At 49.8% G+C, this 70,416-nt stretch overlaps 1 protein-coding gene across 10 annotated transcripts; it reads left to right on the top strand.

The window, feature by feature from the left end:
* Positions 1 to 9,985: 9,985 nt before the first annotated feature.
* Positions 9,986 to 54,928, top strand: STARD8 (StAR related lipid transfer domain containing 8). Of its 10 annotated transcripts, none has more exons than XM_021932768.2 (14): positions 9,986 to 10,054; positions 42,025 to 42,096; positions 44,426 to 44,507; positions 45,494 to 45,557; positions 46,325 to 47,742; positions 48,338 to 48,511; positions 49,377 to 49,536; positions 50,037 to 50,235; positions 50,656 to 50,866; positions 51,166 to 51,280; positions 51,541 to 51,765; positions 52,739 to 52,956; positions 53,058 to 53,234; positions 53,417 to 54,928. In XM_021932768.2, exons 4-14 carry the CDS (start codon positions 45,501 to 45,503, stop codon positions 53,532 to 53,534), a joined length of 3,072 nt encoding a protein of 1,023 aa, XP_021788460.1. In that variant the 5' UTR covers positions 9,986 to 10,054; positions 42,025 to 42,096; positions 44,426 to 44,507; positions 45,494 to 45,500; the 3' UTR covers positions 53,535 to 54,928. The 10 variants fall into 10 exon arrangements, with proteins under 10 accessions (XP_021788460.1, XP_021788462.2, XP_031516494.1 ...); XM_031660633.1 differs by lacking the exon at positions 9,986 to 10,054 and adding an exon at positions 15,513 to 15,715 and having other exon boundaries at positions 46,337 to 47,742; XM_009197743.4 differs by lacking the exon at positions 9,986 to 10,054 and adding an exon at positions 15,513 to 15,715.
* The last annotated feature ends 15,488 nt before the right edge of the window (positions 54,929 to 70,416 follow it).

Here is a 70,416-nt window from a genome sequence, read left to right as displayed (position 1 = left end):
CTGGAAACCTCCTCTTTCTCCAGAATCTGCTTTCTTGGGTAAAGCAGCCCCATGCACCCAGCCACTCGAGCAAGAATCACGGGCGTTACCTGGACTCCATCTTTCTAATTTGCTGCCATTTAGTTGTGTGCATGGGACCTCTTCATAAGGCTTCCTAAATCTACGCCTTTTTTTTGTCACTCACACTAACATAGCCCTCCATCTGGGCCCTAGCAACTCTGGCCTTGATGGTTGCGACCACTACCTAACTGGTCTTCCTGCCACCATGCTCGCCCGTCCAGTTCACCCTCCATACTGCTGCCAAAGTTCTCTCTTTAAAAGAAGAACGTAGGTATCCTCAAAAATCTTTGGTTGTTTCCTACCTTTGGTCAAAGTCCAACTTCTTTGCTCTGACATTCAAGGTCTCTCAAGCTTAGGCAGCCTATCTTTCTTGCTTCCTCTCCCACCTCGTTCCTATATTTCTGAGCTCCATGGGACAACTCACTATTTCCTAGACAGACAGTGAATTCTCATATTGGACTCCCCTCTGAGTGTGTTGTTGCCAGCCCCCTTCTTGGCCTGTCTAACCATGCTCTGGCCTCCCTTCCCATCTTGTCCGTAGCTATTATATTATAAAACATCACACTGTTCTGCATTGGCCTCTTTTCTTTCCTGTCTCTCCCATAGACCATGAGCTCTTGGTGTACAATGGCTACATCTGACTGACCCCTGGATTCCCAGAACTAAGCATAAGGTCTCACATAAACAATGAGTCTGCCAAGAACTGGCTTTTATTTTTGATGGCATAGCAAAAGAACTTCTGGTAATCAGACTGGTGACTTCTTCCTTTCAGCAGACTTTCTTCCCTATCATTTCAGCTCTGAACTAGCTATTACAGATCAACATAGAGCCCCACTGGCTCCAGATGACAAAACCTCTTGCGACAGGGCCTTGAGGATCCAGTGGTTCCAGCCAATGGTGCAGATCCATGTAAAACACATTTTCACCAAACTCTTGAAATTTGGAGGTCGCCCACATCTCAAGGCAGGAAGGACACTTAAGGACTATATTAACCTGTGCTTTTGAAACTGAGTACTGAGGAACCCTAGTGTCCCCAGAGATTCCTTAGGGGACATGAGAGAAAGACAGAGTTATGGGATATCTCATTCCTGCTCCATTCAACTTAATCTATTTGACTTTTCGAAGGTTCCATGAACATTTCATTTGGAGACTGTAGTTGACTGCATTAAAGTTTCATTTGGAGACTGTAGTTGGCTGCATTAAATGTTGGCAATCATAGCTCAAATCTAGTGTTCAATTTTCCCTTTTTTACCTTTCCTGCTACATGCCCAACTTGGGCTTTGACCAAACTCTTCAGGTATGGTGAAGCATCCTTTTTCATTCTATACTGTTAAAAGTTCTTTATATTGAGCCAGAATCTGCCTTACAACAACTTCCACCCAGTAGCCTTATTTTCACCCCTTGAAGTCCCTTGGAAGTAGTGTGTTCCTTCTTCCTTAAGGCCAATCTGCTAGCATTTAGAATCTCCCAAAATCTAAGGTAGGAGGGATCTTATAGCTCATACAGTCCAATGTTCTCGTTGCAGCTGGGGAATGAAGCCCAGATAAGCTAAGTGATCTGCACAACAGCATAGAGCTAGTTGGCAGCAAAACTGAGACTAGAACCCAAGACTCTACTCATCTATAATGTCCTCCCCAGAATCTGTCCTTTCCTAGCTCCTAAAATCATTTCTCAGAGTCCTGATCACTCTTCCCTGCACGTACTCCTGACTGACAGTGACCAATGACTGAACATCAGCAGCTGAGTTTGTGAAAGCTCCATGGCTCCCAAGCCTTGGTCTGCCTGGGGAGAGGGCAGAGGCAAAGCAGAACAAACTGGTGTCAGAAGCAGAGCCATTCCCTCACCACAGCCTGAAAGTCATTCTCCTCATCCTCCTCTTCTTTCCATAAAACTAAATTCCATTCAAACAGCCCTCCCCCAATGGCAGGGCAGCCAAGGGGCAGCTTTCAGAGGCCCCTTCTGACCTGTTTGCTAAAGGGTTCCTGCTGTGTGACCTTCCACATCCCAAGCCCAGAAACAGGAAGAGTTAGTTTGGTTTGCGTTTTGAGAAGAAAAATGAAAACATAGGAAGTAGGGCTCCTGAGAACAGAGGCTTCCAACTCTGTGTCCATTTGTCCCTGGAGCAGGATATTTCAGGGAATACATTCCACAGGGGAAGGGAACAGCCTCCCTTACTAAAAACAAAACACAAAACCCTTCAAGGTTTTGAAAAAGAAAAAGGCCAAAAGGAGACTCTTAAGGAGGGGAGGGGGTAATTGTTTTATAATCTCCAGCCCTTCACTCCCTTGGCCACTTGGAGCTGTCATACTTTGATCTCACTACCGTTATCAGCACATCTGGCCCCCAGAGATGTCCTGCTCCCTTTAACCTATGGCCCAAGAAAGAGTCCAAGTCTCCTTTCTTGTTTCCCTGAGGATGGCCAAAGTAGGCCAGCACTCAGAGCCTTCAATTAAAACCAAGAAAAAACAGACAGAAATTAATTACACAACACGCAAACAGCAGAACAACATTCAGGCCTTACCAAGTACGTGCTTTTTGTTTTAAGAAGCCCAGCAAAAGCAGGGAAGTGCTTTGTCAGTCCCCAAATATCTCCCAGGATAACCACTTCATTGCCCCAGATGCACTGCCGTAAGTTTGCCTGGCTTTCTCCCGTCTCAGCTGTCAGTCACTGGGAGGCAGGTGCCATCTTGTTTCCCTACCACTGTTGTTAGAAGGACCAATACAACAGGTCTTTTACCAACAACAACAACAACAAAACAACCTTCCAGGACCCCTACGGTTCTTTTCAGTTCTAGTTTCCGGGCTGAGGAACATGGCTAGTTCACAGATAGTTGCCAGGGTAAAAGTGTGGATCATTTTGTGGTGCCAAAGAAACATATAGCCCTGCAAGGAAACCAGCTGTGCCTACAATCTGGAGCTTCTACAGGTACACATGTACATGTGTCACATGTGTAGTGTGCAAACACACACATAGTCTATTTGCCAAAATTTTAGTTTCATGAAATAACAAGGCCTTCACCATACATAAACATACCATTATCTCCCCTGAGGTTATGGGTAAGCAAAACCTCTTTCTAGAGGATGGTTCCAAGAGCATCTGCCTGGAATGGCTTGTTTTTTCTATAAGATCTGGGGGCGAAATTTTCATATTAAAACAAGCATACAATTGTTGTGGAATAGCATAAAAAGTTCACATGAATTAGCTGGGCACGATGGCTCACACCTGTAATCCCAGCACTTTGGGAGGCCAAGGCGAGTGGATCACCTGAGGTCAGGAGTTCAAGACCAGCCTGACCAACATGGTGAAACCCCGTCTCTACTAAAAAAACAAAAATTAGCTAGGTGTAGTGGCAGGCACTGTAATCCCAGCTACTCGGGTGGCTGAGGCAGGAGAATCGCTTGAACACAGAGGCGGAGGGTGCAGTGAGCCAAGACTGCACCATTGCACTCCAGCCTGGGCAACAAGAGCAAAACTCCATCTCAAAAACAAAACAAAACAAAACAAAACAAAACATTCACATGAATTCATAAGATAAAAGTGGAGACTTGAAAAAAAATTCTCACTTGTGGTTGGCTGTGTGAGATTCTCCTCCAGTTCCTCGGGCCTGTGTGGGGAATAAATTCTTTGTGTTCATTGGAGGTACTTTGGGGATGCAAAAGTCTGAGAGTCGCAAAGTAAAACAGTAGGCTCCTTGAGGGTAGAAATGTCTCATTTTTCTCTGTATCCTGACGTCTGAAACAGAGCCAGCCACAAACAGAGTGCTTGGGAACTATTTGTTCCATCCATGCATCCACCTATCCATTCATCCATCTATCCATCCTTACCAAGAAACAAGCTAAAAAGGTAGCCTTAGAATGGTGGAAAGAACACAGTTTCTGGAAAATTCATAAACCTCTGGGTCTGAATTCTGACTTTGTCACTTATTAGCTGTGTCATCACATCTCTAAGCCTCAGTTGTCTCAGGGTTTTTTTTGTGTGTGTGTGTGGTTTTTTTTTTGTTTTTTTTTGAGACGGAGTCTTGCTCTGTTGACAGGCGCTGCCGAGTGCAGTGGTCTCCCTGCATCCACCTCCAGTGCAATGGAGTCTCCACCCGGCCTCCCAAATAGTAGGATGCATTTTCCTTCTTAGCTTTTTTTCAGATGGAGTTTCACTCTTGTTGCCCCAGGCTGGAGTCTGTCTGCTCACGATCTCGGCTCCTGCAATCCTCCACCTCCCAGGTTCAGCGATTCTCCTGCCTCAGCCTCCCAAGTAGTTAGGATACATGCATGCACCACCATGCCTGGCTAATTTTGCTTTTAGTTAAGACAGGGTTTGCCATGTTGGTCAGGCTGATCTTGAGCCTGCAGCTCTTTCTGACCTCAGGTGATCACACCACCAACAAGGCCTCCCAAAAGTGCTGGGATTATAGAGGCATGAGAGCCACTGCTCCCAGCCATTTTTAGTAGAGACAGGGTTTTGCCATGTTGGCCCAGGCTGTTCTCGAACTCCTAACCCTCAGGTGATCCACCTGCCTAGGCCTCCAGCAGACTGGGATTGCAGGCATGACCTGTGCCTTTCATTTTTCTCAGTTTTAAAATAAGAATCCAAATACCCAACTCCTGGGTTGTTGTGGAACCTTAAGTGTGTGATAACAGAGGTGGGGTATATATGAATCCCAGACAGTACAGAAATTACAGTTATTTCATGACTATCAAATTACCACCATGACTAGCCCAGGCAGTAGGGTGAGGGGAGGGGAAGATGTTTTCTCCAGCCAGAAGTCTGATTTGAGATTAAGAAAGCAGGAACTGAGACCTCAGGAATGAGCCCCCGGGCCTCTGGGATGGAGAGGGCAGATGTTGAATCCTGGCTTCAGCTCCACCCCCACTCCAGGAAGGTATGCAGGCCAGAGGGGAACTTGGGGTGGAGTGATGGAAGGATCGGATGTGCCTCATACGCTTCAGGTCTCCAAAGACCAGATGTGCTTTTCTTCTCGTGTCTGCCAATGAGCCCCTTTGAGGCCCAGTTTGCAGCAAGGGTCATTCATCACTGGGGCTGAAATACAACCAGGCATAATGTTGTAGAGGCTGCTAACAGACTCTGCGTCCTTGGGTAAGTCCCTTTTCCTCTCTGGGCCCCAATTACCCTATCATTAAAATGAAGGGATTGGATTGGGTTGTCCTTCAGGTCCTTTGAGCTCCTACACATTATGTTTAAGACTTTTTCTGGCCTTGATTTTCTAAAAATGTGAACAATGTGATTTGCCAAAAATATAATTGGTCTGATCATCTGATAGTTGGACACTGAATCATGGATGGGTGAAAAAGTTCAAAGCAATTGTGGGGCAGGGGATAGGCCTGGCTGGGGCTCTCTTCTGTTTTTAAGTCTGCTGGTTCCTGTGGCTCCTTCTGTACGTGTCTGTGTCTGGCCAAACTGGCCCAGCTCGGCTGGACATCTCAGAGCAAGCCAAGGTTGTAGCCCAGGTAGACGGCTTATGGATACAGCAGGTGTTTCCTAAGCCCCGGGATCTGGCTCAGGTACCTCACAATATAAAATGAGGCAAGGAAAGAAAACAGGAAATCCTACCCACTATATCAACTAATTGTACAGGAAGAATTCCTTCTAGGCAAGCCCGTTGTCTCAGAAGTCAGCAACAGCTGCTGGGTTGGAATGGCTAACTTGTGCAGTCTCTGAGATCCTCAGGCTCCCTCCAAACCCCATCTCAATCTATTTAGACCTCTGCCATTCTCTGAAGCTCAGCTCAAATACTGTTCCCTCCCTCTTTCAAATCCCCATCATACTGTGTATGTCTTACAGCATGAATCATGCCTTGTATTTTGAGCTATTTCCTTTCACATATGGATTAAAAGTAAAATACGTGTTCTGAGTGAAAATTCCAACCCATAATCTTTCATTCTCACTTTCCAGAGTTAGCCACTCTGAAAAGGTGTTTGTTTTTTTTTGTTTGTTTGTTTTAGCTTTCCAGAAATCTTCTATTGCCAAAGGTATTGAAATGTGAGGGTTGGTGGTAACTTATGCCTGTAGGCTCCATTGGGAGGCCAGGTGGGAGGATGTTGTGTCCAGGAGTTTGGAGACAGCCTGTGCAACATAGGGAGACCCGTTCCTACCAAAAAAAGAATGTAGCAGGTGTGGTGGTGCACGGCGTGCCCTGTAGTCCCAGGTGCTCAGGAAAACTCTTGCCGGTGGGAGGATGGCCTTCAGCCAGGCGGAGGTTGAGCTGCAGTGGAGCCGTGGTGTGGCACTGCCTCTCAGCCTGGGTGACAGAGACTCTGTCTCAAAAAATAATAAAAAAAAAATGTTTTGAACAGAGCGTTGGTTCTGGAGTCTAAGCACTTAGATTTAAGTCTCAGCTTTCCGCTTGCTGGTCAGATCAGCTTCAGCAAATTCTATCACCCCTTTGACCCTCAGTTGTCTACTCTGTAAATGGGATAAACATGTCCTCTCCTCCTGTCTCACAGGGTTGGTGTAAGGGCCAAATGAGAAAAGAGATTGAAGGCACCTTGGAAACTGTAAGGTGGGCCCTATTTATCTCTATGCTTGTCACTGCAACTTGACTGTAAGCACCTTTGAAACAGAAACTTGGCCCCTCGGGGGCTGTGTCCCCATTGCCTTTTGTTCCAGTTTGTCCAGAATGGGAAGGTGGTGATGCCAGGAGTATGGAACTGAATCCCCAGGGTCGTGCTACACCTGGAGGTGCTGATGCTCTGCTCCTGCCCTGGTTCTGGGCACACACCTCCTTGACCTTCCTTTGAAGCCAAACCCAGCTGAGAGGACCATTTTTCTAAAGTTACTTGGCTTGCAAAATGCTGCTCCTCCACCAAGTGGGCATTGGCCCAGCCTCACTGCCCCAGTGTGCTTTAATTACTTTGAAAATTCTGCAACTCTTGTTTCACCCCCTCTACCTCCTTCAGCTCCTAGTTCCTCAGATTCTGGCTGCAAGTAATGATTTCAAAGTTCCCCGTGCCCCCTACCCACCCCGCAATGTATTATACATATATAGAGAGAGAGGAAGTAGAAAGATGTGGCCAAGAAAATTCAATGTTCTCAATGGATCAGATGGAAAAGTGTTGGAAATTACAGCTGGAAAGCTCCACAGATAGCATTTAGTCCAACCTCCATCACTCCCCTTCAACCTTTGACAGATGGGAAACTGAGACCCAGAAAAGGGAAGGGACTTATGCAGGGCGTCTGTGGCACTGACCTCCAACTAAAGGTAGGAAAGGCAAGACTCTGCAGTTTGCCAATGCACTGCTGAAAGGGTTAAAGTCAAGGAAACTAGCCTGGGGAAGGTGGGTGGGGTCCAAGAAGAGATGAGTGTGGCCAGAGAAGAGAGGATCAATCAGGAGAAACAGTCGGGACCAGCTGCAAAATTCCCCTGGAAAGTGGAAATAGAAGAAATATGAGGGTTGTGGTTTAACAAGTTATTATGAATCTCGCTGAGCAAAGAGAGGGAATAGAGAGGAAGAGAAAAGTAGAGGAGGCCGAAAGAGGAGTAAAAAGGGAAGGAGGAAGGCCAAACCAGACGAATGGAGATTGAGAGTGATAGGGTCAGTGAGTGCTTAAACGCAGCAAATCAGTAGAGTCCTGTCCCATGTGGGGCATCCAGCTACCTTATAAGTTACCACAAGCTCTGCTGCCTGGTTTCTTCTTCTAGGCTCCGAGCACATGAGCCAGTCCTTACTTTCTTAGCAAACTCAGCCCTTTTTCACTGTCCACTGTTTGGAGAGGCAGTTCCAGACAGTAGGCTTTTTACCTCAGTAGAGTTGGCACACCAACACAAGGGCACCGTGCAGCCCGGCCTGGCCGCCAGAGCAGGCTCTAGATCGCCCACTCCACAGTCATAACCTGATTTTAGTCACACAGTCATACTGTGAGTTGAACTCAGCCCATTTTACGGATGAGAGGTACAATAATTTTCAAATGAAAACAACAGCAATAAGAATAAACCTAGATATATATTGGCAAATAATACATGTACCGATTAAGAATGAGAGCACTAGAGCCAAATAGCCTGTATTCAGATCCCCATTGTGCCCCTCATTAGTTGTGTGATCTTGGACAGGTTGCCAAATTTCTCTGTGCAGGTTTGAAAGGATCAAATGAGTTGATCCAAGTATATAGCCTTTGAACAATGCCTGGCACATAGTCAGTGCTCAATAAATGGTGGCTATTCTTGTCATTGTCATTAGTATGTGCCAGATGCTGTTCTAAGTGTTTTACCTGTATTATGTTATGCAGTCATCACTCAGAAGGTAACTGAGGCTCAGGTGCAAGAAGAATATATCTGGTTCATTGGCTTTTAAAACTTCATTAAACGCAGACTTCTACCTCCAAAATTAAATCCTATGTGACACCCCAATATATAAAAGAAATAAAAACAGCATGGCTCTGATTGAAGCAAGGTGGGGTAGAAGTGGGGCCTGGAGACTCCTGGCTCAGTGTTCCCTGTTCTCCCCTCCCCCAGCCTCCCTATGATAGGCTTTGAGGCTCTTCCCCAGCCACTGATCTAGTCCATCTAACCTTTTTATGCTCAGATAAAGATATTGTAACTCTGAGAGGGCAAATAACATGCCCAAGGTTAAACAACAAGTCGAAGGCAGAGTAGGGTACCAGGCATGAAGGGACAATCACTTGGTCAAAGAGAACAGCCCCCTTGGTTAAATTAGAACACAGAACATCCCGAGCTTGGGCAAAGAAGAGCTAGGAAAGGAGAGTGAGCAGGAGGGAAGGGAGGTCCCCGATGTGAGCAGCCCCACTGACTATTCATATGCTGCTGAGGCCACCCCAGACGTCAAGATAAGACAAAGCCCTATCCACATGGGGCCTCTCACTGCACAGGGTTTGGGGTTCTGTTGTGACAAGGCATGTAGCCTACTCTCCCTTAGGTGTCCGTTCTGTGGGATGCAGCTGACTGGGGCCAAATCCCACCGTCCAGGCCTTCTGATTGGGCTCCTGGCCTGAGCTGGCATTATCACAACTCTCCTTCTCCTCCAGGGTTCTGGGATGGCAGCCTGACTTCCAACCCATTGTTGTTGGCGTGGGGGAGGTAAAATGGGGAGACTTGACGCTCCACCCTTTTCACAGCTTCCATGTATGTGTGCCCCTATCTGTTCAAGGCACGCCACTGCCAACGCTGTTTATCTAAGAACCTGTGCGTCGCCAACTTTTGTTTCCAGGACTTTGGCACGGGTTACCTGGGGACACCACCCTGAGGAGAAATTATAGGATAAATTTTTCCAGAGAACTTCTTCGGGAACTCAGGACTTCTCTGGAATCCCTTCTTCTGACTTGATCCCGTGAGCTACTCAGGTTCCGAGCAAGCCTTGGAAGGCAATCTGCAGGGCCGAGAAGGGGAGGGGCAAATGCTGGAGGACAAAGCTCAAATGCAAGGCCCTGAGTTCCTTGCTTCTGTTTGGATGGGCTTCAGGATCTCCATCTGTCCCATGTGGGGCGGGCATGGATCAAGATGCTCTCTGAGGAGCCACCAGCTCCAGGCTGGGCTTGCGTGGAAGCCCTGACCACTCGGTGCTCTCTCAGGCACTGGCCTAGAATCCGAGAGGGACACACCAAGTGATGGAAACAAACAGGGCCCCCTGGCTAGTCACAAGAGGGCAAGGATGAGGACACAAGAGGCAGAGTACTGACCTCCAAGCTGCAAAATGCTCCTCTGACACCAAAGTAGCTTTTCTTTCTGGCAAGGCCAGTTTGCATGAATGGACAGAGCCCTGGAATCCTGAGCCAGACTGCAAGGCATGTGTTACTGTGTGTTGGTGCTATACCCTGCCAGATGACAGGAAGAGGAAAAGGGGCTTATGCAAGTTCTGACTGAGGGGAAGGTGTGTGTACTAAGGCCAGGAAGTGGGGGGTGGGGACAGTTGTGGGTGGGTGCTGTGACTACTTCCCAGATAAAGGCAAAAGGACTTAGTGAGCATCAGATCTGAGCGGCCTACGTGATACAAGGGCAAGAAGAAAGCAGCGAGGCAGGGTGAAGGGGTAAGTGGTGACTTTTCTGTTGACAAACACTTCTTTCCACCTAACAGTTCAGGGAGGTAGGTGTTACTGTCACCATTTAACAGGTGAGGAAACTGAGGCTCAGAGTAGTTCTATGACATGTCATCTAGAAAGTGTTGAAGCTGATGTTCACATTGAAGGCTGCTTTGAGAGTTGCAGTTCTTAGGGGCCCCTTCTGTGAAGCTGGTAAAATGTGCACACATGTACACTGTTTCTGCTATCCAGCAACCTAAGACTTGGCCGCAAAGGGCTAGGAATTATTCTTCCCATTTTACCAAAGCCCTGAAAAGGTGAATGACTGGGCCATAGTCATCCATAGCAAGGTAGAGACAGGCAAAAGGCTGAGACTGGGGGCCCTCTGTTGGAAAGCTGCTGTACACTGCTAGAAGTAGCAACTCCCACTGTGGTTCCGCCTGTGTCTGGTCATTTTTCACTTACGAAGTGCTCTAAGATCCGTTATCTTGAAGTTTACAGGGCAGAAAAAATAATCTTCCATTTTCTAGGTGAAGAAACTGAGCATCAGTTACTTGCCAAAGGTTACACAGCTACTGAATGGCAGACTCAGGACTTGAGACCAGAGTTGTGTCCAAACTCCCCTTTACTTTTCTGCCAAGTGCATGTGGCCAGCAACGGAAGGACAGAGTAAGTTCACTGAAACATCATGTTTGAGACCAAAAGCAACAAACCCCAACTCCCTGGGGGAGATATCTAAGCCCTTCTCTCTTTTCCATATGAACCTCTGAATTGCAGAGGCAGGCTTGCGGCCTTTGAGGGGGAAACAGAGAAGCCAGTGAGCTCAGTTCTCCAGAGCAGACCCCAAGAGTTGCTGTTGCTGGCTTTCGTCGCTAACTAGATGCCTCATTGGCCCAATGGTTTTGTGGTCAGGGTGCCAGGGTTGGTCCAGCCACACCAATGGTGGGACTGGGGGAGGTCTTCTCTCTCTTCCTCTCTCATCACCTGTGGTTGCATTTCATGCTTGGTCATTGAATCATTTTTATGCTCCTTTCCTCAGTAATATGGGGGAAAGAAAACCTCAAATCTCTCAGCCACCATTTGGTCTGGTCAAGGTTGCTCCTGGGCTTTCCACTCACCCACCCACCTACTCACTCACTCTTCAATTTTTTTTTTTCAAACAGAGTCTTGCTCTGTCACCCAGGCTGGAGTGCAGTGGCATGATCTCGGCTCACTGCAACATTCGCCTCCCAGGTTCAAGCGATTCTCCTGCCTCAGACTCCCGAGTAGCTGGGATTACAGGCACACGCCACCACGCCCGGTTAATTTTTGTATTTTTAGTAGAGACGGGGTTTCACCATGTTGGCCAGTCTGGTCTCAAACTCCTGACCTCAAGTGATCCACCCATCTCAGCTTCCCAAAGTGCCGGGATTACAGGGGCGAGGCACTGCGCCCAGTGCATTCAATCTTTTAATGAATAGCCTCTCAAGTACTAACGCTGTGCCAAATCCCTTCCTGAGCAATGGATATGCCATTAATAATAAAATACAGCCCCTGGCTGACAGAATTCAAACCCTTATTGGGCAGGAAGACATAGATAATTAAACTCAATATAGAATGATTGCTGATGTAACTGAGCTGTGGAGTCACCCAGAAAGGGAACAGCTTATGCTATTCATAGGAGATACTGTACTAAAAGGGTATGTTGGACTTTACCAAGTACAGGAGATACGGCAAATAATTTAATCTCTTCGTGTCTTCGTTTCCTCATCTGTAAAATGGCGTAATAGTACCTACAGGGTTTCTGTAAGGACTTTATGAGTTAAAATGTGCAAAAAGCTTAGAATAGTGTCAGGCACATTGAAAGCACCATATAAATGTTTGTGAAATATGTAAAGGAAATAAGGATGAGCATTCTTGTGAGAGAGAAGCACACATGTAACACATTTGGTGGGTTAAGGAGGTGTGTTCTGGGAATGCCACCTGCGTTAACCAGGCAGGCTTGTGTGGTGCTTTGAATGCCAATCTCAGAAGTGTGGACTTGTCCCTGTAGATGATGGACAGCCATTTCTAAAGCTAGATCTTTGCCACAGAGGGTGGCAGAGGACTCCTGTGTGAAATGCTAGTACTGTATCCACCAGCTCAACAGGTGCTAGGCCCAAGAGACTGCCACCAGCCAGGAAACAGTCAGTTGCCAAATCTGAATGCTGGACCAGCCCTGTGCATGGCCCAGTCCCAGGCTTAGCACTGATATGGGGAAAGGGGCAGTAGGGAGCCCCCTTGTCTCTGCCCTCAAGGAGCTGATCTTCTAATTGGAATCAGGCCTGCTTCTGCCAAGAATCAAATCAATCATCCTGGTGGGAAGTGGTGGAGGTAGGTAGGTAAGAGAAACTCTCATGTGACCTGAGAGGCAGTGTGTATAGTGGTTACTAGCTAAAGCTGACAGTTCAAACTGTATGACCTTGGGCAAATTATTTAACCTCTCTATGCTACAGTTTTCCCATTGAAAATGGTAGCAGTAATAATTCAGCCTATCATAGAGTTATATACGATGATTAAATCATATGTAGAAAGTGCTTAGAATGCTGGCTCACATGACAAACACTCCATAAACCTTAGCTATTCTCAGTGACTAAGGGCCTATCTTTTACTGAACCAGGTGCCTGCTACCCCTGGGGTGCAAGGCCATGGCCTGGAGGCATATGAAGGTACTAGACTGGTATGTGCCCTCTTCCTGGAGTGTACATTTTCCTCAAAGGCTTAAGGAAGAAAAAGACGAATTTTAATATGAAAACAAGGATGCATACTAGAGTTAACTGAAAATTCAAGTGGATGTTTAAGATAAGAGTTGGACTTCAAAGACGTTCCCACTTGGAGCCAACACTTCAGGTTTACATCATCAGCCCCCCAAGGTTTCACCACATTCTTCCCTCGCAGCCCTTAAGGGTACTTGAATACAAAAGTTACAGTAACACAAACACTTGTGAATTCAAGTAACTCTCAAGGGGGTCAATCATTCTCTGGGGGTAAGGATGATTATTACCATTATATATGGGTGAAGATGGAGGCTCAAGGTCCCAATCCTGCCACTGCCACTTATGAGCAATTTGGATTACCTTTGCTGCTCCTGAGTTTCTCCATCTGTAAACTGGGGTGATGATGATGATATATATACTTCAGAGCATTGTGGTAAGAATTAAATAAGCACTTAGAACAATGTCTGGTATAGCTTGTGCTCAATCCACATCAGCTTTTATTAGATCCATTCCTGCATCCCCTCTCACAGCACCATTGTCAACTCTGTGTCATATTATGTCCATTATCTGGAGGAGAAACTTGAAGCTGTGAAGGTTTAGTAAGGTGCCCCCTCTCCTCCTCTTTGCTAACAGCAGGCACTCCTGCCTGGAGTGGGGAGGAGGCGGTAATAAATAACCTCGAAGTTCCTTCCCAGCTCCAGGGCTCTGTGATTCAAGTGAATCTTCGGAGCTCTGGCTGGAGCTGAAGCAGCAGAACTCAGGAAATAGGAGCGGAACTGGACAGGGCGGGAGATGCCTTACCAGGGTGGGAAGTGACTGCTGCCGCCCTTCCTTCTAGGCTGCCGCCGCCGCTGCCTGGGGCTGTGTCCCACACTCCCGCCCAACCGGAGAGCAAAAGGGAAACTCCTCTGCCTGGAGGAAGCTGACTGAGGCCTCCTTTTTCGTGGGCGGAGCGGGGGGCGGGGAGGTGGGGCTGCCCCTGTGACAGGCGCAGTGCCACGAGTCAACAGAGTGGCAGCAGAAAGTTGGACCCAGTGAGGGGCATCCCGGTGACTGTTTGTCCTGCCTGGGCTAGTCCAGAATGGGGACTGCTGATAGGCCAGAGGGTGCTGGGAGAGAGAAATGGGCTTCCCATTGATTTATGGTCATTTGAAGGAAAAAGAAAAATAATTCCGTGAAGTAGAAATGACCTAGTGGAAGGAGGAGCAGAGTCAGATCTGCCTTGGTTCTGAAACAACTCACTGTGCGACCTTGGACAAGTCTTCTTCCCACATGAAGAATGCATTCATTCAGACAGTAAATATTTTGTGAACACCTACTATATGCCACCATTGCCCTGGGGAAAAGGGATGCACGACATGAAGATCAACATGTTAACCGCTAATTTCCTTCCAGCTCTGACACTGAGTTCATGAAAAGTGGGTGCAAATATCATGCAAATAAGCACAAATCAACTGGAAACTGCACTTCCTTTTTCTAGCTTATCCCTCACAAATGGATTAGCTTAGCTCTAGATTCCAGGAACAAGGTATGGAGACAGTAGAGGGGAGGGGCTGTGACCTTCACCCATGTACCCCTTTATCGTTCACAATGCACATTCATTATTCCCATCGTGTCATAGGAATATTACCCTCATTTTACAGATGAGGAAACTGAGACTCAGAGAGGAGAAATCACCCAGGTTATGCCACAGTTAGTGCAGAGGCCCTATTAGAATCTTGGTCCCTTTACTGGCCACCAACAGAAGTAGAATGGAAATGACCTGGTCTGAGAGCTGTTGGTAACTTTTGGCCTTATCTCCATTGTAAACAAATTTAGACAGGACCCCCCACCATCCCCAAGTCAGGTAATGCAAGTTTGCTTGCTGTGGTGGGGATTACCTATTAGAGAAAAGGTTATGTACCTTAGAGTCCTGGTCCAGGCTTTTTTTGTGGTACATGCCCGGAGGCTAAACTCTTTGAGAACAAAAGCTAATCTTTCTTGACGAGACTATACTCCGTGCCAGACACCATGATCAATCCTTCAGATCCTTACAACAGTCCTGCAACACAGAGATAACTGCCCCAGCCTAGATGAAGGCCAAGTCATTTGCATTCTTGGGCCTCAGTTTTCCATCTGTAACATAAGGGAGTCTATAAGGACTGTTTCCACTTCAGGATATTCTTGGTACTAGAAAGATTTCAAAGTGTCGTTGGTGGAATCCAGCTGGTCAGTTGCTCAGGCCAGCCAGTCAGAAAACGGGGTTGCGGGGAGGAGTGAAAAGCAGGGGGCGGTAAGGGACGCCGAGGAGTGAGTCAGTCTGCCAAGATGGCCAGAGCCATTGTTTCCTTCTCCATCTGGCTCTTGCACAAGGCCTTCCTCCACGTCACATGGTTGGTGAGATTTGGGGGCAGACAGGAGGTGGAGGGGCTGATCCCATAACTAGGAAGACACCCGCACTATCTTGCACTGAGGTATGAGAACAGAAAGGAAAGTAATCAGTGGAGAGACAACTCTCGAATGGGGGCCAAGTTGGAAAAGGCTGGAAAGAAGGTGACTCCAACCTGGAAGAAGGCGTCCAATGGTGATGGGGAGGCGGAACCGCTGAGTAGATGACTGGAGGCTAGAGAAGGGGGAGTTCCTGCTCAAGGTGGGGGCGTGGAACTTTCTAGTCGCGACTGAGGGGGCGGGGAAACACAGCCATCATCCGCTCAGCCCCTCCCTCCCCGGGCTCCCCGCGGGTTCGCTCAGTTCTGGCGCAAAACTACTCGAGGCGCCAGCGCTCCGGTTCGCCAGCTCGCTCTTGGGCTGCTGAGTCGCCTGTCACCGCGCGGCGCCCGCGGACACATGGCCCAGGAGCGGGGTTGGGGTCCGGTGTTGCGGCTCCCGAAGCCACGGACGTGGACTCAGTGGGGTGTGAAGGGCACCCAGTGGGACGCGCCGCGCTGGAATCCAGGTGAACTGAGAGCCAGGCAGCCCCGGGCGGGGAGGTCAGGGCTGCGCTGCGCTTCGCGGAGAGCTTCCCGCACCGGCTCTTTGAAGCTCCCTGCTCCCCTCTGCCTTCTTGTTTGGTTCCAGCCCGGTTTTCATCGTTGAGTCCTATGTCCGTTTGTCTAAAACCTCACTCCTGGCCGGTAGTGCCCCCTTTTGAGGCTTTCCACCCCGCACGCCTTCTTTCTTCTAACTCTTAGGAAGCTCTGGCCCCGCCCTATGGGTGCCCCATCCTTTTATCCCAGTAGTCTATCAGGTTTCGTCCCCACCCGCCTCTGTCTACATCCTCTGCTCAAAAAGAACACCACTTTGGTTACTAACACATGGTAGGCATTTAGTAAACAGTATGTCCCTTTACATCCATTCCTCCCGCACCTTTGTCTCTGCCTTTGGTATCTGCCTGTTCCCCCTCCTGTCTTCCTGTCCCACTATATGTCTAACCCTCAGCCTATATTTTTTCCTTGTCATTGAGTTGTCCGTCTGTCCTTTCATCTCTTATTTATTTATTTATTTATTTATTTATTTATTTATTTTTGATCTCCAGATCCTTAAGTGTTATCACCTACACAGTACATCCCTACATCCCCCTATCACTCCAAGGGCCCCTTAGGTTCCTACTCTGTACCCCAGGTGCAGGACACAGCCCAGAAACCCTGGCAGCACCTTTATAACCAACTCGCATTGCCTGAGAGCTCCATCCCAAGGAATGGGACTCTGAGGGATCTCCCAAAGTCTCCGGCACTTTGTCTTTTTAAAATTGAAAAAAAAAGTTTTGGGGTACTTATATTTCCAGGCTCTGCCCACTACTTCTGAGTAATTCTCATACTCACTGTCTCTCTCTTGAGATTCGAACTTCTGAACTCAAGCAACCCTCCCTCCTCAGTCTCCAAAGTAGCTGGGATTATCGCACACAGCTCTAATTTGCTCTTGATTCCACTCAAAGGGCAGGGAGGAAATAGCGAACTGGGTTGGGTTTCTCATAGATTTAACATGGAATTGAGCACACTGAAACACAGGACCCTTGGAGATTCTGAGAACAGACTCTCTGATTGTACTTATGTGGACACAGAGAGCCAGAGAGGGCAAGACTCTCAGCCAGGTCACACAGCTCCTCCGTGGTAGAAACAAAGTAGAAGCCAGAGTGACAGCTGCCTGGCCCTGACCCAGGAGCCTTGGGTGTTGGGGGCTAGGACCGTTTCCTTGGGGGCCTGTTGGTATAGAGTCATCAGGTCCCATCCACCCTGGGAGCCTGGCTGCCCATCCCTCCCTGTCCTCTGGGAACTGACCTGGCTACCCACCTGCCTGGGATGGGTGTTCTGTGTCAGGGGCTGCCATTGCCTCCCCCACTGACATGGGAGCTCCAGGAAGGCAGGGACCCAGGCTGTGGGCCTCCCCGCCCCACTCTCTGACCCTGTCCCTTGCCCAGTGCCTAGCACAGACAAGGTCTGGGTAACCATGTTACGGGAATGGCTGATGCACGTGTATGGGGAAGTTCCAGCCCTGGCTGAGGGCAAATCAGAACTCTTGCTTAGTAAGTGTGTGTGTGTATGGAGGGGAACGGGGGGAGTTGCACTTTGAGGAAAGGCCTTTTGAGAGGGTAGATGGGCTCCAAGGCCAAGCTGAGCCCAGAGCCCTTTGCTGAGTGGCCCTCAACCATCCAAACACATCCCATGCCCTCTCCGATGTCATCCTGGGGCCTCTGAGGGCTGCCCTTCACTGTCAGGAGACAGGGGTGTGGTTTGCCAGGGGCAGGCTAAGCCAGCCTGAATTGACATTGTCAAGCCCTAGAGACCCCTCTTCACAGGGCTGGGCCAGGCCAGGCTGGGGGCAGGGTGTATAAAAGCCACACACCTCTCCACAAGCAGCCCTCCAGCTTCTAGGGCGCCAGGTCTGGTGGCAGTGTGGGGTCAGGCCTTGGCGGGGGCTGACGATGGAGCCTGTGAGTGGGAAGGAAGAGTCTCTCTTTCTGCTTCCCCGGATCCTCCTCCCCTTCCCAGGTATTTTCCTTGGGAGCTGCAACCCTGGAGGGACACTTGAAAGGATCCCAGGCAAGGAGGCAGGGTCCTGAGGGCTGTTCAAGGACTCTGGGTACCCATAGCCCCAGAGTGAGCTGGGAGCAATGCTGGGGGCAGAGACCAGGGCTCCAGGAGTGGGATGGCTTAGCCTCAGCCCTCCCTTTTCCTGCCTTTCCCCTCAGGCTCCCCACCCTTCCTTTTTCTCACTTTCCTCCCCTGGCCCCAGGTACCCCCCATCCTCAGAGGACTATCATGCCACCCCCACCCCTATGCTCTGCAGAAGCCCTGTGCATGCTGGACTTGCAGATGCCCCACCCCCATGGGAACACACAGAGGAGCTCACAGAGGCAGAGCATTCTGGAAGGAAGGGACCCTAGAACCAGGGCCCACCCCGTTTTTTTCCAGATGAGGAAAGTAGGCCTAGCCAGGGAGGAGCAAGCTCCAGGGCTGAGGACTGAGACTAAGCTGGGCGGAGAGGAGTGCTCCTGTCCTCGCCAGCTGTGTGTGGGGTGTGGGGTTGTGTCAGAGGCGGTCTTGTCTTTGCTCATCTCCCCTCTGCACGTTGTGACCTTCTTCTAGAGGGCAGGAATGCGGTGGGGCACTGGGGTGGACATCCTGCCCTGAGCGTCTGTGCCACCACGGTCACCAAGTGCTCTGTCCAGGGTGACCCCACCTATTTGTTAGGGCTGGGCAGGCAGACTTCCCGGAGGCATATGGGGGGTGCTCCATCTGCCTGTAGCAGAAAACCTCTGGCCCCTTGGAGACAGGCCAGTAAGGTCAGTCCGGAGGCCCATCCTGGGTGTGAAATGGAACCTGTGGCACTGTCATGGCCCAGGGGGTCTACCGAGTGGATGCTGGCGCCCAGCCTTCCATCAGACTGGCACACTGCCTGGTGTTGGTTGAGGGGAGATGACAGGCCCCTCATGTCTGGGAGAGAGCCAGGCCTGGGTTATCCAGCTCCACCTGCCCGGTCTAAGTGCCTGGAGGCAGTCATGAGCCTCCCTGCACCTCTGTGTCTGAGCTTAGGGAGGGCGAGGGCAGAGAGGTTAAGTGACCCTTGAATCTCACCTGGTCTGGGCCTGGCTTGGCCTGTGCTCCAGAGTCCCTCACTGCCAGCCCAGGGCTCTGAGCTCAGCACAGAGCGCCTCCTTCCAGGGTGCTCCGGGGTGAGGGTGGAGGCAACCGTGAGAGTCCCCCAGGCTGTGGGCTGCGAAGGGGTGCTCCTTCCAGGATGTAGCTTTCTGTCCCCCATCCACACTCGGCAATGTATAGACAGTGAGGTGTCTGTGTGGCCCTCACCTTTTCAAACCCTTCCCCACCACTGTATGCCCTCTGTCCACATCTGCCCCTGCTTGGGCTGTCTTCTTAGTGCAAATCTCCCTCCTATGGCTACAGCTCCTCAGGAAGGTTTTTTCGTTTTGTTTGTTTTGTTTTATTTGTTTGTTTGTTTTAATGAACCATGAGTATCCTATGTTGTGGGACCTGATCAATAGCCCCCTTTCATGAGGCTGGCCGGGGGCCCCGAGCCACCAGGGAGCAGGCTTCGGTGAGGCATGCAGGAATGCGCGTACAAGTGTCAGAGCCTGTGTGTGAGGCCACCCGTGCTGATGTGCTGGGTGGGGCTGGTCTGAGTGTAATTCATTTTCCCCTCACTGCTCCAACCCTTTTCTAAAAACTTCCCAGCTGAATTCCCTGAAGTGATTGGCTGCCGTTTCTTTAGCTCCTATGGAAAAGAGTAGTAGAAGAGTCTATCTGGTTCCTTCTGGATATTAACCGAGCCATTCCAGAGTGGGGGCATGGGTCTGCTGGCAACAGCTTGAGCAACTCCCATTCCCAGGCAGGGAGGGGGTGGGGACTGCTGGGAGTCCTTAGGTAGGCCCTTACTGGGACCCAAGCGTCTCAGAGTGAGGCTCAGGGGAATGGTATATGGAACTGCTCTTTGCCATAGCCTAGGATAAAAGGGCTGATAGGTCCCCCAAAGGTTAGCTCTATAGCACCTTCAGTGCCATCCTGCCACCTGCCACAGTCCTTTACGGTATACTTTCGCATTTATTGTCTCCACTCTACCCTGTGGGTATTATACTCTAGTCTTGTTATTTATAGGTGAAAAAACTGATGGCTGGAGTAGCACAATGACTCGTCTTGGGTGGCATAACAAGAAAGTGGTAGAACTGGGGCCAGCATTTAGCTCTACTACTTCCTAACCCAGGGTTCATTCTTCTATTGCTCAGTGCTTCTCACCATATCTGACGCTTATAAGCACTTACTACGTGCCAGCCATCATTCTAAGTGTTTATTTAGCCTAGTGGATCTGCTCTGCAGCAATTTAAGGTCAGTGTTGTGATGATCATCTACACTTTCCAGATGAGGAAACTGAGGCAGAGTCACACAGCTAGTATGTAGCAGAGGCCATTTGTACCCAGGCCATCTGGCTCCAGAGTCCATTATACTCCCTCTTGTGGGACTTACGTAGTCTGTGGTGGTGGTAGAATGAGGAAAGCCCCATGCCTCAGGCATAGAAACACACACACAAAAACACACACACAGATACTTTTTTTTGCCAGCCCTTGACCTGCTTCAAGCACTCTACATTCCCCTGCCTGATGACTGAGCTGGCATCCAAGGTAGCAGCAGTAATGGTACTGTAGGACACACAGGCAAGAGTGAGGTCTTGAGGAAAAGGGGAAGTCAAGAACCTAAAGCTTCCAGTTACCTCCACAGTCACTCAGGTTGCAACCTAGAAATGGGCCTGTGAAAAGGTACTCTTTTTCTCATCCATTCCAGGCATGATTAATCCTTGCAAGACTCAGGGACAGGGAGCAGGGGTTGGCAGGGGTATTGAGGGGGATGAGCTATCTTTGCCCTGCTGAACAGGCTGAGCTCTCCTGGCCAGAATAAAAGAGGGAGATCAAAAAAGACCAAAAGAAATAGCCCTGATATCGCTTGGGCCATTTCAAAATGTCACAGTGTGTGTGGCAAATATTATGATTGTAGCTTTCCCTGACAGTTGTGTTCACTGTCATTCGACAAGCATTTTTATTGAGCATCTACTCTATGCCAGGCACTGCAAAATTCTCCTTCTAAGTATTTATAGCAGTGCCCCATTTTTTGGTAGTTTTTGTGCTATACTCCCCTCCTTTTTTGTTTCCTGGTTTGATGGCTTTAAAAAAAAAAAAAACAGCTGGTGTCTCAGAACCCATGATACCTGATTCAGTTAAATGTATCTACTAAAAGATAAGTTGACTTTGCTCATTAGTCATATGATTGTCATTTATTTTTGGTTGTGCTTTGAATATCTTTCAACATTTGTTCATTCATTAGCAAACAATAGTGAGGAAAGTACTGTAAGCACTGTGCTTGTTGCCTTGGAGTGGATGGAATTGACTTTGACAGGGTTTCTTGCCCTTAGGAAAATGATAAAATCATTGCAGGACCCCACTTTTTGTCCTTTTTAGCTCTGTGCACAGGCCAGATGCCTTTGGCTGCAACTCAGAGCCTTAAGGATGCTTATAATTGTTAAAGCCTAGCCTCAGGAAGGAGGTCATATCCCCTCCCACCCACCAGAAGGATTTCGTTTCTGGGACTAACTTCTGGTGTACAGGCCTCATCCACAGATCCACAGGGACTTGGCTCACCTTGAACAAATTGCTAGAGGATACGAGCGGCAGTCCTGCCATCAAGAGGAAAAGAGGGATACATGGGATACACACAGTGGTGGTAGTGTCACTTTATCATTGCTCCTCTGACTCTCATCAGGGCCAGCAGGGAAGGAATGTGGGAGAATTTCAGTTTGGCCTAGTGAACTGAAGGCTAGACAGCAGAGGGGCACTTGGAGCTGGGTTAGGTCTGGCTCTGTCTTTGCCTGGGTGACCTTGATAAAGTTGCTGCCCTCAGAGACAGATATTTTTGCTCTCATCTATATTGGATACTCTAACAAGCAAGTTAGATGGACGCAGTTCCTGCCTTCTAGGAATGGTATGGAGAAAATAACTAGTGTTCAGGTATTGACCCTGCCATGGATTTTCTGGGTAAATCATTTGAGACCAGGAGTGTGAGACCAGCCTGGGCAACATAGCAAGACCTCAGCTCTACATGAAAAATTTAAAAATTATCTGAGCATGGTGGCACACACCTGTTATCCTAGCTACTCAGGAAGTTTAGGCAGGAGATTTTCTTGACCCCAGGAGTTCCAGGCTGGGTAGCTTTAAGTGAGTTATCTCTGCTCAGTTTGTGTCTTTGTAAATGTGAGGGATAGCAGTTGAACTGCATGAGGTCCTGGATACTCTCAGTCCTAACTAATAGGAATCCTCAATTCAACAATGAAATCAAGGTTGTGAACTTGTGTTGGACCCTTGCGATGAAAGGCCAGAGAGAAATCAAAGCTGAAGGCTCTTGTTTCTTACTGAATTTGAATGGGCTTTCTGGTGGTGCTTACTATCAGAACTCCTGGAAGCCCTCCCCTGCCACGATTAATGTTCATGCCCCAAGTTTTCCATGCATTTCTCTGCGGAGGTAGAGTTTGGACTTGGGGTAGGGGACAGAAGCCTGGGGTATTGGAGAAGTTGCAGAGCCACTGGGGCCTGAGCAAGGTAGGAATGGCAGCTTCCTGCTCAAATTCCTAATCATCGGGTTTTCCGCTACCAGTTGGAGATTTCACCGAAGTTATGTCTTCTGGACATCCCATAAACTATCGAGCAAGTCACCGAATTCTCCCAGGCACATGGCATATGTGTTTAAATCCCCCAAACAGTGCCAGACTCATTCATAACTCAATACATATTAGCCTGTATGCCTGGCCAAGTCGCTCCTTGAGCCTCAGTCGTTGGGCTTGCACCTTCTCCCTGGCAGCGGTGTGACCCCAGGGAAAGGCAGCGGCGAGGGCATTGGAGGACCGGTAGGCAGTGACCCGCCCACCCAGATTTGGGCGACTTTCTGGCGAGTCCGGTGGGCCAGACTGCACCCCCATTGGCCGAGGGGAGGTGGGCGGGGCGTCCCTACAGCCCTGCTCGCCCACGCTCCCTCCCCACCTGCGCTGAGTGGACTCGGGTTGACAACGGCTTAAGCAGCCGCGACAGCTGCTCTTCTGGCTGGCACCGTTACCCCTGCCCGACCCCAGGCCCCGCGTGTGCCCCGGACGGAGCAGTCCCTCCTGGGCTCGCCTCCTGCCGGTTTGCTCTGTGTCAGCTCCCGAACCCAAAGGGGTGGACGCGGCCTCCAGGTAGGAGTAGGGGCGACGGCAGAGGGAGATCCGGACAAACTGGGGCGCCTGGGCTCCCTCTCCCCTCCTTGCCTCTCTGGCGCGCTCCGGCTCGGCCCCTCTCCTAGCGGTTCGGAGACAGGAAGGAAGCGAGCTGAACCACCTCCGCCCCTGGGATTGAGGGGTCAGAGTCGCCGAAATTGGGGGACCCCCGAGCGCGCCAGCCGAGCGTCTTCCAGCGAAGCCTCGCGAGTGGGGCGGTGGAAGGCAGCTGTCCGCCTGTTACCGCCGGGCCCGTGGGTCTCGCAGCAGTCGCTCTGGGGCTTTGGAGGAGGGTTGCAGCTGGGCGGGGGCGGCAGGACTTCAGGCCCTGTGGCCGGGTCGCGCCGGTTCGCCTGCCCTCTCCTTTCTCTGCTTTCCGGGGCATTTCCAGGAAGCCCCCGTCCGGCTGTATGGGTTTTCCCGTCGGCCACTGCCTCATTGCTTTCCCTTCTGAGAAACGCCCAGGACTTCTTGGTATTAAGGTAGCTGCGGGGACCAAGCGAAAACGTTTGGACACGTCTCATCTTCATAGGTCTCATTTTCCCATAAAGTCCAAACTGGGTTTGGATTAGAGGAAAGGCTTTTCAGTGGAATTTTTGGGATTTCCAAATTAGGTAGTGTGGGGTTCACGTTCCTCCTGACACTTGTAAAAGTTGCTCGCTGAATTACGACTCAGAAAACTGGGGTTCCGCCAGTCCATGTGACCTTAGGCGAGTCATACTACTGTGTGGGCCATAATGTTTTAAGCCACACCTCGGGTGGCAGCTTGATTTCAGTATCTAAAGGGCCCGGTCTCTTTCACCCTGACATTTGGTTACTTGGTACCTGGGGTCAGGCTCCTAATTGGCAGGTAAAAAGTTGTCTCTGAGACGCTCCGGGTGGCAGCAGCTATGCACACGGAGAGCTTTGTGGTGAGTATGCAGCTAAGCCAGCTGGAAAACTAGAGTGTGCGTGGAGGGGTGGGCGACAGCAGCCAGACCAAGGTAGGGAGAGGTGGGAGTTTTCTTCCAGAGCCTGGGGACACAGAGGTTGGGGTCCTCAGAGATTGGGCTGGCTTGGAGCCTATGCTTACCCCCAAGTCCCAGGGCCCTGGCTTCTCTCCCAGTCAGAGCCTAAGCGGGGAGGAGGAGTTAATGAATCACACTCAGGGCTATTTTCAAACCCTGACTCCTCGGGTGCGACCTGCTCCCTCCCCACTCCTCCCCCCTACCCCCCCGCACACCTGTATTATTGCCCTCTGAGTTTTCCTCTCATTTTCATCCTCCTGGAATGAAAGGGGGACAAATCTTGTCTGCGGATGGGATGGGAAGGTGGGCAGCCCAAAGGCATGGAGAAGAAGGCTGCAGGTGATTTCTGGGTGGCTTTCACAGCGGGAAGAGTGTGATGGGAAGGGTGGTGTTTCGCTATAAGAGTATAGGGGTCGGTAGTGAAACTCTTTCACTCTAAAGGTACAGCTGCCATCTAGCTGGACATTCTGGGCTGGTTTTCATTTTAGGGACGTGACTTTTTGTTAATGTGCTGGACTTTGGATTTTGGATTTCTGCTCCCTAGACCTCTATGTTTAGTGCTAGGAAACACCACACTGGACACTGCCTCTCCTGTTTTTGAAGTATGCTAAACCTCTCTGTGCATCTACAGCTCCCCTCTCCCACCTGGAGAGGAGAGGCTGCCTAGAGATGATATCTGGAGGTGTTTAGAGCAAGTAGAGGGGCTGAACTGAAGGTGTGCAAAGCAAAGGGGCTGTGTGCCCTATGTGCTTGCTTGAGACAGGGTTTGCAGTGAGTCATGTGGGGAGGATGGCAGAGCCTTCCTTATTCAAACACAATACCTCCTGAGTTCCAGCAGAGAAGCAAAGCAAGTGGCACCAAGAAGGCTTGAATGTTGTCCCTCTCTGTCCTCTTGAAGTTTTAAAATTCCATTATTGGGACTACAGATTGGAGAGGGAGCAGAGGACCCCTATGTCCAGGTTTAGAGGATAGCAACAGGGACACAAAGGCAAGAAGGTCCCAAAGGGAGGAGGGGATGGAGTCTCCAATTGGGAAGCTGTCACAGCTGCAGCTGCTTTGCTGCTAGGAGACTCCTGGAGTTCCTTATTTGAGCCATGGAAAGTTCAGATTCAACAAATGGCAGGTTTATCACATGCAGGCTGTGCCCTCACCTCTTTTCTGGCTAGAAGAAAGAGTTGCCTCTACCATGAAAAGAAGAGAAGGACCTTTTCCCTCAGGCTCCCAGTTTGGGTAGGATCAGGTGTCATGGCTATGAGCCTTAGGAAAGCTGTTCAGCAGATAAAATAGGGACAGCAGATTTCAAAGATGCAAGGGCTTTAGGGTGGGAAGTATGAGCTCTCGGAGATCTAGGTGAGTTTTCCGTTGTTCCCCACCCCACAACAGGGTAGTTGAGCACTGAGCTGGGCACACAGTTGCTGGTGTCAACTGTTTATTAAGGGGTCTTGGTTTTGTGTGTGCACACTTGTGCATGGGCATGCATTCGGGAAGGGTCCTGGTAGATAGGAATCAGTGGACTGGAGGCCACAGCCTGGGCCCTTGTCACAAGTCTGAAGTGCTGTGTTTGTGGGTGGAGTTTCCTTTTCCCCAGTCCTGCAGGTTGGTAACTTGCATGCTAAACAGTGGCTGTTCCTGTTTACATCGACCACACACAGGAATTTTAGAACTGAATGTTAAGTTCCCTAGGAGTCCAGGGTGGCATGGAGCAAAGAACAGGGGATTGGGAGTTGGACATGGGGAGCTTTAACTCCAGGCTCTGCTGCCCCCTCAAATTCTCCGACTCTGGGTTTCTCCTCATTTTTTCCACTTCACTGGATTAAACTAGGGGATCCATGGCTAAGTGCTTTGTAAACTACCACGTGCTGTATAAATTATTAGTCATTAGGTTTCAGCTTGGTGCTAGGTCTTGTGGAGGACACGGAGTTAAAACCCCCAGCTCCAGGGAATCTACCATCTAGTTTGGGGGTTAGTGGCATAAATAATACATGTCACTAATTATTTATGTATTAAATAATAATACCTTGGTGATGGCTTTTAAAAAATTATTAGGAATAATTTCAAACATATATAATATAAAAATAGAGACAATTAGTGTCCTAAGACCCCATGTACCCATCACCCAGTTTCAACAGCCATTAGCCCACGGCCAATCCTGCCCTGTCCGCACTCCTATCTACATCATGCCCTTGTCATTTTGAAACAAATCCCAGATACCTTATCAGCTCATGTATACATATTTCAATACGTACTTCTAAAAGATAAGGATTCATAAAAACAGCCATTATCACACCTAAAATAATTTCTTAATATTATCAAATAACCGGTAAGTGTTCATATTTCCAATTGTTGAGAAGGACTTATTTGCCCTAGGCGTCCATTCTGCCCTGGGAATCCATTCCAGGGAGTGATTGCTTTTGACTGAGGGGAAGGTGACGGATAGAGGCAGTGACATTTGAGCTGAACCTTGGAAGAGAGGCCCAGGAAAGGTCCCAGTCCAGATGTTAGCCGCCTCTAGGGCTCCAGATCTGGAGGCTGACCCATGGAGGCTTCTTGCGGAGACTTCCTGCCTTTGTTTCTCTAGCAGTAAATGACATTCTCACTCTCACACTTGCTTCCCCAGTCCAGGGCACCCAGGAGTTTGGGGTCCGCAGGTCTAGGAGAATTCTGGGAGGCTGCTCTCCACCTAGGCCCCTCCCCTGTGCCTGACCCCCGAGGCCAGTTCAGAGCAAAACAGGATGTATTCAGGATGAACGTCTTTCCCAGCTTGTCATCTAATCACCAAGGCCCAGCTTGGAGCTTCCTCTCTCATTCATGATAAAAACCCTCACTGTCTCTCTTTTCCCTTCCGCCCCAGTAAGGGTGTGCTGACTTCCTCCATATCCGGGCCAGCCCTCTACCCCCATGCGGGGCTGAGGGAGAGATTCCCTCAGTGCAAGCCTCTGCCCCCACCCACCTCACCGCAGCCTGTCGGAGAAAGAGAGAGAAAGACCCCAGGAATGTTCTCCCTGACTGCAGGTTCCTGCTCTTGGGCTGTCCTTGGGAAAAGAGCGGCCTCCTTCCAACAAGCCTGGGGTCCTGCCACTGCTTGGTTAATCATTGAGCCACATAATAACCACCTTGGAAAGTCATCTTTAGGGGATGGTCATTAACTAACTCCCTGTCCACCCCAGGCCTTAAAGAGACCGTGTCCTGAACCCTCACCTTCCCCCAAGGGAACATTGACAAACATTCAGTCACGGGACCTTCTGGGGCCAGTTAAAAGTCTGCCCCTTCGTCCTTTACTTGGGCAAACAGAAGCAATTATTCACACCATTTGAAGGACATAGGTTCAGCTTGGATGGTATTGAGAAGGGAAGGGGAGTGAATTGATGGGGATTTGGATGGGCAGTGGGGTCCAGCATCAGAGTTAAAAAGGGGTAGGGGTGTTTCTAGGAGTAGTTGATCCCCTCATCTCAATTTGAAAGTCTAAAAGAGCAAGAAATGCCCACCCAAAGGGTCTGCCGATGCTGGGGATGGAGTTAGGCTGTGTGAATGTGTGTCTGTCTTCAGTACAGCTGTGGGTCCCTCCACACCAGGCTGCAGTGGGAATGGGGACAGCCAACCACATGGTTGCTGCTGAGAGGCCGAGGGGCTCTGTAAGTGGAGGAGGATGCCTTCCTCTGGGAGCCTGTATCTAGACAAGCAGTGGTACCTGGGAAGGGTTGGGCCAGGACCCAGGCCCAGACCCAGACCCAATTTAGAAAGCTCCAGACCACATGCAGTTTTCTGCAGTTTCAGTAGGAAGAGAAGGAACCACCCCGTGGGCCTGCTACAGAGTTCGGAAACGGCTTCTGGTTCTGCCCCCTTTATAGCTTTCTCTCAGTGAGTGATTTTTGCTTTCTCTGGGCCTCAGTTTCCACGACTATAAAGTGGGTAGGGCAGGTGGCAGGCAGACTCAGTGGTCTGTCAGCCTTCCTTTCAGCTATGCAAGTATGCCTCCCCACTGGAGACCCTTTTCTTGTCTTCTGGGCAATGGTGAGCTGGCTTCAAATTCATCCAGGCCCAGACACTGAATGTTCTCAGCCAGCTGGGTCAGTTTGAGCTGGCCAAGCCCTGAATTGCCACAGCTTGAGTTCTCCTTGTGCATGGGCTTTTCTGCAGTTTGCTCTCTGGCCCCTCCCCAAGCCTGTGTCTGTCCCAAGCGGCCAGCCACTCTCTGACCCATTCAGCACAAGTTAATGAGTGAACTGCTCCCCCTCGGTCATACCAGCCCACGGTGCTCCTGGGATCCCAGGTCCCTGTGGGAAGCAGCCAAGGGCCTAGCCAGCTCCAGTCACCTTTATGCTCTCTCCCACAACCCCTCTAGAGGTAGGTATGCAGGCAGAGGTCAGGGGAGAAGGACCTCTAGAGGGTACTAGGTCCAACTTTCCTTCTGAAACTTGGGGCTTCCCGACAGGTACTCGTGCAGTTCCTGCTCATTCATGTTCAATACGTGGGAATGTGGTATGTTTCAAGCAAGTTGCTTTCGTCTTTGGAATGTCTGAAAGTTTTTCTCATGTTGAACTTAACTGTGCCTCCCTGAGGCGTCTAACCCTGGGTCCCGACTGTGCCCCTTGGGACCACCTGGACCCTGTCTGCTCTCTCTGACCTTCAGGAGTCTGAGGACGGAACCCAAGTGCACCTGTGTCTTCTCTAGGCCAAACAGCCTTCAAGCATCTGTGCTGCTCCTCAGACCTGGAGCAGCACCCTTCCCAGCCTCATCACTGTCCTCTGTCCTCCCTGCCTGCTACTGTTTATGGCCCCCTTAACATGTGGAGACAGGAAATGGGGCACTGGAAACCCCTCACTCCCCTTAGTTTATTTATAGTCTGAACTTGTTCAGATGACTTCTCCATAATCCTTTTCTAGTTACCCCAGTGGGTAGACTCCTAACCCCTAGAATCTTGGGTGCAAATACCTTAGACAATGCTGATTTGTTTATTGTTCAGGTCCAGCCAGCTCTCATGATTGGAGAGCCCTTGGAAGGTAGGGCCTTCTAATTGGTGCCCCCGTAGTGGAGGACAAGCCTGGTGTTAGTAGGTGTTCCCCTTGATTAGTTGAATACTATGTAATATGTGGGGGGCTTCCAGCGTACCCTGCTTTCCTGCCACTCAGTTTTATCTTTGGAGTTGGTGAGGGGTGGAGGGAAGAGGATATTTTAGGGAGTACTGAAGCCGGAAATGAGTATGAGCCATGCCCACAGTGGGGCCTAGAAGAGTGAATCAGACAGGGAGAAATACCAGCTTAGCCATTCCTTCCCCTGGCAGTTGATGATGACGACTATGAGTCCTCCCATTTCTTCAGTTTTCAAGGCACTTTCACTTCCATGATCCCACTGTGTTCTTCGAGCAGCCCTGTAAAGTAGATGGTATGATTTCCCCAGAGTGATCTGTGGTGGTCTCCACCTGAGGCCCAGGGAAGGCAGGAACAGTCTCCAGTGAGGGAGGATTTGGAGCCCAGGTCTCCTGACCCTCAGCCCTCCCTGTTTTCCCCAAACCACACCCAGCAGCCATGGCAGCCGGGGCTGACTCGGCAGCTTCCCCACCACAGAGGAACTCCTGCCCTGGCTGCAACTCTGTTCCTGTGAGAGAGTGAGCTCCAGGGGAGGTGGCCTAGGATTTCCTGTCCTTTATCTGGGCTGGCCAAAGGCTGGCCTGTCTGAGGTGTGAGATAGGCACCTGCAGCCAGCCTTTCTGCTCCAGGCTGAGGTCAAGTCAGGCTGTGGCAGAGGCTGTTGAGCTTGTGGGAAGAGCTTGTCCCCAAACATCTGTCCTGAGCAGTGCCCACACCAGCAGGGCCTTCTAAATGGTAAAAACAAAGAGGAGAATGTGGAAAAGGGGTCAGAGTGGAGCAGAAGTAAAATACATCCTGAGCTGTACACAAGCTCTCATGTTCACAGTGCTGGGAGACTTTGGGCAAATTACTTAACTTCTCTGAGCCTTCATTTTGTCAGCTCTGAAATGGAGATATGTATCCACCTCATGGGGTTGTTGAATATTAAATCCAACAATATAAATAAAATTATTGCCATGATTGTTGCTTGGTAGCACCTTCTGCAGTCCTGTCATTTTGCTGTTTTTCACTGACGTGGGGTTGTGCAGTCCTTAAACCTGCCACCTCCTGGGCATTCGGTCTGGACTTTGCAGTCATTTCAGAGTCCACCTTACCCAGAAAAGCCCCTTTGGCCATGCCCACCCACAGGGCTCCCTTCCTCTGGCCTTCTTTAGTGGCATTCACGACACTGCAACAGTTTTCAAGGCAGTGTCAATAATTTAGAAGAGTTCACTATTATTATTGGTGTCACCAATTTTATTATTATTGGTCACACCAATAATAATAGTGAACTCTTCTAAATTATTGACACATTTTAACTTCTTTAGCATTCATGGCAATTCTGTAAGGTAGATACTGCTATCTTTGTCTCTATTTTACTTGTGAAGCAACTGAGGTAAGTAGAGTTTAGATAAACTTGCCCAAGGTCACATATCCAGGGAGTGATGGAGCTGGGATCAGGACCCAGCTGGTCTGACTCTACCTCCTGACATCTTTAATGACTGGGCCATGCCTCTCTCCAGATGCCTGGCCAGGAGGCAAGAGCTGAAGTTCGGGTCTCCTTCCCCTCCTGAGTGCTCATCACACCCACCAGTGATTAGTCACTTCTGGGCAGGCAGTCCCCAGGTCCTTGCCTGTCTGCTCTGTGCACTTCCCCTCACCCTCCATCACCAAGGTGGACAGATGGATAGGAGGGAGGACATGGAGGAGTGGGTATTTATGCTCTAAAACAGAGCTGCATTGGGGTGGGGAGGGTGTATAGGAGGGAGTTGGGCGGTGGGGGTGGCAGTGTGGTTCTGACATCAGCACCAGGCCTGCCTGATTAGCACCTTCTAGTACTGGGGGTGGAGAGCAGGGTGCTGGGTGGCATCGGGGAAGAAGAGACATTTGAATATGCCTTCTTGACAACCAAGCTGCATTATTTAGAAGGCGTGGGTGGTTGGGGCAGGCAGGAGGCTGGCTGGATTAGCTCCTATGATCACTAGCTGGCGTGTCCCATGCTAGAATTGGGTGGGAGGAGGTTGTCCGGAAGCTCTAGCCCTCCCCGAAGTGCTTCCATCTCAGGGTCCTGGGGGCTGCAACCTTCCTTCCCTCAGGCTGTACTAGCTGTCAGCTCCATTGCTTCGGGGCTTATGCCCCTTTATCTTGCTTCCAAAGCAAGCTCCAGGGAGTGCTACGAAGGCCAGTCCATGTGAACCTCTGTCTCCTGAGAAGGATGGGCCTGGCAGCAGCTCTGGCCAAGTGCTGCAGGAGAGTTCAACTTTTTTTCTCTTTTCAGACCTTAGTACCCAGCGTAGGGCTTGGCACCAAGTAGGTGCTTGGGTATTATTAGTTGAATAAATTCACAGTTCATGGGGAGTGGATTCTAAGGGGAGAGCCGAGGGAGGGAACAGGTCAGCAGGAGGGCTGTGGGTGTTTAGGTAGGCTTCTGGCCCAATCTGTAGTCCAACAGAAGCTACTTGACCTAGTGTAGCCTCAGTTCCCCATTTGTACCATAGGCATTACCTGCTTTGGACGAGTTCTTGCGGGGACCAAATGACATACAGGATGATCAAGTGCTTTCCCGGCTGATGGGAAGTTAAATTCAGGCTAACCACTCATACTGCAAAAACCCTGGTAAATGATTTTGTGTCTGCTGTGTGCCAGGCCCCAGCCTAGACAATTTCTTTTCTTTAATGAGGAAGATTCTAACTTGGTAGCTCTGACTCTAGAGCCAAACTGCTTGGATTTGCATCCTGGCTCACCACTTCTTAGTTGCTGACCTTGGGCAAGTTACTCCGTATCTCTGGGTCTCAGTTTCCTCCTCTGTAAAATAGAGATATTATTGGAGCACTTAGCTCACAGGTTTGTTGTGAAGATTCAGTTACATAATACACATTAAAAAAAAAAAAAAAAAACCTAAAGAAATGCCTGGGACATAATAATGGCTCAGTACAAAGTCCGTGGCCCAGGGCACGTAGTTAGTACTGTATAACTATTAGTGTCTGCTATATTTTATTAATAATTACATTCTGTATCACAAATATTGCTGTGAGTAAGAAGTATAGAGCCAGGACCAGGGGCGGTGGTGGCTCACATCTATAATCCAGCAATTTGAAAGGCTGAGGCAGAAGGATTGCCTGAGCCAAGGAGTTTGAGACCAGCCTGGGAAATATAGGGAGACACCTATCTCTACAAAAAATAAAAAAATACAAAAATTAGTTGGGCGTCATGGTGTGTGCCTGTAGTCCCAGCTACTCTGGAGGCTGAGGTGGGAGGATTGCTTGAGCCCAGGAGGTCGAGGCTGCAGTGAGCTGTGATCGTGCTACTACACTACAGCCCTGGTGACAGAGTGAGACCTCATTTTAAAAAAAGAAAAGGAAGAGGTACAGAGCCGTGACTAATAGGCTACGTCTTCAGGTGACTAGCCTGTTAACTCCTCCCACTGTACCCTGTAACCTCTATGCCCATAGGCCTTACAGAGCTGTAAGACCACCGTTTGGGGTTCTCCTTCCCTTGGCCCTACCATGACCTGAGCATGCACATCGTCACCCTTGCCCCCAGAGCCATAGGCTCCGCCCCTTGCTATGTGCTCAGCATCACAGCCCTCCCTCTGACTCTCCTTGGGGCTGGGGGAGGCGTTGTGTCTGCTCCCTTCCCAGGGAGGCCACTTCTTTCAGGCCCATTTCCTTTCTATCAGAGACAATTTTCTGTGGATCTCAGGGTGGGGCCAGGCTCCTTCAAGGCATTTCCTGTCCAGGAGTTTATATTTGGCCTGAGCAAAAGGAAAGGGAAGTAGGCAAGGGGGTGGGATGCAGACGTGATGGCACAGGGTCAAAACAGACAAGCGCCAAGACTTTCCAGGCCAAGAGAGGGAGGCAGGAGGTAGGCACGCCCCTTCTCTCAGGTGAACGTGGATGCCCTCCCCTGAGCTCGGCGGAGTGAAGTGCTCCTTCAGGTCATAATGCCTCCACCATTGAGCAGAGTTCATTTTCTGTTCTCACATCTCTGAGCCTTCGTTCCTGGCTATGTGGTTTCTGTCCTAGGGCAAGGCTTTGAGGTAAAGAGGTGCTCAATTCCATTTCTAGTGCTGTGGTGATACCAGACAAGGGAGCAGAGTCAGTGGCCTGTATTCTGTGTAGTGGGAAGTAGGGCTTCCTGTCTGTGTGTTGCCAGAACATTCGGTAGCCCTTAACACACTTCAGTGGCAACACAAAGACCAAAAGTACCCAGTGCAGAGAAGTCCCCAGTTGAATGGGGGATAGACTCACATGCTGCTGAGATGATCATGGAAATGTGTTAGGGGACTGCTTAATTGAACTGAGCCACTGGGTGTTAGGGGGTTGGTGAGAGGTCAGGGGAGGCTTCGTGGGAGGGGGTGTTTGATCTCCAGCTTGATGAATAAATAGTAGTTTAAAGCTTCAAATCAGGCTGTGTCTAGATTGTGCAGAGTCTTGAGTGCCAGGGAGCAGTCAAGGCTATCTGCCCCAGGCTGTGGAAGCTCTTTAGGTTGTAGAGTAGGGGAGCGGCCAGGTTAGAACTGGGCTCTTAGAAGAAGCAGCTGGCAGGATGACCCCTTGAAAGGAGAAGCTAGAGGCTGGGAACTTGGAGGGCTGAAGTAATCCAGGCAGAAGAACTTAGAGCGCAGTTGGGCAGGAAAAAAGCCCAACCATTTGATGGAAAAGTTGGTAGAATTTGGTGACTAAATACATGTGGCGAGAAGAGAGCAAGAATGACTTGAGGTTTAAGCCTAGGCAGTGGGCACACTGGGAGGCAGAAACATACGGAGAGCTGGTTTGTGGGGAAAGATGGGTTTGGTGTGCGTTACACTGAGGATCCTTGCTTGGGTCCTCAGAAAAGAATGTGAAGGAAGAAAGCTCCCCCCACTAAGACAGCCACTACCCATCACACACACCTCTGCTGCAGCTCTAGATTTTGGGGAATGGTCATTAGGAGATGGGGAAACTGAGGTTCAGACAGAGGTAATGGCTTGCCTGAGGTTATGCAAGATGCTAGTGGAGCTAAGGCCAGAAGGTAGTTCACCTGACCGTTAGTTCAATACTTTCCACTCAAACCAAAGTGGAGAGCAGTCACCACTGACCTAATATCTGCGCCAGACCGGTTAGGCTGGCATCATTTACCTCTAGGCCAGGGACTGGAGATGACGGAGTAGCACATGGCTCATTAAAACAAGTCTCTCTTTCCTAGGCACCATGACCTTGTCAGAGCACCTGGGACTGGGTTGGGGGCAGGAGGCCCTTGGGGGCAAGAAAACTAATGGAGCAACTGCAGCTGAGCAGGTGGCAGCTTTGACCTTCCTTGTCATAGGGAAACCCAGTGCCGGGCAGGAATGTCAGCTGCCTACTTTGGTCCTGCCATACCAAGCTCAAGCCCAGGAGCCTACAGGCTGGGCTGCCTCTGGACCCAAAATCTCCAGCAGCCTCAGTGGGCCTGAGGTCTGGTTTAACCTCAGGGTGCTCATGATTCTCCCTCATTTATAGCTGCATACAGGAGCTAAGGCCACTGCTTTGCGGAGAGGAGTGGGGAACTAAAATGCCAAACCAGAATTGCCGCCTCTTCCTGGCCGATCCTGCAAGGTGTCCACAATGTGCAAAGGCTAGGGACCGCCACTGAATGTTGTACCCATTCTTCACTTCAGCCCCCAGGACATCCTGGCGGGAGGGTGGGCTGCCCAGAGGGGCCCGAGGCCCCAGATAAGGCAGAGGCCAACCCTCAGGGTCTCATGCTTCAGATCTGGGGTCAACCTTTCTTTGTCTGGGGCTGTCTGGTGCAGTGTATGATGTTTAGCAGCATCCCTGGCCTCTACTGAGTAGATGCTAGTAGCATTTCCCCCTTAACCCCCACCAGTTGAGATGACCAAAAATGTCTCCAGACGTTGCCAAATGTCCCCTGGGGTAAAAATTGTCCCTGGTTGAGAATCCCTGTGGTAGAGACTATAAATTTTTTCTGGGGTGTGCAGTGTTGCGAGAGGGATGTTATATAGAAGGTAGAACCACACTCCTGAACTTACCACTGGCCAGCTAAAAGATTCAGTGACTTGTTTTTCCTGCCATCCTGTCCTAGGGGCCCCTCCTGGGCTGTTTGCTTTAGTGGTGCCTCATTTGTGACAGGGAGGCTCCAGAAGTGTTGCTTGTATGGGCCCAGAACTTGGCATCCAGCTGTAGCCCCAACCGAGACCGAGACTGGCATCTGAACAGGTGCAGCAGGGCGCTGAGTTCTGCCCGGTGACCTAACAAGCCAGAGGCCAGCCAGGGTCCAGCACTGCCAACCTAGGCTGGGTGAAATACAGAGGCCCTTCCTGTGGTGCCCCTCCTGTGAGGTTTGGAATGTGAGATGAGAGCTATTTTGGTCCTGTCTCCTTTCCTCCCTGTGCCTCCTCCTGTAAGAATCAAGTTAGAGTTGTGATTTCAGTGAAGAGCAGCAGGAGCAGAGAGAGGCGCCAGTGAACTGGACCACCCCATAGATAGGGCATTGCAGACCCCCTTGCATGTCTGCTTCAAGGTCAGGAGGGAAAGTCTTGGTGGCCCTGTAATCCCTGACAGCTCTTAGTACAGGTCCCTCACCCACTGTCCCCCAGGGAGAGAGGTGGCAGAGTCAGCCAGCCACTCATTGCAGCACTTCTGCTAGGGGCACTGCCAACCTAGAGGGTAGCTTTGTGCAAATTCAAATGAAACAGTGCCCCTGAGGGATGCAGCCCTGTGCCAGGGCTCAAGGCTTGGTGGGCAAGCTTATTTTGGCCTGGGTCCCTTAGTGTTTCCTTTAGGGAGGGTATAAGGAGCTGCTCAGAGCAGTTGGGGCCACATGCTGAGGATGGTAGCTTCTGAGATACAAGCCCTCTGCCAAAAGGCCAGCACCTTCTCCTTGAGAGAGGTCCCCCTCTAGGGTTGGAGAGCAGGCAAAGGAAATGCATCTTGTAGCAACCAAAGGAAATGGGCCCTGTAGCAACCAAAAGAAATGATCTGAGAAGCGGTTTGCCGGGTCCTAGCATTTCTGAGCAGCAGTAGCAGGGCCTGCAGTGGTAGGCGACCCCCTGCCTGCCTCCTAGCCCTGCCTTGAGGGACCAGCCTCACAGAGCCTGCCTTGGGAACTGGGGTTGTCACGTAGATAGTGGCATCCCAGGTCTTTCTCCACCACTCAGGACACTGGCTTTTCCTCCTGCACTCAGTGAAGGTGGGAGAGACCGACATGGAGACAGATCCTGTTTTGGAGGCCCCTGTCCTCTGGTGAGCACCATGGAGGCGATGCTTTTCCAAACAGGAAGCTAAGTCAGGTAAAGGAGGCCACCGCATGTTTAAAGGCACCTTAGGGAGCAGGTCAGCTAACTGAATGACCTTCACAAACACCCACTGCCTGCCTTCCCTCAGTCATCATAGGCATTCACATTGATGCTGGTCTCTCTTGCTCCTGCACTCAGGTCGAGAGAGAACGTGGGCCTGTGAGCAGAACAGGCCTGTGACTCGGCTCTGGGTAGAATTTTCCAGGGACCTATACCTGTGGCTTTCTAGCAGGCCTTTTCTGTTTAGGGTGGTGGTCTTTATCACGGGCTGTACTTTAGAAGCACCGGGAGAGCTCTCAAAAATAAGCAAACAAAAATGAACCCTATCCCCAGAGAGTTTAATTTAACTAGTCATGGGTGGGGCCTATTAGTAAAAGCTCCCCAGGAGATTTTAACGTGCAGCCAGATTTGAGAGGTGAGGGAGGAATGGGACGGGACACCCAACAGCTCCAGCAGTAATAAGGGATGCTTTCATCTGTGTCCCTGTGACATCCATCCATTGCTTGTCTTGAGCCTGTATCTTCCTGCCAGGTCCCCATGCCTGATATTGTCTTTATGGTTAGGCATGAGTAGGCTGAACCCAGGGCTGGGGCAGCTGTCTTATAACCCACTGAGTGACCAGAAGGTACAAGGACTGGGGTTGCCTAGTAGTGGTGTGAAGAGGGGATACCCAGCCCGAGAGTGGGGTTGGTGACACTGGCTGGCTGAGGCCTTACTTCCTGTAGTCTAGATTAGATGCCTGTTGCCTTCTCTCTTCCTCCTGGCTCTTTTCTCTCACCTCTTTGCAACTGGTACACAATCTGAACTGTGTCTTAAAGACTAGATGGGTACAAAGTTCAGCTCATCTTAATAAAAATAGCCTTTGTTAATGAGAACTTTTATATAGCCACTTTCAAAACCAGCAAAAGCCTGATCAAATCTATAAGGTAACCACAGTGGTAGACAGGAAAGTCGTTAGTCCCCACTGTATAAATTTGGAAACCAAAGCTTAGAGAATGACACGAGTTGTCTCAGATGACTTAGTGGCAAGCATGGAAGCTGGCTTGATTGGAAAAAAGCTCTTTTTCCAACTTAGTGATCATCTGTGGGCATTATTGCATCTCCCAGTGAGAAATGTTGCTGCCTCTTTCCTGGGTGCATAAGCCCTATGCTTGAGTGTTTCTCAAGACCAGAAGGTCTGCTTTTTTCCTGGTTGCATCCTTCTCAGCATAGAAAACTGCTCTGTGCTGTCTCTGGGAACGTGGCCTGTGTAAATGTAGGTGCGGATACCATCATTGACCTCAGAAAGCATGTGCTGCTGCTCAGCCTTTCCTACTTTGACGCTCCCTCCAGGAGACCTGTGGGTTTGGCTCTGAGGCCTGATTGGACTCTGAAGCTTTCTAGTATGCCCTCTCCCCCTGACTCTCCCAGCCTGGATCATCTGGGCCCCTCCCCCAGGGAGAGTCTGGGCTTAAGTCTCAGTGGAATCCAGTTTGTGCCAGCTGACTGCTGTTACTGACCTACCCTGGCACATCACCTAAGCTTTGGCCAGAGCATACACCGCATGCAGAATATAGCCTTTAGAACTGCTGGTAGCCATGCCTTGGAATCTGCACATCTGGATATAGAGGTAAGGCACGGGACCACAAACATTCCTACCTCACCTCAGCCTGCCCATTGTCACTTTCCCCCCCAGATACATAAGCCAATCCTCAGTCTGGGCCACCTGGCTTCAGCCCCAGGTGAATTGACTCTACTAGGGGTGGAGGTGGGGTCGCTCCTGGCCTCAGCCTGGGCAGGCTGAGACGAGTGGGAGGGACAAGGCAGAGCAGCGCAGTTCAGCCCTTAATCACCAAGACATATGTCCCTGACTGATCCATCTGGGAGGGAGCCTCAGGGCCTCCCAGCCCTCCATGAGATGGTGTATTGTGGGGAGCCAATGTCCCTGACATCCTGTTTGGTAATAACCCATTACATTCTCTAGATTCCTGTTAAGGAGAGGTGGTGGGGAATTCAGTCTGTAGCCCTACTCCAAACTTCTTTGCTCCTTTGTCTTTGGAGCAATTGCAACCTCTTTGAAACTTCTGCCTCCTTACCTCACTTCCCCCAACCATTTGGCCTCAATTCTGACAGTGGTCTGGGCAAAGCCATTGTCCAGACCCACAAGGGAATGCAGTAGCTGGGCTTCTTTCTCTAATTTCCTCTTTTTCTTTGGGACCTTTCAGAGTCAGAGTTGGGGTGGAACACATTTGTTGAGTGCTTGGTATTATGTGCCAGGGGCTTTTGCTTTCTCCAGTCTTTTATTTAATGCTGTCAGTAGCTATAAGATGTGGATGCTGACTGGGTGTGGTGGCTCACACCTGTAATCCTAGCACTTTGGGAGGCTGAGACAGGGAGACAGGAGGATCACTGGAGGCCAGGAGATGGAGACCAGCCTGGGCAATGTAGTGAGACCCCGTCTCTACAAAAAATAAAAAGAAAAGTAGCCGGGTGTGGTGTGGGGGCTGCTATTGTAGTCCTAGCTAGTCAGGAGGCTGAGATGGGAGGATCACACAAACCCAGGAGTTTGAGCCTGCAGTGAGCTGTGATAGCACCACTGCACTCCAGCTTGGGTGACAGAGTGAGACCCTGTCTCAAAAAGAAAAAAAAAAAAATCCAAAAACATGAAAAATAAATAAAATAAAAATTGAAAAAAGATGTGGATGCCGTGGCTCCTGTTTTACAGAGGAGGAAATGGAAACCTGGAGAGGTTATACAACTTGCCCAAAGTCGAAGAGCTAGTGACTGACAGCATCAGGATTTGAACCCTGGGTTGTGACTCCACTAGACCGGAAGGAGCAGGAAAACAGCCTGGGGGGCTGGGGTTGGTTCCTGAGTCTGAGCTCCTTGCTTGGCTGGCATGAGGGCAGGTGGCATAATGCAATGGCCAAGAGCGCTGAACATGGAGTGAAAAGATCAGGGTTATAGTCTCACCTGTGATACTTTACCCTGTATGACCTTGGAAAAGTCTCCTGGACCTCAGTAGGCTTTATATTGTAACTTTTTTAAAAATACCAATGTGGAGAGTCCTACCACAGATCAGTTAAGCCAGCCTTCTGGGCACTGGTATTTTTAAAAATAACACTTCCTAGCTGATTCTTATTTGCATCCAGGGGTGAGAATCACTGAGCAATGTGATTCAGACCAAGACTTTTCAAACTTTAATGTGTTTGCCTGAGGGTCTTCTTAAATATAGTGGTTCTGGGTGTGGGGCTTGGGATTCTGCATTTCTAACAAGCTCCCCTGTGATGTTGATGCTGCTAGTCTGGGACTACACTTTGAGTAGTGAGGGGCTACAGGGCTCTAGGTAGTCATGAAAGAACTTGGCATTGGCCTGAGTGAGATGGTCCTCTTCTGCCAACCCCCAGCTAGGGCCGATGCCTAGCATCAGGGGAGGGAGGTGCCTCTCCTATCCTCTCCATTAGCCATGAGTAACTGAGGGCTGCAGTGGGATTTTAAGGGTGTGTTCCTGGCATGCAGGCCTACCCTAGAGATTTGCTCCCTTTCCTGGGGTGGCCATACTTGTGACCCTTTAGAGGCCGCTGTCTGCTCCTGTGCCCGCCTCTCTGGAAGTCCTAACCTGGTCCATCTTCTGGTACCTCCCTTTTGTCCTAATAACAGGAAAGCAGAGCTGGCTGCCAGGATGGGTGCTGAGATGGGGAAAGGGTCTCATCCCAGGGGCACGACAGGAACAGGGACAGGGAAGTGGCTGTGGCAGCCAGCTCAGCTGTCCTAGCAGCAGAACCATGTTCCTCAAAGGCTCCCTGGGCAGCTGTGCAGTCCCTTTGGACTGGTCTTACATCACCTAGACTACCACTGGCCTGGAGCACAGGATCCTTTTTCAGGCTTGCATTGCCCCCTGCCAGACAGGTGGAGGTACTGCTAGCAGGGCTCTGTCAGACACTTTTCAGGGACCCCTCAGAGGTCCTGGCGATTCCTAGATCTGTATCTTAGGTTAGGAAGTTGCAGTAACATAAAACATACATACACACACACACACACGGAGAGAAAGAGACGAGAGAGAGAGACAGAGAGAGAGGCGGGTGCATGCACAGACTGAGGTGCCTGTGGGTATATACAGGTGCACAGTCCCACAGTGATCCTCATGAGTTGTAGACATGAGCACATTTGGCTACAGCTACGTGTAGAGACAGATGCTGTGGTGGACACTGACCTGTTGCATGCACTCACAGAAATGCACAGATGTTCATCCTTGCCCTTACCCCCATTTGCCCCCAAAACCTGCAGGGGCTCCAGGGGCTGCAGAGCCCTCTCTTCTTTCCCTCAAATCCTCATCAGTATGTGACCCTTGAGGAGCCCATTACTTTTTCTGACTGACTTCTAACTTCCCTCACTCTTCCCTCCACTGTCTACTCACCTAGCATCTCTGAAATACTGTTTTGTCCTTCATCTTATCTGTCCCAGCCACTAGGATTTCATCCTGGGTTTCCTTGTGAGTGAGCACTGGGAAGAGAGAGCTCTTCCTGTCTTGGAAAAACCTCACCAGCCTCCTTAGAGTCCTCTGGTCAGGGGGGCCAGGTGAGGCTGTGGCCACAGGTGCTGAGGAAGTGGAGGACGTGTTGAGGGCAGGACTCCGTGGCCGGATCAGCTCTGCTAAAACCAGCTGACTTCCCCCACCATCCCTGCGATGCCAGGTCCCATGGCCCCAGCCCCACTCATCTTGGCATCACCTGGGTGGAAAGCAAATAACCGCCTGGGCAGGCGCAGGGCTTTACTGCTGGTATTTGGCCTACCCTGACTAGAAGTGCCTCCTCTGTGGCTTCAGTCCAGCTGCACATCTCCGCTGGCGCTGGCAGGGGTGCCCAGCTCTGTGCCAGAACTCCCAGAGCAGAGGTGACAGGCTGACCTAGCCCTGTTCTTCCCCCAAGACCCCAACAGGCCAGTACTGTGTCTTCATGACACTCAGCACTGCACTATGACACAAATAGGCCAAGAGAGCTGGGGCAGTACTGGGAAGCTCCCTGAGGAGGGAGGACTGGAATGAGCATGGGGATGCTGCTGTCAGACTCAGCTGGGATTCCAACCCTGGCACTGCTGCTTTGTCCACTGTGAGACCATAGGCTGAGCCTGTTTGTATGTCTGTAAAATGGGGATAGCAAAGCCATCACCGGTTATTGTGTGTGTGAAATGAGATTTGGCTGTCAAAGTGCTGAAGAATGTTACATGTGATGATGAGAAAGAGAATGATAGGAATGGTTGAGCATTCCTATTTCCTGCCTGGACTAGGCTGGTCTACCCAGGGCCTTGGAAGGGGGTAGGTTCCTCAGAAAGGCTTGGGGGGTGGACACAGCTGTGACTTCTTATCCCAGCAGGCCTCCTTGACCCCAGATGATCCTGGTTCCTGGGCAGGGGGTGGGAGAGTGGGAGGGGTTTGGAAGAGGCAGGGAATGAGACTCAAGAAAGCCAGGGCCAGGATGCCCAGACAGTAGGGTTTGGGGAGCAGAGGGCCTCCTGGTTGGCTATGACTTGGAGCAAATGTGCTAGGACCTCTGGCCTTCTCTTGCCATTTCTGGATCACCAGAATGAGATATGCCTGCCTGCTGGGGTTGGGCAGCATACACCTAGGGCCCTGGCGTCAGCACCCTCCTAACCCCATTTCTTTGCCTGTTTCTTTCCCTTGTTCTGTTTTAGAAGCCGAGGCCAAAAGAGCATGTGAGTGGCTTCGAGCAACAGGATTCCCTCAGTATGTGCAGCTTTTTGAAGGTAAGGCCACTCAATTGTTTACCCTCCCCCGTTACATACTTCCCCTAGCCCTCAGTTTTTTGTCTGTTAAATGGGGCAAGTCAGATTCTCTCTCCAACTACACACAAGCAGTGTCTCCTGGCCTTGCTCCGATTTTTTTCTGACTTTGCTTCTGCAGTTGTACCTTTCTCTCCCGCATCATCTCTACGAGATTGCTCTCACAACTGCCACAAACTCTGCTGTTGCCCATGCCTTTAAGGTACCTTGTCTTGACCAGGGTCACCACGTGGTACCAATCCTGAGGATGCCATGTCGGTACACATGGTGTGAAGAATGCCACTTGGAGTTGTACACCCTGGTGGCCCAGCCTTGGCCTCACTTGCCCCACAGTGGTGGCCTCATTTCTCTGTTTTCCTTCATTTCTCTTTTGTGTTTTTCTAGAGTTCTTCACATTTGCTGTTTCCCTTCCCCTTTTCTGCCCACACCCCTACTGCGCCCTGGCTTCACATCCACCTCGGCTGGTCAACTTGCCTGGTCAGTTCACCAGTGACGTCCATGTGGTCACACTCAGTGGTCACTTCCCAGTCCTCATCTTGCTCCATTTCTCAGCAGCATTCAGTGCCACTGGCCACTTCTTCCTTTGGCTTCTGGAACACCCCCCTCTCCTGGCTGCCTTTCTGACTGGGTTCTGTCTCCTTAGCTGACTCTGCTTCCTCTAACTGATATCTAAAGGTTAGGATATCCCAGGGCTCGGTCCGGGGCCCTCTTCTCTCTCAACATTTCTTTCTCATGAGATCTTTCTCTAAGTACCATCCATATTCTGATGACTTGCAAATGTTCAGACCTCATCCCCAAGCTCCAGATTCATATATTCACAGCTGCCAATTCAATCTCTCTACTCTGATGTCTGATGGGTGTCTCGGATTAAACAGGTCTAAAACCAACTCCTGATGGTACCACCATTTACCCACTTACTCAAGCGCCATACCCAGGAGTCATCCTTAATTTAATTCCTCCTTGTTCCCATCTCCTATGTTTAACCTTTCAGCAAGACCTTTTCCCTCCAGAACGTATCTTGAATCAATCCACTTCTTACTACCTCCACTGCCACAGCCTGGTGTGACCCAGTGTCACGGCTCACCTGGGCTAGTACAGCAGCTTCCTGTGCTCTTGCACTCTCATCTCTACACTGCAGCTGGAGGGCTCTTGTTGGCCATAGGCCTGACTATCAGTCCTGCTCCAAGCCCTCCGATGGCCTTCCAGCACACTCAGAATGAAATACACACAGACGCTCTGTTCTGGCCTGTCACACTGCATTCTCCAACCTCCATTGATTACTCTTACCTTTGTTCACAGGGCTCCTCTCTACACTTGCTCACACCAAGCTTTTTCCCTCTTCAGAGCCTTGATGCTGATGTTCCTCCTGCCTGGAACTCTCTTTGCAGTTTCCTTGCACAGCTGGCTGCTTCTCATCTTTCAAGACTCAGCTCAGATGTCACTGCTTCAGAAAGCTCTCTGCTGACCACCTCTCTACAAGCAGCCGCCACCCCTACCAGCCTCCCTTTACACTATCATGCTGACTGATGTCTTCCATGACATTTGTAACTGCACCATCTTGGTTTTAAGTGTCGTTGCTTATCTGTTTCCTTTAAGAGCGTAAACTCCATGAAGGCAGGAACCATTTTTGTTGTGTTCACTGTTGTATGCTGTATGGTTTGCTCAAGTGCCTAGCACAAAGTAGATGCTCAATTGGATACTCATTAGTTGAATGAGTAAAGGAACAAATGGGCTTGCTTCACCAGTAAGGTAGAGAGCTGTGAGACTTCTCAGATTCTCTCTTCCATTCCCCCAACTCCTTTCTTTCCCCTCTCCCCTCCCTAAGTCCCAGGGAGTGGGCTCCTACTGCTCTGGGACACAGGGGGATGCAAGGTATTGTTTGGCTACTGTGCTGTCCTGTCCCTTCTGTCCTTGCTCCTGCCCTACTCCCCCAGGTTCACCTTGGGCCAAGGAGAAGTTTCCCTGCCTGAGCAGCCCAGGATTCAAAGGGGAATGGGGGAACCCATATTGGGCTCTTGGCAGTCACTTGGAGTCTTGGGCCTGCTATCTCCCATAGACCTGCCTCACTGACTGACAGAATTCTTGGGTCCAGCTCAGCCCTCTAGGCCTCTCCCAGACCCTTCCCCTGAACTCCCTGGGCACCCTCCTTTATTCCTGACGTTTTTCCCTTCTGCTTTGCCTCTTGTCTTCCTGCTCCCCCTCCTTCCTGGCCGTTCCCCTCCAGCTCAAGGGCTGCTGAGGCTGAGTTTGTGATACACTACTGGACTCATCTTTGCTTCTCTCTGCCATACAGAAGGTTTGTTTCCCCTGGATATTGGCTCTGTGAAGAAAAACCACGGTTTTCTGGACGAGGACTCTTTGGGGGCCCTGTGTAGGTAGGTGGGCTGAGGGTCAGGCCTGGGAAACCAAAGGCCTGGCTTTGAAGCTTCCTCGTGGGAAAAAACATCCCTTGTACCCTCTAACAGAGGAGGAGCCCAGCTTACTAACAAAGCTTATCTTCTGCGGTCACATTGCTCATTCTGTTCTTTGTGTTTGTGATACCCTCAACCACCCAGTCACTCTAGCTAGAAAGCCAAGATCTGGCCTTGTTTCTTTTCTCCTAAAGTTAAAGCCTCCAAATATTCCTCTGCTTCAGTCCCTCTCTACTTACAAGAGCTTGGCCCTTGTTTGAGGCCAAACCATGGCTTCTCCTTGGATCGATCACAAGGCTTCAGCCTAACTGGCCTTAGTCTTGATAACCCATCTCTCCCCTCCCCTCTCCCCCTTCCCTCACCCCACTCCCAGATCCATCTAGATCCACCAGCCTCAGCATTGTAACAGCTCCAAGTGGTTGTTCTTTCTGCTTAAAATTTGTCACTGCCTAAGGATAAAAATGCAGACTTTTTAGCATACAACCCAAAGCCCTTTGCAAGCTGGTTCATTAGCCTTAGCCCCACTGGTCTCATGCCCACTGATCTGTTTGCTGACTGTATACCTACAGTGTCCTGTGTAAGCTTGGGTAAGAGTCCCTGTTTCTCTCACTCTCAAAATCCCACTTGCGTCCTCCAAGACGCCTTCTCTGACTGCATCCCTCCTTCATGGAGGTTGCTTGTCTCTCCCTGTGTTTGTCTGCTGTGCCTTCTGTCTGCTCTGTCTTTGAACATGTCCCATTTCTGTAGGGTTTATTTCCACTCTCTGTAAGCTCCTGGAGGGCAGAGGCCATAATCTTGCCAGCATTGTCTCTGGTTCTTAAACCTTAGGAATATTGGAGTTTGCGAGAAGTTTTGATGGCTTGGGCATGTGAAGTGGTGGGTGCATCTTGGTAGGCTCTGCCAGGCTTTGGGGATGTCCACCTTGGGTGGACACTTCCACTTTATTACAGGAGGCTGATGACCTTGAACAATTGTGCCTCGATGAAACTGGAGGTTCATTTTCAAAGCAAGCAGGTGAGTCATGGCAAAGAACGGGTCTGTGGTCTTGTGGCGCCATAAGGAAACCCAGGGCGTACGTAAACCATTTGTAAAACTAGCTCTAGTATCCCAGGAGTCTGAGATGTCCAGAGCAGTACCTTTCCCCAGCTAGGGGTAGAGATGGAGGAGATCTATGACCCCATTCTTTCCTGGGAACTCACTTTCTTGCTTTTTTTTTTCTGGGGCTTTCTATACCAGAGACCTGTAGTCAGGTGGGGCAGCCAAGTTACCAAAGCCCTGGGCTGTGAGACAGGAGGCCCATGGGGCCTGGTCTCAGCTCTGCCACTGATTGCTGAGGGACCTCAGGGAAACCTCTTCCCTTCTGGGCCTCAGTTTCCCCATTTTGCAAAGAAGGAGATGAACTAGAAAATCTCAAATTCCATCCACCCCTGTTGTGATTCTAATCTAAGACTACAGCCCAGAGCTTGGGAAGGTCTGTCACTGACTTAATGTATGTCATTGACCTTGGGCAAGTGGCTTCTGGTTTGTGGGTTTGTTCCCTATCTGTAAAATTGGAAGGGGGGTTAGATTAGTTACTTGACCATTACCATTACCATACATCTGGGCTCTGTCTGTGACTCCTGGCTTCCTCTGGCACTCCCAGAGCTAGCTCTACCCACCTAGGCCATGTTCTCAGCCAGAAAGCAGGGCCCTTCATCTCAGAGTCCCCCAAGAGTTTGGAAGCAGAGAGTGGAGTACAAGCAAGGACTTGTGGCCTGGGCTTCTCTGACCTGACCCTGCAGTGCCTTTCCCAGAATGAAGACTCAGAAGAGGAAGAGCAGTGTACCATCAGTAGCCACTGGGCCTTCCAGCAGGAAAGTAAGTGCTGGTCTCCTATGGGGTCCTCTGATCTGTTGGCCCCACCGAGCCCTGGCCTGCCAGTGACCTCAAGCTGTGAGAGCGTTCTCACCGAGCTTAGTGCCACCTCTCTGCCAGTCATCACCGTGAGCCTACCACCCGAGCCAGTAGTCTTGCCCTTGCCAGGCTGTGCCCCCAGCTTGAGTGACCGGCCCTTCCTCAGCCCCACCCAGGGCCAGGAGGGTCCCCAGGACAAAGCCAAGAAGCGCCATCGTAACCGTAGCTTCCTCAAGCACCTGGAGTCTCTGAGGTGGAAGGAAAAGAGTGGCAGCCAGCAAGCAGAGCCCGAACGTAGTCCAGCCGCCTCAGAGAAGGTCTCCAAAGCCTCATCTTTCCGCAGTTGTCGTGGCTTCCTCTCAGCCGGATTTTACAGGGCCAAGAACTGGGCCGCCACTTCAGCCGGTGGCAGTGGTGCCAACACTCGGAAGGCCTGGGAGGCTTGGCCTGTGGCCTTGTTCCGGCATCCTCAGCGGATACACCGGGGTGATTGCCTGGTGCATGTGCCTGGGGACCACAAACCAGGCACATTCCCTCGCTCCCTGTCCATTGAGAGCCTGTGTCCTGAGGACGGACACCGCCTGGCAGACTGGCAGTCAGGCAGGCGGTGGGGCTGTGAGGGGCGCCGGGGCTCCTGTGGCTCAACGGGCAGCCATGCCAGCACGTATGACAACTTACCTGAGCTGTACCCAGCTGAGCCTGTAATGGTTGGGGTCGAGGCTGAAGATGAAGATGATGAGGAGAGTGGGGGCAGCTATGCTCACCTAGACGACATCCTCCAGCACGTGTGGGGGCTACAGCAACGAGTAGAGCTGTGGTCTCGGGCTATGTACTCAGACCTGGGGCCTGGAGATGAGGAAGAGGAGGAGGCCACTTCATCAGTACAAATAGCCACAGTTGAGGTCAAATGCCAAGCTGAGGCTCTCAGCCAGATGGAGGTTCTGGCCCACGGAGAGTCCCCAGCCTGGGCCCAGGCTGAAGTCCAGCCAGCAGTCCTAGCTCCGGCTCAGGCTCCAGCTGAGGCTGAGCCACTGGCACAGGAAGAGACTGAGGCCCCAGCCCCGGCCCCAGCCCAGGACAGTGAGCAGGAGGCACATTCAGGCGGGGAACCCACCTTTGCCTCTAGCCTGTCTGTGGAGGAAGGACACTCCATTTCTGATACTGTGGCCTCCTCCAGCGAACTTGACAGTAGTGGGAACTCCATGAATGAGGCTGAGGCTGCGGGGCCCCTGGCTGGACTCCAGGCATCAATGCCCCGTGAACGGCGCGATTCAGGTGTTGGGGCCTCACTTACCAGACCCTGCAGGTGAGAGTTTGGGTTGGGATGGGGCGGACGCAGGGACTCCTGTTCTCTGTCTCTGAAGCTGATTTCTCAGTCATGAGACCCAGGGCTAAGTGCTTGGGGGCTGCGTTATCCCCTCACAGCCAGCTCAGGAGAATAGAGTACAGGAGTTGGGAATCCAGAAAGTTAGGTCCAGAACCTGCCTCTTCTGTGGCCTTGAGGAAATGATGCTCTCCTCATTGGACCTCAGTTTCCTCATCTGTAAAGTGAGGGAGGATGCTAGAGGAGATGGTCTCTGGTCCCCAGGTTTGCCCATTCAGAGTTTCTTGGAGCAGCCCCTCCACGGTAGTTTTGGAATGGGCAGGGGGCTTCACTGCTTATTGGCACTAGATGGGCCTGAGCTCTGTGCCACCCTCCCCAAGAACTTCCTGGCCCCTAAGAAGCTGAGTCCAAGCTTTTTCCACCCTGGGGCCTCAGCAGCAGCCCTGAAAGTGGTCGCAACTCCCTGCATGTTTTCTTTGGAGAGAAAAAAGGGGACCAGAATAACACACACCTTTTCTAAGGTTTAGCCAAACCTGCTCCTCTGGGCCTCTCCACCCCTCTCACCGCCCCCCACCAGGAAGCTCCGCTGGCATAGCTTCCAGAACTCCCATCGGCCCAGCCTCAACTCAGAGTCGCTGGAGATCAACCGGCAGTTTGCAGGCCAGATCAACCTCCTGCACAAGGGCTCACTGCTGCGGCTTACTGCCTTCATGGAGAAGTACACTGTGCCCCACAAGCAGGGCTGGGTCTGGTGAGTGGCTCCTGGGCTACGGAGGGTGGGAAACTGCCGACTCAGGTCCACGGCCCCAGGCAGGGTCAGCCCAGGAGGTGGGTGCAGGCAGGCAGGGCCCACAGGCCAGGGGAGCAGTGTGATATGCCAGGAGGCTGGAGGGGCTTGGTAAGGCTGGGTATGGGGCAGAGGACCTGAAGTCCTCCAGCTGTGTCTTCTCCATCCCAACCTCCGTACTGCAACTAGTGAGATTGTCCTAAAATGCAGGTGTGGTTGTCATTCTCCAGATAAACACTTTTCTCTGGCTTCCCATTGTCCAGATTCCCTCCCACCATGACTGCTTCCTGTTCTGGTCCCGCTCCATCCTTCTGGCTCTTTAGCCTACCCCTCCTAAGCAACCCCACCTTACAGACCAGTGGGACCAGTCATCCTTCCGTGAACGTGCTATGATCCTTTTCCTGCCTCTTTGCCTTTGTTTGTGCTGTGCTCTCTGCCTGTAATGCATTTTCCCCATTTCTCCTCTGGGACAATGCCTTCCTATCCCTCAAGAGCCTGCTGAGTTACCACATCCTCTCTGAAGCCTTCCCTAACTCACTAGGTACAGTTCCCCTCCCTCAATGGGTCTTCCCCTAAGTTCTTGGCCTCCTACTGGCCACATGAGTTGTTACTGCCTATTGACACAGTTATCTCCTTGGCCAGACTGAGAGCTCTCTGTGCTCCTCTGTGACTCCCTGGGGCTGCGCCCAAAGCAGGTGCTCAATGAGTGTTGACTCTGGGACAGTGGTGTGTGCCTTACCCTCTTCACCCCACCTGATCCTCTAAGACTGCAGGCAGAGTCTCCAAACTGTGTTCTCCCTATCTGATCACTTGTCATTCTCCCAAACAGGTCAATGCCCAAGTTCATGAGGAGAAACAAGACCCCAGACTACCGGGGACAGCACGTATTTGGGGTGCCACCCCTCATCCATGTGCAGCGCACAGGCCAGCCACTGCCACAGAGCATTCAGCAAGCCATGCGCTACTTGCGCAGCCAGTGCCTGGACCAAGTGAGCCCTTGTGGGGCAGCCTGTGGGGAGATGGTGCAGGGGTGGGGTGCTGGTGGGCATTGGGCCGAAGGCTGAGGAGCTGGGGAGAGGAACTGCTCTGGCCTTCCCCCTCACTTGGGCTGGTCCACCAGAGGCCTTTGCTGTTCTCAGCAAGGACCAGCAAGGATGAAACTCCTTTCTACTCCTTAGGCCCAGCTCTGTGCTACCTTCTTTCCGGCCCAGGCTCCATAGTCCTTATCTTCTGGGAGCCTGAATTTGCCTAGATCCACCTTTTCCTACTCATCTCCACAAAAGCATCTTTTCTTTTTTGTCCTGAAGCTGTAAAATTCCTTCTCTTTGGTTTTCCCATTTGTCTCCTACCCTGCCCCTCAGGAGGCCTGATAGGCTTTGAAGTCTCTGGGGTGGCCTAAGCTCCTGACACCCAGTCCAGGACTGGCCTCACATTCTCCCTCCTACTCACGCATGTCTTCTTCCCCCCCTCCCTCCCTTGCATGGACCAGGTAGGCATCTTCCGCAAGTCTGGAGTCAAGTCCAGGATCCAGAACCTGCGCCAAATGAATGAGACCTCGCCTGACAACGTCTGCTATGAGGGCCAGTCAGCCTACGACGTGGCTGACCTGCTAAAGCAGTATTTCCGGGACCTGCCTGAGCCCATCTTCACCAGCAAGCTCACCACCACTTTCCTCCAGATCTACCAGCGTGAGTCACCCACTCCTATCCCCAACAAGCTGCCCCATTCTCAACCTCCCTGAATCCCAGGCCTTGTGGAAGATAAGCCTGGTGCAGGCAAATGTAGCTGGACCTGTGAGCTGATTGGAACAGTTACTGTCTGGAGTTGAAAAGGCCCTTGCAGAGAGACCATTCTGCTTCCCCAAACCCATTATATGGAAGGGTAGACTGAGGCCCTGAGGGGAGAAAGGGAAACTACCTAAGGTTACACTGTACGTTAGTAATAAAGCTAGATCAAGCACCCAGAGACCTCACAGAACTGAACTTTTCCCTTCCCTCTCGCCGCTCCCCTCGGGACTTCTGTGCCTTTTGCCCCCTTGGAAGCAGGAGGCTGGCTGCTAAGGCCTCTGGGGAAGTAAGGAAGGCTCTTCTTCCATTGCTTCCTCACAGTCCTCCCCAAGGATCAGTGGTTGGCAGCAGCACAAGCCGCCACCTTGCTGCTCCCCGATGAGAACCGAGAGGTGCTACAGACTCTGCTCTACTTCTTAAGTGACATTGCCTCTGCCGAGGAAAACCAGATGACAGCAGGCAACCTGGCAGTGTGCCTGGCGCCCTCCATCTTCCACCTCAATGTCTCTAAGAAGGAGAGCCCCTCTCCCAGGTGAAATGGGGCACGGCATGTCAGGGCCGGGCCAGGTCCAGACAATTTGGGCCCCATTGGACTTTTGGCTTTTGATGACTGGCACTGCTGTGTCTCGTCCTCACCGCAAGGAGTGAGCCTGACTCCTCAGGGACCCTGGGCTGGTGGGATCTGTGGAGCAGGGCCTTCCAAAAGGCAGCAGGTTGCTTTGTGGCCAAGTTTGGCAAAGTGGCTTCCTGGCAGCTACAAGGCAGCCTGTCTGTCATCTTGTCTTGTGCCTTTGTGCCATCTCTCCTCTCACCACCTCCTGCCCCATCTAGGATCAAGAGCAAACGCAGCCTCGTTGGTAGGCCAGGCCCTAGGGACCTGAGTGACAACATGGCAGCCACCCAGGGCCTGTCACACATGATCAGTGACTGCAAGAAACTTTTCCAGGTGAGTAACCCCAGGCCATGGTGCCTACTTACCAGACCTGGGGGAAGCATCAGGCCTGACCTCGGTGCCCCAAGTCAGGGATAGGACCCAATTTGACACATACCCCTCAAGCTTATACCCCCAACTCTTCCTCCACAATGTTTCTCATCTACCTTGCTGTGGTAGCTGCACCTCTCTGCTGCCCTTAACGTGAACCTGACAGACCCCATGGGGTCTCCTGCTCTCTGGAGCTGCAGCCCAGTGTGTGTGTGCCCTCTCAGGTGCCCCAGGACATGGTGCTGCAGCTGTGCAGCTCCTACAGTGCAGCTGAGCTCAGCCCTCCCGGCCCAGCCCTGGCTGAGCTGCGTCAGGCCCAAGCTGCAGGGGTAAGCCTGAGCCTCTACATGGAGGAGAGCATCCAGGACCTGCTGCGTGATGCTGCTGAGCGCTTCAAGGGCTGGATGAGCGTGCCAGGGCCCCAGCACACGGAGCTGGCTTGCAGGAAGGTGAGTACCACACCACGGGTGGCTGCTATGGGGCTGGGAGAGCATGGTGCAGGCAAGGGGAGTCAGGGAACCCAAAGGAAGGAGCCGGGGAGGAGCTGTCCCCCAAGTCTCGCTGTGCCTCGGCCTTGTCCTTGGAGAATGTCAGAGAGTCAAGAAAGTACCTTAAGGAATCAAGAACCAAATGAGACCAAGGGAACTCTCTCAGGAACCACCTGCCAGAATGACCTTCCAAAAGCCCCATTCCAGATATGATGCTGCTTTGATAGCCTCAACTCCCATCTCTCCCTGCCCCGCAGTCCAGCTGAATCCTTGCATTTTGCACCTTCGTGCCGTCCTGCTACCTGGACTGCCCTGACCCTGAGCATTACATTTTCCGAGGCACCTTTAGCGACAATGCAATGTGTTCCTCCTCCATTCAGAACCTTCTGTCATGCCCCAGGATGGAGGGGATTTCTCTCTGTTCCCCTCTGGGCACTGGTCATGCTCTTTCTTGGACGTGGATTCTGAGTAAGATTGCAAGCCTGAAGTGTCCTGTGTAAAAAACGGTCATAACAAAACCTCCTATGTAGGATCAGGGTGAGTGCCTGGTACATACAAAAGGCTCTGTAAGTGGCAGCTTTTGTTGTGCATGTGTTTTACTGCCTGTGCTAGATGGCGAGCTCCTTGACAATCACCATCTTCCTGCACCTCCAAGCACTGTGCCCATCATGGTAGGGCCTGAGAGGCCTCTGGGAATGTGTGCCCCATCATCTCTTTATGCTGTCTAACAGACTGAAAAGCAGACATCCAGAAAAGAGAGAGAGAGGGCAGGGAGCATGGGAGCACTGTCTCAGTCTGGCCAGGGTTAGCAGAGGAGCTCTGCAGCCTACCCTATTAAACCTCAGGTGCTGCGGTTTGAGGCCCGGACTTAGGGCTGGAGTCAGAGTTCTCCAGCCCTGACAGCTACCCCCATCCCCACTCCTGTGGCTCACAGGCACCGGATGGGCACCCCCTGCGGCTGTGGAAGGCGTCCACAGAGGTGGCAGCCCCCCCAGCTGTGGTGCTGCATCGTGTTCTCCGGGAGCGGGCCCTCTGGGATGAGGATCTGCTGCGGGCCCAGGTGCTGGAAGCCCTGATGCCGGGTGTGGAGCTGTACCACTATGTCACCGACAGCATGGCACCCCATCCCTGCCGCGACTTTGTGGTGCTTCGGTGAGGGGCCGCAGCTGCTACCCTGCTGTGCTTGGGGGGCCCGAGAAGTGGGGTGGAAACCAGCAGTAGGAATCTGAGCCAACGTGTCCTTTCTCCAATAGGATGTGGCGCTCTGACCTGCCTCGTGGGGGTTGCCTGCTTGTCTCCCAGTCCCTGGATCCTGAGCAACCTGTGCCAGAGTCGGGTGTGCGGGCCCTCATGCTCACGTCCCAGTACCTCATGGAGCCTTGTGGCTTGGGCCGCTCTCGGCTCACACACATCTGCCGGGCTGACCTCAGGTACCAGGCCTGGGACAGCCTGCTCGACCCCCTTGGCCTTGACCCCTTCCCCTGCCTCTGCCCCTCCTTTTTGCCCCATGCTGTTGATCCCTGGGGCTGGGACAAGTCCTTTCTTCCTTCTCCCTGGTGAGGGCTCCAGGGAAAAACACATTGCTCATGCCTGGTTTCTTCTACTTCCCTAGGGGCCGTTCTCTTGATTGGTACAACAAAGTCTTTGGGCACCTGTGTGCCATGGAAGTGGCAAAGATCCGGGACTCCTTCCCCACCCTGCAGGCAGTGGGCCCTGAGACAAAACTGTGAGCCTTGGGCTGGTCCCAGGGTGGCACCACTCAGGCCCCCTGGGCACCAAAAGAGTGAGGGGGAATAAGAGCAGAGCAGCCCCCTGGGTGCTGCTGTCAGGAGCAGAGCCAGGCCCAGGTGGCTCCAGCTGCCTGTCCTGTCCCCTTTCCTAAAGCTCCTCTGCACGTAGAGGGGAGAAAAAGAGAATTTAGGCAACTCTACTCCCCCTTCACCCCCAACCCTGTATTCTACTCTCCCGAAAAGAGAAGAGAATCACATGAGTAGCAAGACTACTGCCGCCAGCCACCTGCCTGTGAGGCTGCCACTTGGCCTGAAGCCTCCACAGCTCCCCACCTGCAGGGGCAAAGAGGTCGACAACAGTGTGTGATCCCAGCTCTCTGCCAGACTGAGAGGGCAAGCCGTCTTGTTTCCTGCAAGGGTGCTTTTGAGATTGGACAGGAGGTTCTGGTCCTGCCTTTGGGGCCAACACTGGCCCTGAAGTGTCTTTTTCAGAGGAATTGGACTGGAGTGAATGGGCACAGGGGTGGAGCGCAGGGCAGCCCCAATCACCATGAGCTGTTTCATTTGTGTAAATATGATGCTGAATTTTAAGGGGCTGAGTTAAGAGTGGGCACTGACAGGCCCCTAATAAGCGACATGACGATTTGGCATAGATTGGGATGTGAGGGTGGAGAAGCTTCCTTTCTCAAGTCTCAAGACGCCAATGAAACCAGTTTTCCCTGACTTGGATTTCACACTTTATCTGCCACCCCATGGGGTCCTGTGTAGCCTTTGTCCACACACTGCCACTGCCCAGGCCAAGCAAAAGCAGAGTGTGGTTAAGAGACAAGGGTCTGTGTCATCGTCTCTTTTGCTTATGGTAGTGGGCTAACATAACAGTCCCTTTCTCAAGCAGAGACCTGGCCCGTGGGCCAGACAGATGGAAGGGCCTATCTTAGCCAGCTGGAGCTTAAGCCAAACCTGTTCTGTCCCACTGGCCAGCCATCTTTGCTCACATGGAAATTCAAATACCATTCAAAGGCCACTGGTGCTTTATTTTTCTATCTGCTGAGTAAACTGAAATGAGATGGGTCCCAACCACCACTGTAATTTTCAAGCCTATTTTATTTGTACTTGTAAATACTGTACAGTTTATATATATATATATGTGTGTGTGTGTATATGTGTTTATATAGATACACACACACGTGTATATATATATACATATATATACACACACACACGCGTTTGCACAGACACACATATATATCAATTCTCATGAGTGTATTATAATCTCTGGTGGGGGCAAGGGTCTGGAAGGCCTGAGGAGCATTTCAGATGAGAATGGAGAGGTAGAGAGCCAGGTGCAGCAGGATCCCTCAGATCAATAAAGCATTACCAGAGATGCACTTTAACTGTGTGGCTGTCTTTGCTGACAATGGGCTAGGGACTGGGGACTGGGGTTGTGACTGAGGCTTCAGTGTTAGGGCTCAGAGCATTGAGCATTCACCCCACCCTCTGCTGAGTCCCAGCTTACTGGCAACAGGTCTTGGGTGAGTCCACAGGAAGAACGGGGAGGGCCTCAGCTCTTCTCTTTGGAGAGGGATTTGTGGCCAGGCATGGTGGGGTGGGGTGGGGGGTGCGCGGAGAAAGGGTGGAAAGTTAGCCAGAACTTGAGCAGAAGCTGCAAACCCCATCTCATGACCTGGCCACAAGCATGAATGACCTCAGGCATCCTAGGGAGAGATGAGCCTGGCTAAGCGGCCATTCCTTCCCCTTCTAAACAGCTTGAATGAAGAGTGAAGTCCCAGCCCCAGGAGGCTTAGGGGGCCCTGTGCCACCCGTAAGCCAACCTAAGAGGTCTGAGTGCCTCAAGGCAGCCTCTGGTATGGCCCCAGTGACCAGCAAAGCCCAGGGGCCTAGAGAAACTCTCTCGTCTTGACTTTCCCAAAGGAAGGGGCTTTCCTCTGCCATATTACATGGCCATAAAATCCCAGGCTGCGAAGAGCAGCTAGAGAGAAAGTCCAGGCTTTGGACTTTTGCATACCTGAAGTGCTCTCAGTAGCCTGGGCAAGCAAGCCCTGCTCTCTGGGTACCTCAACCTCCTCATGGGTCAAACGAGGCCAGTCATATCTTGCCACAAGCCTGTCTCGGTAAGTGTTCAGGTTGCACCACCCAAGTCTGCACTCCGACCCGGCCTGAACAGTGAGGTGCCTGTCCAGTCCCACTGCTCTGTCACCTTCTTCATTCTGTCTTGGGCTCAGTTGTCCCTACATGCCTTGGCCTTTCTTCACTGCTGCCACCTAGGGGTCTTGGCTAGCCCTGGAAGTGAGTGAGGTAGAGCAAAGGACCCAGTCAGCCCCCTGCCTTTGGGAAAACTAAATGGAGGCCCCTTGTGTCTGAGTATGGGCTGGGAGATCACTCCGGCAGTGCTGGGCTTAAAGGATACCAGCGTGATGCTCTGGCCAGTAGTTCTTGAGGAAGGCATCAGGGCCTTCTGGCCCAGGCACTGCCCACCTTCTCTTGGAAGGAGGTTGGTGGTAGGGTACAGAGGATGGGACTCAGCACTCAGAAGATGGTTGCTAGGAGACGGATAAAGAGGAGGGATCCTCTTGGAAGGGCCAGAGAGTTCCCCCAACCTTGCAGCTCTGGACTCTGCTACCCTGACCCAGTCGCCCAGTGTCTGGCAGTGTGGAAGAGGTTGCTCCAAGTAGGAGAGCTTCTGTTGGGCCTTAGCATCCTCATGTGTAAAGCAGGGCTCCCATCCCTCATCTCTGCCTACTCCACCGTGCCTCTAGATGTAGGAATGAGTTTCATGATGAGGCTGCCCCGGCCTCTCGTTCCCACCCACAAAGCAAGCACCACCCCTGGCCATTTCTAGCCCTGAGTCGTGTACCTCTGCCAACCCTGAGTAGGCTTCATTTCCCTGGTGCCAGAGAACGTGCCTTCAAATTCCCAGTCCCACTGCCCGTAGTCTCTACTCTTGTGCTTTCCCTGACCCACTGTCTCAAAGAAACCAGGTCGCAGGGGAATCCTGCATAGAAATCGAACAATCTGCCTATGAGCTTTGATTATTGTTTCCTAGTCTCCAGCGCCCTGTTGCCAGAGTGACTGAGGGTAGATGGTGGTCAGACCCAGGCTCAAATCTAGCTATATCATTTCCTGGCTGTGTGACCTTAAGTGGCACATTTAACATTTCTGATTTCTTTTCCCTCTCAGAAAATAAGGGTAAGAATCATTTATATCTTGTAAGGTTGTTGTCAAGGTTAAATGAGCCAAGAGTTGTGAAAGTGGTTGCACAGTGCCTTGCACATAGCAGGCATCAAAATATGGTAACCCCCTGCCTGCCCTGTGTCTTTCCTGCCAGTCAGACTCCATAGGGAGAACTTGGTCCCCTCATCTGGGATCTCCAGCTCCAAGATGGGGAGGAGTGGGTGGGCTTTTCTCCCATCAGGAGAAAGATGAGCAGCCAGCATCTGCCTGTTGTCAGTGAAGACAATGAAGAAACATGTTGCAATGGAGACTTCATGAGGGGATGGCACCATGCAAGTGGGCCCCAGTAGTGTGGATGGAGCAGAACATACTGGTAAAGACAAAGATGATGGCAAGGACTGCCAGGAGCTTTACACCTGTATGTAACAAAGCTTCTGAGCTCCTTGCTCAAGGCCTGGGGGTGTGGAGATGGGTGGAAGAAAGCCCAAGGCAGTCTGACATGGAGCTACACAGGGGATAGGGTTGGGGCTATGGAGATCTAGGGAACTTCAATAGCTTATGGCCTTCACCCAGTGATGGAGAGGGGTCAGCAGTCAGGGCTATCAACAACGAAGGCAAACAGTAGAACTCAGAGACGGGCATGGGGGCTCCATTGCATGAAGCTGCAGCCAATAGGGAAAAAAGTCTCAGAAAGTGGCTTGGGGCTGGCAACCAATGCAATGCTTTCTGGGGAGAGAGTCACTTGTGAGCCAATCAGTAGCATGGTCTGAATATTAGCTACCCACCAGGTGCCAAGGAGGGAATCAAATAAACACTTTTCCCTTCATCTAGGGCCAGATGAACTGGTCAGGAAGCTGGCAGCTTGGCCCCTGCCCATTATGTCCCCATCCTCACTCAAGAAACAGAATGGAATAGCTCGGGGCAGCTGAACTTGCATGTGCATCAAGGTGGAGAGGAAAGCAGATGCCATTGTTGCCATGGCAGTTGACCAAGGGGTCACAGCACCAATGGAACAGAATAGAGAATGCAGAAACAAATCCACACATCTACAATGAACTCATTTTTGACAAAGGTGCCAAGGACATACACTTGGGAAAAGACAGTCTCTTCAATAAATGCTGCTGTGAAAACTGGATCTCCATATGCGGAATGAAATGAGACCCCTATCTCTCTCCATATACAAAAGTCAAATCAAAATGGATTAAAGACGAAAATCTAAGGTCTCAAACTGTGAAACTACTACAAGAAAACATTGGGGAAATTCTCCAGGACGTTGGTCTGGGCAAAGATTTCTTCAGTAATAACCCACAAGCCCAGGTAACCAAAGCAAAAATGGACAAATGGGATAACATCAAGTTAAAAAGCTTCTGCACAGCAAAGGAAACAATCAACAAAGTGAAAACACAACCGACAGAATGGGAGAAAATATTTGCAAACTACCCATCTGATAAGGGATTAATAAACAGAGTATACAAGGAGCTGAAACAAATCTATAGGAAAAAAAATCTAATCAAAATGGGCAAAAGATTTGAATACACATTTCTCAAAAGAAGACATAAAAACGGCAAACAGGCGTATGAAAAAGTGCTCAACATCACTGATCATCAGAGAAACGCAAATCAAAACTAGAATGAGATACCATCTCACCCCGATTAAAATGGCTTATATATAAAAGATAGGCAATAACAAATGCTGGTGATGATGTGGAGAAAAGGGAACCCTCGTACACTGTTGGTGGGAATGTAATTAAGTACAACCACTATGGAGGGCAGTTTGGAGGTTCCTCAAAAAACTAAAAATAGAGCTACCATATGATTCCGCAATTCCCCTGCTAGGTATATACCCAAAATAAAGGAAATCAGCATATTGAAGAGATATATGGACTCCCGTAATTGCTGCAACACTATTAACAACAGCTAAGATTTGGAAGCAACCTAAGTGTCCGTCAACAGATGAATAGATAAAGAAAATGTGGTACCTATACACAACGGAGTACTACTCAGCCATAAAAAAGAATGAGATCCAGTCACTTACAACAACGTGGATGGGACTGGAGATCATTACATTAACTGAAATAAGCAAGGCGCAAAAAGACAAACATCACATGTTCTCACTTATTTGTGGGATCTAAAAATCAAAACAATTGAACTCATGGATATAGGGAGTAGAAAGATGGTTACTGTTACCAGAGGCTGGAAAGGGTAGTAAGGGGGTGGGTGGGGGGAGGTAGAGATGTCTAATGGGTACCAAAAAAAAAAAAAAAATAGAGTGAATAAGACCTCTATTTGGTAGCACAACACGGTGACTATAGTCAATAACAACTAAATTGTACATTTAAAAATAACTAAAAGAGTATAATTGGATTGTTTGTAACACAAAGGATCAAAACTTGAGGTGATGGATACCCCATTTATCCTCATGCAATTACTATGCCATGCATACCTGTATCGAAACATCTCGATTACTCCATAAATATATATACCTACTATGTACCTACGAAAGTTTTTTAAAAATTTAAAGAATGTTTTTGTTTGTTTTATTGATGGGATCACTTAAAACCTGGGGTCGGTGGGGAGAGAGCAAAATTCAAAGGTGCTCTTGGGAATTCATTACATGAAACAATCAGAATTTGTTATCTGGGGCAGTTGCAGGCACCGGACATAAAAACCTGCTTTCCTTTAGGCATTTGAAAATTAAAAAAAAAAAAAAATGGCTTGCAGACCACTACCTTTGCCACATCTCAGGAATCAGGAAGCCCAGGTTAGGAATCATCACATCAGGAGAGTATAGGATGGGCTCTGGAGCCAGACTGCCTGGATTCAAATTCAGCACCATTACTTACTATCTCTGTGACTCTGTCATCTTCTCAAGGAGTCATGTAGCTAGTAACCCAAGTGACCATATAGCTAGTTACCCAGTCTGCCTCGTACCAGAGTGTGTGCTCATAACTCCTCCAGTGGGCTTCAAACTTCAGTGAGCATCAGCATCACTCTGGTGGACTGTCAAAACATGGGCTGCTAGGCCCCACACCCAGAGTTTCTGATTCAACCGGTCTGGGGAGAAGCCTGAGAATTTGCATTTCTGACAAGATGTCAGGTGATGGTGATGCTACTGGTTCAGGCACCACACTTTGAAAACCAGTGATCTATAAAGTGAGGAGGTTAATTATGATGACATAAGTTTCATTCAACTGAATTCAAATCAGAAGATGTTTGAACTCCCCCTCAGTCCCTGCAGACCAGGGACTCAGGGCTCAAAGGCATTACCACTTTCTATTATAGCTGCTGGGCTTACTTATACTCACTGAACTTCAGTTTTCTTATCTTTAAAATGGGAATGATACTACCTTATGAGGAGGTTATGAGTAGTCAACTTGATTGTTTCTAGCATTTGGTGGGTACTTTCAAAGTGGCAAATCACCTGCTATTTGTCTTGTTAGTAATACTGCACATCTTCTTTTGTTATGCAGTACAGCGCCCACTGCTAGGTTTAGGCAGAGATGATCTCGGGAAGAAGGGTCTGTGGAAGAGGACAGAAAGGTTGCCTGTTCTGCCATACCTTCCTCTGGCTCCAAGCTATATCACTACTTGGTCTCTGACTTTAAGGCTCTTCCCCTCTGAGACTCTCCTTTCAAGATCTTCCACTGCTCAGACCCTGATGGCTTGTGTTTCATTTTAACAATGCTGTCCATTCTCTTCGTGAAAACTATGGGAATCTCAAACTGAAATTCCTATAGGAACCAGGCAGTTAGCACAGATAAGCAAAGCATACTGGGTAAAGACCATAATGATTGCAGAGTTCATACCCCATCTAAAGGGGGCGGCAGCTATTCCCTTCTCATCCGTTATGGATAGGTGGGAATGTGGGTCCAGATGTGGATAGCTACATCTTCTGATTTTTCCAGGGAATCTAGAAATCCAGATTTGGTTTTGGGATTTCTTTTTTTTTTTTTTTGAGGTAGGGTCTGGCTCTGTCACCCAGGCTGGAGTGCAGTGGTATGATCTCGATTCACTGCAACCTTTGCCTCCTGGGCTCAGGTGATCTTCCCACCTCAGCCTCCTGTAGCTGGGACTACAGGCTCACACCACCACACCCAGCTAATTTTTGTATTTTTTGTAGAAATGGGATTTCACCATGTTTTCCAGGCTAGCTTCGAGTTCCTGAGCTCAAGCAATCTTCTCACCTTGGCCTCTCAAAGTGCTGGGACTATAGGCATGAACGACCACGTTTGCCCAAATCCAGATTTTCATGTGAAATCTACCCTTTTAAAATATTGGTGGCCAGGTGTGATGGCTCACGCCTATAATCTCAGCACTTTGGGAGGCTGAAGTGGGAAGATTGCTTGAGACCAGGAGTTCGAGACCAGACTGGGCAACACAGTGAGACTCCGTCTCCACAAAAAATAAAAAAATTAGCCGGGTATGGTGGCATGTGCCTGTAGTCCCAGCTACTCAGGAGGCTGAGGCAAGAGGATCGCTTGAGCCTGGGAGTAGGATCACAGTACTACACTCCAGCCTGGACAAGAGAGAGAGATTCTGTCTCTGAAAAAAAAAAAAAAAAAAATAAAAAGTAAAATGTTGGTGAAAAAATTTTAACATAACATGCGGCAGGCTCAACAGGCACACATGAATAGCCCACTGGTTTGCACCCTCTACTCTAGAACGTTTTCAAAAGGTAACTTTCCCTCCAGGGTTATGGCCAGGGATCCCGTCCCTTTTGGGCTCAGTCCCTACATAGGCCAGCCCCTCCCACCCCACCCAGTGCTGCCCCTGCCATCACAGCATAGGCACTGAAGACCATGTCATGGGGGCTGTGCTCAGACACAAAGCAGGTGTGCATGCACACCTGAGAAAGGTTCTCAGGTAGGTGGCTGTATTAGTCTGCTTTCACACTGCTATAATGATGTACCTGAGACCGGGTAATTTATAAAGAAAAGAGGTTTAATTGACTCACAGTTCCGCATGGCTGGAGAGGCCTCAGGAAACTTACAATCATGGCAGAAGAGGAAAATGCATCTACAATCACGGCAGAAGGGGAAGACGCATGTCTTACATGGCAGGTGAGAGAGAATGAGCAAGAGCAGGGAAACCTGCCTTATAAAACCATCATATCTCGTGAGAATTTACTCACTATCATGAGGACAGCATGGGGGAAACTGCCTCCATGATCCAATCACCTCCGACCAGGTCTCTCCCTAAACACCTGGGGATTACAATTCAGGATGAGATTTGGGTGGGGACACAAAGTCTAACTATATCAGTGGCACAGGCAATAACCCAGACACAGATGTGAAGCAGCAGGTTCTCAAAGGAGGAGATGCTGTCTATGTTGGGCTTGCCGTTGTGCACAATTTTGGAAGCACTAGAAGAAATTGTTGGAATAAAGAAAGCCCTTGTGAAAGCTGGCGCTAGAGCGTGGAGGGGAAACGTCAACCCCAAAACAGCCAGGTCCTGGCAGGGCCCACAAGGGGGCACTGCTGTTCTGTGTGGGAAGGTGGGCCACAGGCAACAGGAAGCTGCTGGGACTCAACCCCAGCATCTGCTCCTGCCTCCAAGTCTTCTCAGTGTTCTCTGGTTTCTGCCCCTTTTCCTTCACACGGTCTTCCAGATCTTGTTCCTTCCCCCGTTCCCTCAGTTTCCCCATCCCTCAGATCTTGCCATTCTCCACTACAGAGCCCTAAAAATTCTGTCTCCTTTCCTCCTCCCACTGGTCCCTTAGGGTTGGAGAATTTCTCTCCAAGTTGAGATTCACTATCTAGTTCATCTCCTGATTGAACAAATGAAGACGGGGATGTGACCAGGCACAGTGGCTCACTCCTGTAATCCCAGAGCTTTGGGAGGCAAGAGGCTCGCTTGAGCCTAGGAGTTTGAGACCAACCTGGGCAACAAAACGAGACCCCATCTCTACAAAACATAAAATGAATTAACAGGCATGGTGGCGGGCACCTGTAGTCCTAGCTACTAAGGTTAAGGCTGCAGTGAGCCATGATTGCACCACTGTACTCTGGCCTGTGTGACAGAATGAGACCCTGTCTCAAAGGAAAAAAAAAAAAAAAAAAAAAGGAAAAGAAAGAAGGAAAAAAGGAAAGAAAGAAGAAAAGAAAAGAAAGTAGACATAGACCATCAGTGAGAACTGCCCAAGGTCACTAGGAAGGAAGAGGCAGTTCTAAGATGGAATCCAGGTCTGTTGAGATCCAAGGGTGTCCTTTCTAATGGGCCAATTATTGGTTCAACAAATATTTACTGAGTGTATATTATGTGCTAGGCACTATTATAGATACCAGGGATAGAGCAGTGAACAAAATAAATAAGAATCCCTACCCTCATTGAGCTGGCATTCTAGAGGGATGAGCAAACATAATTCAATGACATAGTGTGTTTCAAGGTGACAAGTGCTTTAGAAAAAAATTAAGCAGGGAAGGGGGATTGGGAGTGCTCTCCGTCATTTTAATAGGGTGATTATAGAGAAAGTGACATTTAACACAGGTGAAGTAGGTGAAGACATGAGCTGTGTGAAGACAGAATGTGTCAGGCCTTGGAAGGCCAGATGTAAAGAAAATCATCCTAGTGAACAGAAACCGAGAGGCAGTGCTCAACTGCCAGGAAGAAGTCAGCCTCAATAAAACTAGCATAGGCCAAGGGTAGTGGCTCATGCCTGTAATCACAACGATTTGGGAGACTGGGGCAGCAAGATCACCAGAGTCCAGGAGTTTGAGACCAGCCTGGGCAACACAGTGAGACCCTGTCTCTACAAAAAAAAAAAAAAAATTAATTAGCTACATGTGGTGCACACACCCATAGTCCTAGCTGGGTGGCTGAGGTGAGAAGATTGTTTGAGTCCAGGAGTTCGAGGATGCAGTGAGCTATAACTGTCCCACTGCACTCCAGTCTGTTGCTATTTTATTTTATTTTTATTTTTATTTTTATTTTTATTTTTGAGACAAGAGTGTTGCTCTGTCACCCAGGCTTGAGTGCAGTGGCACGATCTCAGCTCACTAAGACCTCAGCTCCCCGGCTTCAAATGATTCTCCTGCCTCAGCCTCCTGAGTAGCTGGGATTACAGGCATGTGCCACTGTGCCCGGCTAATTTTTGTATTTTTAGTAGAGACGGGGTTTTGCCATGTTGGCCAGGCTGGTCTAGAACTCCTGACCTTAGGTGATTCCCCTGCCTTAGCCTCCCAAAGTGCCAGGATTACAGGCATGAGCCACCACGCCTGGCCACCTGTTCCTTTTTTAATAAAAAAACTGGAGCAGTTTACACAGGTGCATGACATGGATGAAACCTTCATGTCCTTCCAACACACTCAGTGCGAGTTATGCGAATACAGCTGCAAATGGATTGGCTTATCTGACTCCAAAGTTTGCTATAATATGTAATCCAGCTCCTGGTCTTCTGGGAAGTGTGATGAGGTCCCATGGATGGGATGGAAATAGGGAAGGCAGGTTAGGGGACAGAAGACTGGATGTAGAAGTCATAGCCAGAGCAATCAGGCAAGAGAAAGAAATAAAGAGCATCCAAATTGGAAAAGAGGAAGTCAAACTATCTCTGTTTGCTGATAATATGATTTTATACCTAGAACACCCTAAAGACTCTTCCAAAAGACTCCTAGAGTTGATAAATGAATTCAGTAAACTCTCAGGTTACAAAATCAATGTATACAAACCAGTAGCACTGCTATACACCAACAATGACCAAGCTGAGAGTCAAATTAAGAACTAAAACTACAGAAAATACCTAGAAATATATGAACCAATGAAGTGAAAGATATCTATAAGGAGAACTACAAAACACGGCTGAAAGAAATCATAGATGACAAAAACAAATGGAAATACAGTCTATGCTCATGGATTGGAAGAATCAATATAGTGAAAATGACTATGCTGTCCAAAGCAATCTACAGATTGTAATTCCTATCAAAATATAATACTAACATTATTTTTCACAGAATAGAAAAAACTATCCTAAAATTTATATGGGACCAGAAAAGAGTCCAAATAGCCAAAGCAATGCTAAACAAACAGAATAAATCTGGAGGTATCAGAATACTACACTTCAAATTATGCTACAAGGCTATAGTAACAAAAACAGCATGGTACTGGCATAAAAGCAGTTACATAGATCAATGGAATAGAACAAGAAAAAAGAAATAAAGCCAAATACTTACAACCAACTAATCTTTGACTAAGCATACAAAAACATAAATTGGGGAAAGGACATTATATTCAATAAATGTAGCTGGGAAAACTGGCAAGCCACATGTAGAAGAATGAAGGCAGATCCTTATCTCCCATCTTATAAAAACAATCAACTCAAGATGGATCAAGGATTTAAATCTGACCTGAAACCATAAATATTCTAGAAGAAAACCTAGGAAAAACTCTTCTTGACATTAACTTAGGCAAATAATTTGTGATGAAGACCCCAAATGCAAATGTAACAATAACAAAAATAAATAAATGAGACCTATTAAACTACAAAGTTTCTGCACAGCAAAAGAAATAATCATTAAACAGACAACCCACAGAATGGGAGAGAAAATATTTGCAAACTGTGTATCTGACAAAGGACTAGTATCCCAAATCTACAAGAAACTCAACCAAATCAGCAAGAAAAAAAATCCCATTAAAATGTGGGCAAAGGACATAAATAAAGATTTCTCAAAAAAAAAACAAAAAAAAAATACAAATGGCCAACAAACATATTTAAAAAGTCTATGTTACTAATAATCAGGGAAATGCAAATTCAAACCACAGTGAGATACCACCTTACTCCTTACTCCTTACTCCTGCAAGAACGGCCATTACTGAAAAGACAAAAAAACAATAGATGTTGGAGTGGCTGTGGTGAAAAAGCAACATTTATACACTGCTGGTGGGAAGGTACATTAGTACAACCTCTGTAGAAAACAGTATGGAGATTTCTCAAAGAACTAATAGTAGATCTACCATTCCATCCAGCAATTCCACTACTGGGTATCTACCCAAAGGAAAAGAAGTCATTATAACAAAAAGACATCTGCACATGTATGTATATCACAGCACAATTCACAATTGCAAAGATATGGAACCAACGTAAATGCCCACCAACCAATGAATAGATAAAGAAAAATAAAAGAAAAAAAAATATATATATATAATGGAATACTATGCAACCATAAAAAGGAATGAAATAAATTCTTTTGTGGCAACTTGGATAGAACTGGAGGCCATTATTCTAAGTGAAGTAACTCAGGAATGGAAAACCAAATGCCACATGTTCTCACTTATAAGTGGGAGCTAAGCTATGGTATGCAAAGGCATACAGATTGGTAAAATAGACATTGGAGACTCAGAGATAGGGAGAGTGGGATGAGCGAGCAATGAAAAACCACCTATTGGGTACAATGAACACCACTTGGGTGATCAGTGCACTAAAACCCTAGACTTCACCACTATACAATTCATCCATGTAACAAAAAAACATGTGTATTCCTAAAACTATTGAAATAAAAAATATTTTTTAAAAAAGAGTGGGTGTTCAAAGAAAAGCATGGCTTGGGGTGTGCACTTCCACTTTGGGTGTGTAACTATGTATATCATTTTATGCTTGGCATCCAAGGTTCCATCTACCCTCTTGTTCCCCAGACCCCCACAGCCTCAGCCTCCACCATACTGGATATACCTACCTCTTCCCCAGCCCTGAGACATCCCAGTGGCCTCTTTGCACCCTAACTAATGAATTGTTTTTCACTTTACTTCCTCCTTGAGAATTTAGCCCCATGGCCATATCTTCTTTCTTGAACCCTTCCTTCCTCCACGCTCCAAGACCTTGTCTCAATTCTTTGATCACAACCCCATTGGTCTTCTTTCCTTGCCTCCTGTCACTTCTCTTCTCCTTCAGCCTTGCCCCAACCTCAGGAATTCCTCAAAGTTCTTCTTTATTGTTCTCCTCCCTGCTTCACCTTGGTCATTAAGGACTTTGTTGATAGTCATTGTTTCAGTTTTACGCCTCTGTGCTGATGCCTCCCACATCATTACCCAGAGTCTCCATCTCTTTGAGCTCAGGCCAGTATTTCCCACTACATGAGTGGGCAGTTCCATCTGGAGGCCCCACATGCATACCAAGCTCAACAGACCCAAGCCAAGCTCATCCCACACACAATTTGCTCCCCTGCTCTGTCTCTGTTGGTGGTGCCCTTATCTCTCCAGCTGCTCAGCTGAGATCCCCAAATCAACCATAACTCCTCACTCCCTCTTGCCTTCCCCTACAACCTATGCATGCATGCTTCCATCCATTTTTCCATTCCACAAGTAATTATTGCATGTTTTCTATATGTCAGACTCTGTGTTGAGATGCTGAGAATACAGGGGTGAACAAGACAGACAAGGCTCCTACCTTTTTTTCAAGTGCCCTCTAGTAGATGGATGAGTTGGGGAGGTATGTGAATAATAAACACACATACAAGCTACCTTCCACTATTCCCAGAGCTCCGAAGGCAACAAAGCAGGATGAAGTAGTAGTGACTGAGTGGTTATTCAGTCAGGTGGTCAGGGAGGCCTTCTCTGAGTAACATTTGAGCTAAGACCTGAATGAGAAGAAGACATCAGCTATGCAAAGATCTAAATAGTGAGCATGTGCAATGGCACTGGAGTGGGAACATGATTAGTATTTTCAAGGGTGAGCAGTCAGTGTGCTTGAAGTGCAGGGAACAAGTGAAGAGCAGTAGGAGACGGGGTGGAAGAGGTAGGTAGGACCAGACCATGTAGGCCCTGATGAGGAACTGGTCAAGTCCTGTCTACTCCATCTCTGCAGCATCTCCTCTACCCAGCCTCTGCCCCAGTGTCTCCAGCACCCTAGTTCCCATTTCATTCCTTTCCACTCGGATGTCAGGGAGAGGCTCTCACCTCCTTTCTCTCTTTTCCTGCTCATTTCCAGCTATACTGGTACCAGGTGAATCTCTCTAATGATAAGTATCATTGTATGTCTTTCTGCTTAAAGCCCATCAATGTCCCCACCTCCCCCAACTGGCTACTAAATTGTGGCGTTCAGGACCCCATTATGTGGCCTTGGCCTATCCACCAAGTTTCTCTTCTTCATATTCCTTCTCCAGCCATGTTCTGAATATGCTCCTTTAGGTCCCTCTGCCAGGAGTGGAGGTAGGACTGCTCTTGGGCTCAGAGAACCCTGGTTCCATGTCCCAGCTCTGCCAGTTCTTGTCTATGGGGCTGTGGGCAAATTATTTAATCTTTAGGAGCCTCAGTTTCCCCATACATAAAATGAGGCTCAGAGAGATGTGTGGATTACTTAGCAATGTAGGTTATTTATTGCAAAGTGCTGTCACCCTACCCAGGGCTTACTATATTTTAAACCCCCACTGGTCTGGCAACACTCAACTCAAATATGCCCCCACCATGAAATCATTCACCCTGAAAGCTTCCAGCAAGATATCATTTATCTCTCTGAGTTATCATTGTGCTTGGCATCTCTTTCAAGGCCTCCATTTTGTTTATGCCTCATCTTAGGTTCCTTTGGGTAGCAATCACATTACCAGCATTTCCATTACTCTGTGAGCATCTGGGGTCACGACCCTCACAGGGTTCATCTCTGAGCCCTTCTTAGTGCTCAGCTCAGGGAGGTAGGGAGGCCTAATGAAAAGCAACAGAGGTGGGTTCAAATCCTGGCTCTGCCACTTCTTAGCAGTATGATCTTGAGCAAACCACTTCAATCTTGGAGTCCCAGTGTTTTCATCTGTAAAATGGGTGCAGGGTTGGTGACATGGTTTGGCTCTGTCCCCACAGAAATGTCATCTTGAATTGTAGTTTCCATAATCCCCATGTATGATGAGAGGAACCTGGTGGGAGGTAATTAAATCATGGGGGTAGTTTCCCCCATGCTATTCTCATGATAGTCAATAAGTTCTCACGAGATCTGATGGTTTTCTAATGGGTTTCCCCCTTCTCTCAGTTCTCATTCTTCTCCCTGCTGCCATGTGAAGAAGGACGTGTTTGCTTCCCCTTCTGTCATAATTGTAAGTTTCCTGAGGCCTCCCTAGCTATGCTGAACTGTGAGTCAATTAAACCTTTTTCTTTTATAAATTACCCAGTCTCAGGTATGTCTTTGTTAGCAGCATGAAAACAGACTAATACAGGTGCCTACCTTGCTAGAGTGTTGAGAAGATCCTCTAAAATGTGTTATGCATTTATCACAGTGCCCAGTAGAGTCATAGGCATAATGTGAGTGTTTAATCACTGTTCATCATGTTGGATCATTTTCTCCAGGGCCCCACTTGGCATGCTCTCCTTTCCCTTCTTTGGGCTAATTCACATCTTTCAAGCCTCAACCACCCTTCCCTAACTAACCACCCCCCTTCCCAGAGCTCCTGAAGCATTTTTTTTTAAGAGACAAAGCTTCCCTCTGTTGCCCAGGCTGGAGTGCAGTGGCGCAATCATAGCTCACGCAGCCTCAAGCTCCTGGGCTCAAGAGTTCCTCCTGAGTGGCTAGGACTATAGGTGTGCACCACCCATGCTCGGCTAGTTAAAAAAAACAAAACAAAACAAAACTGTGTGTAGAAACAGGGTCTTGCTATGTTGCCCAGATTTGTCTTGAACTCTTGGGCTCAAGCTATCCTCCCACCTTGGGCTCCCAAAGCAATGAAATTACATGTTTGAGCCACTGTGCCTGACCTTGTGAAGCACTTTTTCAAGTGGATTTTTGTCACATCAAACTAACCTCAAATATATAAGCCAGTCTCTAGGCCTAAGCTATGACATTAAGGACAGAGCCAGGTGAGAGTCATCTCTTTGGCCCCAGTGTACATCACAGGGTCTGGTCTACAAGAGCCACTTCTTAGGGAGGTCAAGGAGTGCGCACTGTATGCAATTAAATATTTGTGCGTAGGAGCAGGGAGACATGAGAGGACATGAGGCAGAGGTTGTAGAGATGGAAAGGGGCACTGGAACTCCAAGGAAACTGGGAAAGGGTGGGTGAGGACGACATCAAAAACCCTTCCGTTCCCTGGGGACGAGGGATTGAGCATAGATACTGAGTGTACACTGTAAACCAGGCACCATGCCATGTACTTTCCCAGACAAGATGTCATTTGAACCTCAAAAATCCCCCATAAAGTGTTAGCACCACTTTTTCCTCGATGGAGATCTGAGAGCCCAAGAGGCAAAGGACTGGGACTTCAACCCAGACTCCCAAGCCTGTCTTCTTTCCACAGCAGCCCAATGCAAAGGGAGAGGCGACTCTTACCTCCTGCTGGTGGTAGGAGTAGAGGAGAGAGTCTGGAGGGAAGCAGGAGTGGTAGGTGTGAGAGCTGTTGAACAAACGAGGAAATGCTTTTGAATAAGGGCTCTGGAGGAAAGCTGGCTGAAGAGAAGTGAGAGCTGGAGGCAGGAAGTGGGACAGGGCTGCTAGGATGCACAACAGTCCATAGAGGCTGCTTTCATCCACCTCACCCCACCCTGATGGCCTGCTGGGAGTCAGCCTTCTCTGCCCTGCCTCTGAGGTTCTGGCCATGGTCAGGAATTGCCCTAGGGTAGCCCTGGGCTGCTGCAGCACCTGTAAAACAGGCCGATGGTGATAAGCCTGGGACTGAGCAGAAATCAGGGCTGCATATGAATTTTCATAAGCCCTAAGTACTTTTGCTTTAGTGGGCCCCTTCCTGCATAAACGGTATTAAAATTGTATTATATGACTGCATTGATAT

Source organism: Papio anubis, chromosome X (genome assembly GCF_008728515.1).
Source record: "Papio anubis isolate 15944 chromosome X, Panubis1.0, whole genome shotgun sequence".
In the NCBI taxonomy this organism is placed as follows: Eukaryota; Metazoa; Chordata; class Mammalia; order Primates; family Cercopithecidae; genus Papio; species Papio anubis.
This window is presented reverse-complemented; position numbering and strand designations above follow the sequence as displayed.

Coding starts and splice junctions, on each gene's coding strand:
- STARD8 (XM_009197743.4), top strand. CDS start 15,607: ATGGCCCAGGAGCGGGGTTGGGGTCCGGTGTTGCGGCTCCCGAAGCCA. Junction 50,867..51,165: donor AAGGAGAGCCCCTCTCCCAG/GTGAAATGGGGC, acceptor TGCCCCATCTAG/GATCAAGAGCAAACGCAGCC. Junction 53,235..53,416: donor ATCTGCCGGGCTGACCTCAG/GTACCAGGCCTG, acceptor CTACTTCCCTAG/GGGCCGTTCTCTTGATTGGT.